Consider the following 64,163-nt stretch of genomic DNA (forward strand, 5'->3'; position numbering starts at 1 on the left):
GTGCACATACTGTGTCAAATTTAAAAACCTCCAGGTGTCTGTGTGTGTTGTGTGTATTTGGGTCACTACAAATTATGGATCTTCCCCTGCCTCCTAGTCTCTGGAGCAGCAGAAAACAAGCTTGCTCCCTCCTCAATATGACATGCCTTCAAATATTTAAACAGGGCTATCATATCACCTCTTAACCTTCTCTTCTCCAGGCTAAACATCCCCAGCTCCCTCAGTCGTTCCTCATAGGGCTTCATGGTTTCCAGACCCTTCACCATTTTAGTCGCCCTCCTTTGGACACGCTCCAGTTTCTCAATGTCCTTTTTGAATTGTGGCGCCCAGAACTGGACACAATATTCCAGGTGGGGCCTGACCAAAGCAGAATATAATGGCACTATGACTTCCCTTGATCTAGACACTATACTTCTATTGATGCAGCCTAAAATCGTGTTGGCCTTGTTAGAATCTCAGGAATCTCCTCCACTGCAACTTTGTGGTCAACATTGGCCATAGAATTGCGCTGGAGAAGCTATAAACGCCTAGTGGAGTGTTCTCTCTAGGAATCTCTAGGTCCTTCGTTACAACCTTTGGGTTTAAGTTGACCATAGAGTTGCACTGGAGGACATAGTGAGAACATATTAATACAAAAGTCAAATCCACAAATGTGGAGGATGACATTACGTCAGGTCCGGTGTGGCCAAGGAGTCATTGCTTGGCATCTCACGTCCCGACTGGCATCTCAGCATTGGAGTGACAAATGCCAAGGATGTGAATTCATTCCGATAGCAATAGCAATAGTAATAGCAAGTACATTTCTATGCCGCTTATGAGTGCACTTAAGCACCCAACACGCTAGGTACTCATTTTAGCCACCTATGGAAGAATGCCAGGCTGAGCCCCTGGCTGGTATTGAACTCACATCCTTGTGGTTTGTGAGTTAGTGGCTGTTGTACAGGCATTTAACCACTGCACCACCAAGAAAGGCAAAAGGGATCCTTACCCAGAGAAGCCTCTTTCACATCCTCCTCCATCCTGATGTCCTTGTAAGGAGCCCTCTTGGCCTGGATCCAAAAGATACCACTCTGTTTGGGGAATTTATGTGGCCACTGCCTCAAAGTAGACCTGGAGCTGAAAAGCGGGGTGGACGGGACAATAATTCTGTAATTACAAATAATCCTTATTTGTGGATCTCCCTATATGAGCCCATGAGGGTGCTAAGATTAACAGGAGAGGCCCTCATTTCTGTCCCACTGTTTCTCCAAGCTTATTCATTGGGAAGACAGACAGGGTCTTCTTGGTGGCTGCTCCCAGACTTTAGAACTCCCTCTCTAGGAAGCTAAGATAGTAGTCCCTTCCTTGCTGTCCATCCGCTGGCAAGTAAAAACATTCTTATTCTGACAGACATTTAGAAACTGGCAGTGATGGGCTTTGGCGGTATGAAGCGGTATATAAATGAAGCTTGTTTGTTTGTTTAAATAGTGTCTTGTGTTGCTTTGTGTGTAGTCTTTTAGTGAATTTAATTTTTTTAATAACTTTTCAGATAGCTGAATTGTTTTAAAAATATTTTTACACATATATTGTAATGATCCCCTTGAGGTCCAAGCAGCCAAACAGCAGGCCTGCCTTGGCTCTTAGACCCGGCAGATCCTTAGCTTCTCCCTGAGTCTCCTGGTCTATGTTCCTGCTCCTTGTGGAGTTTAAGATGACCCCTGGAGACCCTCAAATCACGCTGCCACCACCCAATGGATTCGTATTGGATTTTCCTTAACATACACTGGGACTTGTTAAAGACTTCTAGTTCTCTTTCTTTGCTAATCTTCTCAAGCATCAACTGAGCTGGGACACATGTAAAGGAGTGTCAAAGTAGCAGATACTTTTAAAAAAGTATTTATTATAATTAGACCAAACAGAACAAAAAGATAGAAATCAGGCAAGATCCTAAGGGCCTTGCAGGTACAATATGTGTAATTCTAAAGGTATTCATTTCGTGCAAGCAACCAGAAAAATAATAAATAAGGCCTAAACGTTCTAATCTGACACATTCTCACCTAACTGATATATTGATGTAATATGCCGACCTTGATGGATTTGAAATACAGTTACAGGTCTTAGCTTCGCATAGACTATCTGCCTGAATTATGCCTTCTTGCTGTAGGCACAACACTACAGTTTTCCTAACCAGTAAGACTAACTCAAGGGAGAGATTCCCACCTAGAATTCTCACTGTAGAAACCACTAATTACTCAAGACTCTCTCTCTCTGCCTCTCTCTCTGTCACTCTCCAACTGTCACCTGTTCTCAGAGGCTTTTTTTCTCTTAGAAGCTTCTAGAATAACCTCTCCCTCCTGCTCACTGATTGGCCAAGTGAGCCTTCCGTCAGCCGTGATGTCATTTCTTATTTGCATGTGCCTCCCTTCCAGCTTACTCTTATTACCTGGCAGAAGTTGTCCAATGACTGGAGGCCCAGTCATTACATTTATATTTTATTCTACACTGTTTTTAATAACTTGTAGGTCGCCCTGTGTCCCATTATTGCCAAGAAGGTAAGATAGAATGGAATAAAATAAATAAATAAATGTTCCCATACCTATGACCCAGGAGACCAGGATTGTCCATGAAACCCACTGAGTGGCCTAGAGCAAGTCACAGGCTCTCCAGGGGAAGGCAATGACAAGCCTCCTCTGAGCAAATCTTGGCAAGAAAACCCCATGATACCCTGCCTTAGTCTCACCATAAATCAGAAATTACCTGAAGGCACACAACAACAACAACACAGTGGGCCCCTTATACCTGCTGGGGCTTGGTTTCAGCACCCCCTGTGGATACCAAAATCCGTGGATGCTGAACTCCCATTAAATATAGTGGGATAGTAAAATGGCATCCCTTATATAAAATGGCAAAATCAAGATTAGCTTTTGGAATTTACAGTCAGACTTTGGTATCCATGGGGTATCAATTCCAGTGAGGGACCCCCACTCCCATTTTCCCTAATGGCAGTGCAAAGTGTGTTCACCCGGTAGAGCGGCCACATGCATGAGCCGCCATTAGGGACAATGGGGGCTTGCCATCTGTGGATAAGGAGGCCCCACTGTATATGTTTTAAAAAATATTTTCAAGCTATGTATGGTTGAATATAGGGGTGGAGTGTGGGGTGGGGTAGTACACCTGGATGGACTGCCAGGGCTACTGGCCAAGCTTCCTCTGCACCCAGCAGCCACACTGGAGCCTAAATGGAAGCCACAGCACCATTCCCCTCAATAGCAGCAGCTGCTGTTGGGGGACAGTGCCTTCAAGGTCTGGCACAGCAGGAGCAATGCCAGATCTTGAAGGCCTCGTGGGTGAGATGCAGTGCCTTCAGGGTTCATCATAGCAGGAGCCACACTGGATCCTGAAGGCCTGTGTGTGTGTGGGGGGGGGGGGGGAGGCTATAATGGTCTGGTGGGGGGCAGAAAAGCAAGGCAGTCCCCCTTCCCACACCTGTTGACACAACCTGAGGGATGCCACTGCTCCTTGTGCTCCTGAAGGTCCAGAAGATCCTCCCCAACAAAAGTGTCTGAGCCAAATCAGCATCTTCTCTGCCTCAGGGACCTCGCTTTGCTCCCTCCTCCTGCAGCCCCCAACTCAGATTTATTCTTTGCAATTTTCCATCCCCACAACACACACCTTGTATTTCTCCCATATATCTCCTGAAGACTGGAGATGCTGGAAGGGCACTGGGCACAAGGCCACCAAGGGAAATGTCAGGAGGACTCTCTGGAGCCTCCTTGCCAGGATCAGAAGCAGGAGGGTCGCTCTCCAGCCCAGTGGCAGCAGAGAAAGAAACGTGTGTGTGTGTGTGTGTGTGTATTGTTGTTGTTGTTATCCATTACATCTGGAGGCAAAGGGGCATCTTTCCATCCATCCACCCCTCTTCCTTTTTTCTTTCTAGGATCAAAGGCAGATCCCAGTGAAAGGAAGAGACCTCTGTATGTGTTTGTGTGTGCACATGTGTGTTTTGTTATTCATTAAACCAGGAGGTGAAGGAAAAGGGCATTTCTCCATCCTTCCTTTCTTCCTCTTTTCTTTCCAGGGTCAGAGGCAGGCGAGTCCCTCTCTAGCCCACTTGTAGGGCAGGAAAAGGCAGGAAGGATGTATATGTTCTTATTAATTAAGTTCTCCATTAAATTTTGGAATGCATGCCTGGCATGAGATGAAGGAAAGTATTTCTCCATCCATCCATCCTGCTTTCCAGGACCAAAGGAAGAAGGGTTACTCTCCATCCTGGTTGAAAGGGAGGAAGAGACTTTTATGTGCATGTGTGATGTATGTGTTAGTATCAATTAAATCAGGAGGTGAAGGAAAGAAACATCTCTCCATCCATCCCTCCTCCTTTCTGCTTTCCAGGATCAGGGGCAGGAGAATCCCTCTCCAGCCCACTTGCAGGGGAGGAAGGGTTGTGTGTGTATGTATTGCTGTCCATTAAATCAGGAGGTGAAGGAAAGAGGAACCCATCCAGTTCTCCTCTTTTCTTTCCAGGATCAAAGACAACAGGATCCCTCTCTAGTCCAGTGGCAGGGGAGGAAGGGATCACTTTGTATGTGGGCGTGTATGTGTAGACATCAAGGTATGTACTACCATTCAATAAGTCAGGAGATGAAGGACAAAGGCATCTCTCCATCCCTCCCTGCCTCCCTCCCTTTCTCCTTTCTTTCCAGGATCCCAGGCAGCAGGAGGGTCCCTCAGTGGCAGGGGAGGAAGGGCACTTGGGAGTGTGGATGCTCTGACCCATTCAGTTCTCCTTTAAGCCTGGGAATGGGTGCCTGGAAAGGGAGATGGAGGAGGAAAGAGGCAGCTCTCTCTTTCCATCCAGCCCTCCTTCCTTTCCTGCCTCTTTTTCCTTTCTCCAGCCTTGAGCTCCTGAGGACCATAATAACACTCGACTTATCCTCTATATTACAATGTTAATACTTGACCAAAAACCTTCCCTAGGTTACTTAGCATTAAGGCCTTTGCTACAATATTCTCCAAGAGGAGCCTTTGGGGGGGGGGGGCAGTTCCATCCCTTCCTTGAGCCAAACGCCTCTTTTTTGATCCAGGAACCCCAAAAGGGGGGGGGGGTAGAAGGGGGATTCCTCTTCCTCCTCTCCCCCCCCCAGAACCCCCAAAGGCAGGGCAGCTCTTCCCCCTGGACGACACAGCCCCCTCCTTGCCTCTTCCAGGGCAAGGCCCCTGGCCTCACAGTGGGGGGCTATTTTGGAGGGAGAAGCGGGGGCTTAGTTTGGGGTCTATGGGGTAGATGGGGAGGGGGAGTTTCCTTCCCAAAAAAGGCGGCAGCAACAGGGACCCTCCTCAACTCTTCCCTCTTACCTCCTCCTCTCCTCCTGCTCTAACCACTGGTCATCTCTTTCTTCTCCTCTCTAGTGTGAGTTTCCCAGCCACTCTAGGACCTCAGCATTCTACGCTTTAAACCTTTGGAGGACTGAAAGACTCCCTCCCTACTCTGATTTTTCTGCCTCTCTAGGAAGGAGAATGCTCAACTCTCTCATCTTTTGGAAGACAGAGACTCCCTCCTCTGAATATTTTTCTGCCTCTCTAGGAAGGTCAATGCTCATCTCGCTCACCCTTTGGAGGACTGAAGGGCTCCCTCCCTCTGCCTCTCTAGGAAGGAGAATGCTCAACTCTCTCATCCTTTGGAGGACAGAGACTCCCTACTCTGAATATTTTTCTGCCTATCTAGGAAGGTTACTACTCAGCTCTCTCACCCTTTGGAGGACTGAAGGGCTCCCTCCCTCCTCCTCCTCCTCTTCTGAACATTTTTTCTCTCTTGGAAGCTAAAGACTCCTGTCTCTGTCTCTCTCTCAGCCCTGCATCTGCGCTGCAGAAATAATGCAGTTTGACACCACTTTAACTGCTATGGAATTCTGGGATTTTTCGTTTTGTGAGACATTTAGCCTTCCCTGTCAGAGGGCTCTGGTGCCAGACAGGGGTGACCAGGTGTCCTAACCGCAAAGGAGGACAAAGCACTGCAAAATGTAGGATGTGCAAGAAAACATGTAGGCCATTGCAAAACAAAAGCTTTAAACTCTTAATACATGTTTCCTACTCATGTTAAATGGCAGATATTTTAAAATTCCTCTTGGACAGAAGGCTAAAATGTAGGCTGTGTCCTGGGAAATGAGAACTTCTGGTCATCCTGGCGACACAACCAGTTACATATCCCAGGATTCCATAGCACTGAGCCATGGCACTTAAAGCAGTGCCAACCTGGATTGCGTCTGCAGTGCGGATGCAGATGTCAGAACTCCCCTGCATTCATATATTCATTTGTCATTTATATATTCATTTGGGGGTTCTGTCAGAGGGATTATTAGTTTAGGGTTTTGTTTAGATATTAGTTGATTAAGGATATAATGGGTTTGATATATATTGGTTAGTTAGAATGTACTAGAAGGTGATAGATAGATGGCTAGCTTCTGTGCTTGCTTATTAGGATTGGAATGTTACAATGTTAGGGAGTTACCCAGCCAGGCAGAGACTGCTCTTGTGTTGGGAGGGGTGAGTTAAACCTTAGGAGTTAATGCTACTACTTATAGGCTGTTATAGTAATATGTTCATGATGTTAATATATGTTGTTGTTAGGCTTTATATGCTGCCATGTATGTTGGGTTGTGGGTTGATGGGATATATAACCATTCTTACATATACTCATAGGTTGTTAAGATTTTATAATACTTAGTTCAGTAGTAAGAGATGTCTGGATTTCAAGGTCACAGGTGCAAGGAGGAGATAACGCTTGGTGAGAACTTAATTGTTTTGAGAACAGGCCAGAGAGCCCGGACGAGAGGACACTACGTCATCGGGGTGGAGATTCCTCATTGCGCGGGAAAGACTGATCCAATTTATTAACTTTATTGCTTTATGGGGGTGGGTCTGCTCATAGGACTATATAACCCATCTGTAACTATGTATCTTCATTCCTGACAAAGAAGTCACTTCTGTTGCCTATACCTTTACCTTTCAATAAAGCTGTTACTCTTTAGAAGCACAGCCTCTTGTTGTTTGGGGGGTGGCAATTGGGAGCCTGACAGTAGACCCAGATGCTCCCCCTAAAAACACTAAAAGGGGAGGCTGGGAATCCTGGCCAGTCTGGGAAAGGTGGGGCAGGACAGTTCTTTTTGGGGGGGCCGAGAAAGGCTGGGTGGCTTGGGGCACTCATTCCTCTGCACATCTTTCTTCTCCTTTTTTGGAGTTTCCTAAACAGAGGCTGGATGGCTGTCTGTTGAAGGTGCTTTAATTCTGTCTTCCTGCATGGCAAAAGGGGGTTCGACTGGAGGGCCCTTGCAGGTACTTTCCAACTCTATGAATGTATGATTCTAAAGCTGCATCGACACTGGATAAATAACCTGGTTTGGCACAGTTTGACTACCCTGGCTAACAAACTCCAACTCCCAGAATTCCATAGCCTTGAGCCAGGGCAGTAAAATGGTGCCAAACCGGGTTATTTATCCAGTGCCGATGCAGCCTAAGTCCTTGTCAATAACAGCTTGTCTAAAGACCCTCTTTCATATCAAAAAAGATTCTAGACTCTCAGTAGATGTTTCATTGTAGAAAAGAAAAGTCTTAGAAGACAGATCCGTGACTTTTTTGACAAGTCTGAAGTTAGAACACATGGAGACACTGTTATAGATGATAGCAAAATCCCTCCCCATAAAATTGTGTAACACAGTGCTCCCAGTTCCTGTGCTTTAGCCATTGACATGATGTAATGGTAACTGTCCAGAAAATCCGGCAACTGGCATGACAGGTTTTTGTGGGTTTTTCAGCCTATGGGGCCATGTTCTAGGATTTATTCCTGATGTTTCGTCAGCATCTGTGGCTGGCATCTTTACCTGAAGATGCCAGCTACAGATGCTTGTGAAACGTCAAGAATAATCTCTTCTAGAACATGGCCCCATAGCCCGAAAAACCTACAAAAATCTATGTATAGCGACCATGAAAGCCTTCGACTTCAAATTAGCATGATGTCTGTGAATCTATAGCTTTCCGCCAGCACTAGACTAAACAACCTTGAGGTAACATCTGCACTCTGTTTATGCTATATATCACTTGGGATTGGTATCATATATTTAACAATATCATCACATATATCTGACCAACATTAATCAATAACTAAACACACACATAACTGTACCCATCATGTATTAAAACTGCTTATTGAAACTGTTCATTATCTCCTTAGCCACATTTTAAAACTCAACATCCAGCGCACATTCCAGAAGAGTTGTTTTTTCTGCAGGCCTTTTTTGCTCTTTTGAGACTCATTAACCCTCACAGCACAACATCACAGTTTAAACCATCAGCATCAACAATATACTATCAATCCCATCTCTATTTAAAGCACCTCAGAACAAATTCTGGATGGAAAGCATTCCACTAATGCGCTTCTGAACTTCTTTAACGGAGAAAAATAATTTTAGTTTACTATGGTTTTATAATCTTGCATTATACGTGTTGCTTTTTATTCTATCACCTTGAGTTTTGCATTTCTGTCCAGAGAATTTGTTGTCAACAATTGTGTGGCACAGTTTGAGAGCCAGCATGGTGTAGTGGTTTAAGTCTTGGATTTTCGGGAACAGAGTTCGAATCCATGATGGGCCATGAAACCCACTGGGTGACCTTGGCCAATCATACACACTCAGCCTCAGTGACAAACCAGCTCTGAAGAAACTTGCCAAGAAAACCTTGTGATAAGTTCACTCTAGGGTTAGCATACATCAGAAACAACTCGAAGGGTCACAACACTTGGCACAGTTTTTTATTTGTATCCCTCCCTCCCTCCCTCCCTCCCTCCCTCCCTCTGTGTTTCCATTTTGTGTGCGCATGTTGTGTGTGTGTAGGGATGCCATAACCCGCCTGCAGGCAGGGCTGTCCCGTTTTTCACGGTACTGTCCCGGTCCGGTTACCGCCGATTCATGCCCCCCCCTCCTCCTCCTCGGTGCACTTCCCCTCCGCGCACTCCGGCGGCAGGCAGGCAGCCACCTCCGCCTCCTCCTCCTCTGCCTCCGCCCGAGCTGCCTCTATAGCCCCACGCACAGGCGCGCAAGCGGGGCGAGTGCGTGCTGCCGCCGGCTGGCGCGGTCACGCAAAAACACGCAGAGGAAGAAGAGGAGGTGGGTGGCTGCCTGCCTGCTGCCGGTGCGCACGGGGGGAAGCACGCCAAGGCGGAGGAGGAGGTGGAGGTGGCTGCCTGCCTTGGCGCGCTCCCCCTCTGCGCGCACCAGCAGCAGGCAGGCAGCCACCTGCCTCCGCGCGCTTCTGCGCGACCTCGCCAGGCGCTTGCCTTGGCCCCAGCCGGCGGCAGTGTGATGTGGCAGCTAAAAAGGCCAATGCAATTTTAGGCTGCATCAATAAAAGTATAGTGTCTAGATCAAGAGAAGTAATAGTGCCACTGTATTCTGCTCTGGTCAGGCCCCACCTAGAATATTGTGTCCAGTTCTGGGCACCACAATTCAAAAAGGACATTGAGAAACTGGAGCGTGTCCAGAGGAGGGCGACTAAAATGGTGAATGGTCTGGAAACCTTGCCCTATGAGGAACGACTCAGGGAGCTGGGGATGTTTAGCCTGGAGAAGAGAAGGTTAAGAGGTGATATGATAGCCCTGTTTAAATATTTGAAAGGATGTCACATTGAGGAGGGAGCAAGCTTGTTTTCTGCTGCTCCAGAGAACAGGACCCGGAACAATGGATGCAAGCTACAGGAAAAGAGATCCACCTCAACATTAGGAAGAACTTCCTGACAGTAAGGGCTGTTCAACAATGGAACAAACTCCCCCGGAGTGTAGTGGAGTCTCCTTCCTTGGAGGTCTTTAAGTAGAGGCTAGATGGCCATCTGTTGGGGATGCTTTGATTGAGAGTTCCTGCATGGCAGGGGGTTGGACTGGATGGCCCCTTTAAGTCTCTTCCAACTCTATGATTCTATGATTCTATGATTTCTGCCATCTGTCTAGGAGTAATGCCCAAATGTCCTCCATTTTGCTCATGCCTAAGAAACATGCATTTATATTAACATTTTAAAAAAATCATCAATTTTTTTCACGTGTCCTCCATTTTTAAAAAATGTGTCCAACATTTGAAAATGTTGTCTGACATTTGTCCCAGTTTGGAGGTCCTGACATATGGCAACCCTATGTGTATGTGACAGTTTGCCTTTGGCAGGCTGGCTGTTTTTTCTGTGATTTGTAAAGCACCAAAGCAGAGCTCCACTCTGGGCCCAGCAACAAACTCCAACTTCCAGAATTCCATAGCCTTGAGCTAGGGCAGTTAAAGCAGTGCCAAACTGGGTTATTTCTCCCATGTGGATGCAGCCCAAGGGCCCTTCAGTACCCAGTATGCCTGTTGTGTCAGACTCTAAAGGGAAGGTAACTTGCCCCCAGCAGCGGTTGCTGCTGAGGGAGATGGTTCTGAGGTCTCCGATGGTCCTTGAGAACTCCCATAGCTGCCATGCCAGACACTGAAGGGAAGCAGCCCCCGCAGGAGTAACCGTAGATGAAGGGGATGGTGCCGACATCTCCAAAGGCCCTTCAGAGCCCGGCACAGCTGCCATGCTGGATTAAGAAAGGAAATAAAACAAACAAGCTTCATTTATATACCGCTTCATAGCACCTAAGCAGTGTCTAAGCAGTTTACAACTGTAAGCTAATTTGCCCCTGACAATCTGGGTACTAATTTTAGCGACCTCGGAAGGATGCAAGCCTGAGTCAAGTTTGAGCCCTTTGTGCCACCAGGGCTCCAATCCCTCCAGCAGTGGCTGCTGCTTCATGGAGGGTGCTTCTGAGGCCTCCAAGGGCCCTTCAGAGCCTGGTATGGCTGCCATGACAGACTCTGAAGGGAAGGGAAAAAAACACCCAGTAGCAGCCGCTGCTTCATAGAATCATAGAGTTGGAAGAGACCACAAGAAGACAAGAAATAGAGGAAATAGAAAGGACAGGTTGCTTACCTGTAATGGCATTTCTTCGAGTGGTCATCTGTGAATACGTACAAATGGGTTGTACTGCGTCTGCGCAGTGCTGCTTGGAAAACTTCTAGAATCACTGGGCACAGTTAACTTTGCATCTTTTTAGCGGTAGCTCTGGCCATCCCTTATAAGACCCTTGCTCCTTCCCCAGTTCCGAAATTTATGCTGCGTGAGTGACATGAGAATGAGCCAATGAAGAGCAGGACACTGAGGGGAGGACGGGCAGGATTTGTATGTATTCGCAGATGACCACTTGAAGAAATACCGTTACAGGTATGCAACCTGTCCTCCTTCTTCAATGGTCTCTGCGAATCATACAAATGGGTTGAGACTGACAAGCTTTGGTCAGCGGTGGAGGGAGTGTCATGAGACCCAAGCAAGGTTCAAATAAAGGTGTGTTTATTAATCACAACAAATTGTCTGAACCAAGAACTGTGTCAGTCATTCTTTGGTACCTCAATAAATAGCACTCATCAAGTGCAAGACACATAGAATCATAGAGTTGGAAGAGACCTCACGGACCATCCAGTCCAACCCCCTGTCATGCAGGAAATCCAAATCAAAGCATCCCCAACAGATGGCCATCCAGCCTCTGCTTAAAGACCTCCAAGGAAGGAGACATAAATAACACATTTCGGCGAAATCCATGGTGGCTTCCATCGCACTCAGGAGACATGCCTGGCTCTGTTCCTCGGACCTCAATCCCTGCGTCAAATCTATGGTCAAGGACATGGCCTTCAATGATTCTGGCTTGTTTAACAAGGAGACTGATGAGCGGCTCAATTACAAGTACCGGATGAAGGCTGCGGCCAGGAAGCACAGTATGTCTACCCCTACCCAAGTGATGGCCTTCCTTGTGGCCATCACCTCTGCCCGCCGTGCAGGCGAACTTTGTGCCCTGCGGAGGGACCAGCCTTTCCTTAGGTTTCATAAGGATAAGGTTGTCCTCTGTACCGACATTACCTTCCTGCCTAAGGTGGTGTCGGCCTTTCACATGTGTCAAGACATTGTTCTACCTACCCTGGATTCGAACCAGACCACTGAGGTTGAATGCAGTTTGCACACCTTGACAGAACTGCAGGTTTGAGCCTTCCGAGAGACTTTTCCAATGCTACTCGGAACCGAAAAAGGGATTGTCTGTGACTGTGCAGAGGCTTTCCAAATGGGTGGCTGGTACCATCCACCTCTGCTATGAACTGTTGGGCAGACCTCTCCCGGCCAGGGTTTGGTCCCATGCAACTAGGACGGTAGTGACCTCCTCCGCTTTTCTGGCGGGGGTCCCTTTGGAGGATGTTTGTAAAGCTGCTGTTTGGTCCCAGCCCTTGACTTTCATTAAGCATTACAGGCTGGACACCAGGGCCAAACGGGATGCAGCCTTTGGAAGGGCAGCGTTGGTTTCAGGGTTACATTGATTACACATTTCTATTTATTTATATGTTCTGAAATGAGTGTCCTTGTACTGCATTTCTATTGGTTTACATTTCTGAAATTAATGCCTTTTTGGCCAAAATTGGCTCGGTTTACAGCATTCATATGGTTTACATAGGTCTTGCATGACCTAATGTGTTGTTTTGTGCTTATGTCCTCCAACTCAGGTTTAAGTTTGCTTTGGACTTTGAGGGAGAGAAGAACCATCGTTGCCGGTCCCAGCAGCTGGCGAGGCACCCTCCCTCCATTCCAACTGCCACTGCAGTGGACTCTGAGGGAGAGAAGAGCCATCATTGCTTAGTCCCAGCAGCTGGTGAGGAACCCTCCCTTCATTCCAACTGCCACTGCTGTGGACTCTGAGGGAGAGAAAAGTATAAAACACCCCAGCAGAGAGAGAAGTAGGGTCCAGCGGGAGGAAGAAGCTGCTGGTTCTACTGGTATTTGGACCTCTGCCTTCCAAATTGATTCCTTTCTCTTCAGGATTGAGACCCTGACTCAGTAGGCACTGTGTTTGCCATCACTCACAGCTGCTTTGCCTGCTAGGGCTATAAAACCAGGACCTGAGAGGGCTCTGCTGCAAAACAACCCAGATGAGTATGAGAGGACCACAATGACTATCTGGGGCAGGGGGAGGATGAAGGTGCTAGTTCTGCTTCGACCTCTGCCTTACAAGTACCTTATAAGAAGCAGAGCCCTTCCTCCGGTCCATCTGCCTTGGTCCAGGCCTCAGAGGGAGAGAAGAATGCTGGACCTGATCCCCTCCCCCCTCACCATTCCCTTCTCCTTTTGTGTCGTGTCTTTTAGATTGTAAGCTTGAGGGCAGGGAACTGTCTTATTAAAAATAATAATAATTGTAAGCTGCTCTGAGAACCTTTAGGGCTGAAGGGCAGGGTATAAATATCATAAATAATAACAATAATAATAATGAGTACTGTTTATTGAAGTATTAATAACAGGATCTTTCAATAGAGTGGGCTTCATCCCTAATTTCCGTGAGGATCCACTGGCAGTCAGGAACATCAGTGGATGTAGGCCCCCATGCATGTATTATAGTTAGCCACCTTCAAGCCCAACATCAAAGCAGAATAGGCCTTCTTGGCCAGGCCGTCAATCTTTTTGGCCTCACGGTCGGCAGGTGACATCGATATCTTCGGGGTGAACGCCTGCTGGGAACCCTCGACGATCACTGAATTCTGCTTCGGGTGGGATGTGAGCCAGGAACACTGGGAAGGTGAGATCCTGTATAGGGACTCAATCTTCCTAGATGATGCTGTCAATGAGGCCGGAGTGTCCCATGAGCGTTTTGCAATGCTCTCTAGGGAAGGCAAGAGTGGGGTGGAGGGGGCTGTCGGCACTTTGTCGTGAATCCTCTTTTCCACTGCATCCTTGGCCTCCTGCTTGACATGAGAAAGTTGCAACTCCAAAGTGTTGGCCCTCTTAATCACGTGTTCCAAGAAGGTGCAGACATCATCCGTTGGGGATGAAGAGCTGGGCTGGTATAGCTCCTGTGGATACTGAGGAGCCACCTCATCCGAAGAGTCCAAATTGATGGGAGAAGCATGAGAAACCTCAGTGTCGGATCAAGTCGGTATCGATGGCTGCCCGAGTCTGGTGCGAGGGAGCGCCCTTGAAGTCAGTGAGGCCGTCCGACCCCTTGGTGGAGTGGTGGCTATGTGTGTTCGATGGGGAGCAGTCGTAAGCCCTGGTGATCCAGTGGATCGCGTTGGTAGTCCCTTGGAGACGAAAGTCTGCATTGGGGGCACAGTGGCTTTTGATGATAGACGGGAGTAGGCCTCGTCCCAGCTGACAGTAATGAAATATCTATCAGTCTCACTGTCATAAAAGCAGTATGAGCCCTTCGTACGATGGACCCAGGCCTGGTGCAGTTGGAACTGAGGAACAGGTGTTGGAGAGTGGCGACGAGGCGACGGGGAATCAGACTGAATGTCATCATCGGAGCGATGGAAAGCCAATGTTGCAGGCAAGGTAGAAATCGGAATCGAAGCTGGTACCAAGGTGGTCCCTGGAGAAGCGAGGATTGGAGGCACCGGTTTGACTTGTGGAGGTACCAAAGCAGATGGAGAAGATAAGAAGTGATATGATAGCCCTGTTTAAATACTTGAAGGGATGTCATATTGAGGAGGGAGCAAGCTTGTTTTCTGCTGCTCCAGAGAACAGGACCTTGAACAAGGGATGCAAGCTGCAGGAAAAGAGATTCCACCTCAACATGGACTCAATCCTGGATGTCCCTTGAGTTGCATGGACAGCATTCCCCAGAGGTAGGTCCCCTTGGCGCTGTCCTGGCTGTCCTTGCCTGGGCTCCAGGGGGGAAGGGGATGGTGATGGAGGGAGCAAGGAAGCCTTCTCTCCAAGAGCCTCCCCAGACAGATCCAGCAAAGCCTCCCAGGCCACCAGGCAACAAAGGCAAGTCACACACTCTCAGCCTCAAGGAAAGACAAAGGCTGCTCAGAGGCCATGGCGGCAGTGGCCTCATCCCTCCCATGCCCAGAGGCCTACCAGCCTTCTGGACCTCCTGCCGCCCACCATGGCACCCAAACCCAAAGTGAATCAGCAGCATCAGGCCCAGGCCCCAGGCACAGCGAGGCCTACTGATAGGGGCCGTCGTCAGACTTCTCTCTTTCTCTGTCTTCTCACATGTGCTGAGTGCACCGCACACACGTTTGAGTCCAATAGCTCCTCCTCTCCAGCGCCTAGCCAGGAGCGAATGGGAACGGAGGAGCTGGAAAAACCCGCCCACTGGCTGCAGTCTCAGGCCCCCACAACATGACCACGAGTCCTGACTTCCCTGTTGTTGGGAAAGGGAGGCCTGACAGGCGGACCAAGGAGGAAAGGCTGAAAGGCATTTGTGAGGGCAGGTGGTGCAGGGCCCCTTTGGCTGGGGGCCCTAGGGCAGTGCCCCACTCACCCTGTGCTAGCTATGGGCCTGGTTGCCACGGCCCTGATCTGGGTATAAAAGGGGTGGCCTGCATGGCACCCCTTCAGGGCTGTCTGTACAGCCCCGAAGTCCCTTGTGTCTTTCAGATCATTTAGCACCTCTACTTAGTATGAAGGGAAAGGGATGAGGGAATGAGGGAAGTTCTACCTGTTGGATTGCCACCTCTTTGGGAGCCAGGGCAGCTATGACAAGGGCATGGTGGCAGCTGCATCAAGGTCCCTCTTAGGGAGACTCCTCTGGGACTTCTAGAGTGAGGAAGACCTCCAGGTGGCTGCCTGGCTGGGTCTCCTCGAAGGACCTGGGGAAGAGGCATTTCCCAAGAAGTTCTGGGGCTTTGAGCTCTTCATGAGCAGGGCCTGCACTTCAGGCATCTCTACTTGTTGATCCAGAAGAGGCACCAGGTGAGGCTCCCCCCCCCCCCCCGAAAAAAGCAAGAAGTAAAAAAGGACAGCAAACCCTCAGTGGCATCCTCATAATAGTCCTCCCACCCCAGATCCAAGGAAATTACACCTGAGCCTCCTTTGGCCCTTGTCTGAATGCTGGGAGAAACCCTCCAGAGGAGACAGGAGGAAGGCTCAGGATGACTGGAGAAGTAAAGGGCTGGTGGGCACAAAGCCCATTGCTCCAGGAGAGAGGGACCTGGAAAAAGAAAATAGTTAATCCACCATTCTCTGCTTGTCTAAGATCAGAGCAGGATTTCTAGGCAATAGCTGATGTCCAATTGCAGAAGATCCTGTGTGCATCTGTTCAGAAGAGGAGAAACCTAGGATCCAGATCTAGCAGAACCAGGAAGCCACAGCAGTTCTTGGGAGCCTCCTTTGACTAGGAAGGCAGCTTCTTCCCTCCCTCTTCATCCTTCCCAGAACCAGATCTATTGCCTCTCTGAGGTCAGTGGACATGTGCAGAGGAGGAACAGGGCTGACCCACACCACTATTCCACCTGAGAACCAGGATGAAGATGGAGCACCCCCACTTTCCCTTTCCTAAACATAAAACTTGTCCAAATCTGCCATTTTTCTCCAGCACTGGACACAGAACATGCCTAAAGGTCATGGGAGATCTGGGGATCAGGTCAGTCCTTGCCACTCATCCAGCCCACTCTTGCTAGCCTCCTAATGCCCACCTCTCTTCCCAACACCTGTTCCTTCTGCCCTCTTGAAAGAGGCCAGGTTGCAGCCCTAGGAGAAAGAGGTTCAGAACTGTTTAGCTCATAGTGCGACCCTTAGGTTTGCAGAGAGGGAAACTCTCATCTTCCTCCTCCATCTAAGGATGTAGGTGAGACCACCTCCCAGGCCTCAAGGGAAGCTGAATCCTTCAAGTCTGCCTACAAATGACCTTAGGTGTAAAAGATGATTTAGTCGTTAGGCAAAATCTCTTTATCAATTTCATTAAGAAAAAGAAAACAAAGCATGATCTGTAAGCTAATGTTATTTCAAACCACCAATGAACGAGGTACGGGTATTCCCCAACCTCAAGTGACATCATGAAACATTTTACCTAAGACTACTAGCTAGAGTAATTCAAAACACGCTAAACTAGAGTTAGTTACTACTAAAGTTCACACTTGATAAGAGTCGCACAGTAGAAAAAAGAACTTGCCAAATTTTAAGAATTTTTTTTACAGCAAGTGACCATTTCTCTGCAGTGTCCTTCAAATATGAGATATTTTCTGCTGTCTTCTTGATGTGTGGTCCGTTCTTTTAGTGTTTTCGGAATGCTGTTGCAATGCCCCAACTCAGCACCATCTTGTATCACGGGGAGGTTTGTTGTTGTTGATGATGTTAACTGCCCTTGGGTAGATTTCGACCCATGGCGACCCTGCTGATGAGACATCTGCAAGACTTCCACTGCTCTGTCCAACTCCTGCAAACTTATCGTCATGATCTCTTTAATAGAGTCCACCCATCTCACATGCGGCCTTCTTCTCTTTCTACATCCCTCTACCTTTGCTAGCATTATTGTTTTCTCCAATGATTCATGCCCCCTCATGATGTGTCCAAAGTACGACAACCTGAGTTTTGTCATCTTGGCTTCCAAGGAGATTTCTGGCTTGATCAGACCTAAGTCCCAAATTTTTATTTTTATTTTTGGTCTGTCCATGGGCTCCTTAGCACTCTTCTCCAGCACCACATCTCAAATGAGTTAATTTTCCTCCTTCTTAACTGCCCATCTCTCACATCCACACATATTAATAGGGAATACAATGGTTTGTATGATTCTGACTTTTGTGTTCATTTGTACAGCCTTGCATTTTAGGATCTTCTCTACTTCTTTCATAGCTGCCCTTCCCATTCTTAATCTTCTTCTGATTTACTAACTGCAGTCCCCATTTCTATCAATGATTGATCCCAGGTATGAGAATCCTTTTACTATTTCTATTTCCTCATTTTCTAATTGCAATTTGTGTAGGTTCTCTAGTCATTATTTTTGTTTTCTTTATGTTCAACAATAGGCTGACTTTTGCACTTTCTTCCTTGGTCTTTTTTACTACTGTAGTTGTTTCAGGTCTTTGAGTTTTTGTGCTAGTATTATGGTGTCATTGGTGTAGCTCAGATTGTTGATATTCCTTTCTCTATTTTCACTCCTTCTTTTGTGTCCAAACCTGGTTGTCTTACAATATGTTCTGCATATAGGTTGAACAGGTAGGTTGGTACAATACAGCCTTGTCTCCACCCTTTGCCAACTGGGAACCATCCTGTTTCTCTGTGTACTGTTCTGGCAGTAGCCTCTTGTCCTGAGTACAGATTCCACATCAGGACTATCAGGCCAGGCCAATTTGCAGGCCAGCTGCTCTCAGCCACATCCTGAACCATTGCCTCCCCTATTGCTGCCAGCACTGGCCACACCAGTGATGGCACTGCTTTTGTGCACCCAACCACACAGGTACACTGATCCTATGCAGGAAGTAGCAGAGGTGGCAGCAGAAGCAATGGCTGGAACTGTAGCTGGGAGCAGCTGGCCTGCAAAGCAGCATGAGTTGAGCAAGTGGCCAGCTGCCTTCCTGCCTCTCCTGAGCTGTAGTGCCAACAGCAAGTGTAGCTCTATGTAGTGGCCTTGGCTTTGCTGCTGCTCAGCTGCCAATTCTCCTTGCTCACCACCATTCAGTGCCTGACCAATGGGAGAGTGTGCCCCAAGTCAGGCAGCTACTGCTGGGGTTGCTGAGGGAGAAATTAATTACTGTTTTTTTTTAAGAACACACTCCTCTAGTTTGGTGTTAGTTAATGCAGCCAGATCTGGGCATGGCTCTGGAGAGGCCAAGCAGAAGCTTTTGGAAAAGTGTGGCTTCTCTGTGAAAGCAGCCCAGGCTCATTCAGCTACCATTCTGCTTCTCTCGAGCAGCAGGTACTGCATTCATACCTATATTTGTACTTAGGCATCCCCCACTTATTCAAGAGGTACGGGATTAGAGCACTGTATGGTAATACATAATAGTTCTGCATTTCAACACTTTCCACTTTTTTACAGTGCTCCAGTACCTAACCTGTCAAATAATTCAAGGACACCTCTATGAGCATAATATATCATGCTAAGTGATTTACTTGATGTTTCAGCAATATTCTAAAGTCAATGAAACTATTTTCACATTCCTAGCATTTCTATAGCTTCTCCCTTGTGTGGATTCTTCGATGTGCACATAGACTTCCACTGTGACTGAAACTCTTTCCACATTCTAGGCATTTATATGGTTTCTCCCCTGTGTGAGTTCTCTGATGTGGCTTTAGATCTCCACTCTGACTGAAGCTCTTTCCACATTCCATGCACTTATATGGTTTCTCCCCTGTGTGGATTCTTTGATGTTTGCGTAGACTTCCACTATCACAGAAGCTCTTTCCACATTCCATGCACTTATATGGTTTTTCTCCTGTGTGGGTCCTTTGATGTGTACGTAGATGTCTATTCTGACTGAAGCTCTTTCCACACTCCATGCATTTATATGGTCTCTCTCCTGTGTGGATTCTTTGATGTATACGTAGACTTCCACTATTCCTGAAACTCTTCTCACATTCCATGCATTTATATGGTTTTTCCCTTGTGTGGCTTTTTTCATGTACACGTAGATGTGAACTCTGATTGAAGCTCTTTCCACATTTAATACACACATATGGCTTCTCGCCAGTGTGAGTTCTTTGATGTGAACGCAGATGTCCATTTCGACTGAAGCTCTTTCCACATTCCATGCACTTATATGGTTTCTCTCCCGTGTGAGTTCTTTGATGTCTGCACAGACTTACATTCTGACTGAAACTCTTTCCACATTCCATGCACTGATATGGCTTCTCCCCTGTGTGAATTCTTTGATGTTTACTACATGAGCCACTGTCTCTGAAGCTCTTTCCACATTCCATGCATTTATATGGTTTCTCCCCTGTGTGGGTTTTCTCATGTGAATGTAGATGTACTCTCTGACTGAAGCTCTTTCCACATTCTATGCATTTGAATGGTTTCTCCCCCCTGTGAGTTCTTTGATGTATATGTAAACTGTCACTACGAGAGAAGCTTTTTCCACATTCCATGCATTTATAAGGCTTCTCCCCTGTGTGGGTTTTTTTATGTGAATGTAAAATGGAACTATTAGAGAAGGTCTTTCCACATTCCATGCATTTGTATGGTTTCTCCCCTGTGTGAGTTCTTTGATGTGAATGTAGATTTGAACTCTGGCTGAAGCTCTTTCCACATTCCATGCATTTATATGGTTTCTCCCCTGTGTGGGTTCTCTGATGTGAACAGAGAGAATTATTTCGACTGAAGCTCTTTCCACATTCCAAGCATTTATATGGTTTCTCACCAGTGTGGGTTCTCAAATGTAAATTGAGAGATGTGCCATGACTGAAGCTTTTTCCACATTCCATGCATTTATATGGTTTCTCACCAGTGTGGGTTCTCAAATGTGAATTGAGAGATGTGCCATGACTGAAGCTCTTTCCACATTCCATGCATTTATATGGTTTCTCGCCTGTGTGGATTTTGTTATGTGAACATAGATGTGCACTCTGTCTGAAGCTCTTTTCACATTTCATACATTGGTATGGTGTTTCACCTGTGTGAGTTCTTTGATGTGAATGTAGATTTGAACTCTGGCTGAAGCTCTTTCCACATTCCATGCACTTATATGGTTTCTCCCCTGTGTGGGTTCTTCGATGTAAATGAAGGGCCACAACTTGATTGAAGCTCTTTCCACATTCTATGCATTTAAATGGTTTCTCCCCTGTGTGTGTTCTTTGATGCGAATATAGTTGACTACTCCATTTGAAGCTCTTTCCACATTCCTTGCATTCATGTGGTTTTAACTCTTTGTGGATTCTGCAATGTAATTTTGTGCGAAATTTATATTGGAATATTCTTCTGTAAACAGAACAGTTTGATGGTATTTTCCCTTTGCAGTTTTCCTGGGGGGTCAGGAGTTCATAAATATCATGCTCCTGAGAAACAGTGTTCTTCTTCCTATTCATTGATTGGCATGCCTTTTGTCTTTTCAGTCCCCTTTGATTTCCAGACTCCACTTTCTCCACAACAGTCTTGCTAGTTTCCCATAATGCTGATGGATTCTCTACAAAAGTCTCCTTCTCCAGCTCATTACCTGCTTGAGAAAGAAAAAGAACTCGTTAGGAATGGAGGAGTGGACTTCTCTGCATTCACCCCTTTCCTCTCAGCAGATTATCTATTTAATTCATTTTTCCTGTCAACTGCAGATTTCTGTGCATTCAGGAACTCTCAAATGAAGGCAAAGGGGCTCCTTACCTGGAGAGTCCATGTTCTCATCATTTTCCATTCTGACTTCCTTCCAGAGAGTCCTATGGCCCTGAATCCAAGATCCCACTCTTCCTTGGTGAAATACACAACCACTTCCTCAAAGGAGACCAGGAGCTGGAAGGGAGAAAATGACAACACTTCTCTAGTCACAATTACTTATTGCTACTAATTCATCTCAGAGTCTCATATTTACAAAACATATATACAGAATATTGCCTCCAGTCTATAACAATAGAATGGCAGCCTAAATTTTTCTGCCTGTGAACCACCGTGGTCTTTGATGCAGAACATGGTATATATGACAGTTGCATCAACATTCCAATGATGCACTGTTTGAAATGCTGACACATTTAACTGCCACTAGAGCTGTAAATAACGTGCACAACAGCCCCACCTAGTGGCCACATCCATGTCATTTCCTCAGACCTGTTTACCATGGTCTTGACAGTAATGAATGTGTGTAAGAGAGAAAGACAGAACTAGTCATCCATAAATAATAAGGATTGGTTCTAGACAAGGTCATACCCAGTGAAACCAAAATAACAGACAGTCACAACTAAACCATTTCGTTGATTACAATGAATCTTCCCAAGCACTGTGTACAAAGAGAGAGAGTGATATTTTTTCTTCCTGTGGTAATCTCTTTCTACATTGATAATAGCACTGTTGCTAGTAGGGTCTTCCATGTCAGAAAGGCTTTTGCTGAGGAGCCAGACAACGTGTGCCAAACAGCTTGTGGGCAGCAGCAGCCGCAGTGGGGAGGGGGATAACACTGGCAGAGGACCTCTCAGGTAGGCTTGCCATATCCCGCCTGGGGGCGGGACTTTCCCGGTTTGGAGTGGGTCTGCATGGTCCCACCCCGGTTTGCCCCCCCGGGATTCCCCCCCCGCGAGGCCCTGGAGGCAGCTCTGCGATCGTGCCGCCAAAAACCGGGCCGCGCAGCCTGGGGCGGAGGTGGCAAAGGGGGAAGCCCCGCCCTCCCCGCCTCCCAGCGCAGCACAGCCCCATCCCACCCCACCTTCCCCGCCGTCATCCTGCACGGCTGTGCGCCACCCTTCCCGCCTCCCTGCGTGGTGTAGTCTAGAGAGCAGGTCTTCAGGACACCTGCCACTCAGAGGTTTTGCCCACCCACGTTGGTATATATGCCCTGCAAGAGGCATTACTTTCCAGGTTACAGTGAGGAAAAAAAAGGCCATAAATTGTTCATGTTTCACTGGGAGTCTAATCGCCTCATCTTTTAAATGTATACTGCGTCAGTATTTCCCCAATGGGAAAGAAGCAATCAGCCCTCCATTTGAGTTGGATTTCAATGGCTTGGTGAAGGAAGAGATTTTGCCATGCTTGTAAATAGGAAAGGCTTTGGGGTAGTAAAAGGCTGCAGAAATAGTTTGACCCCCCCTTAAACATCCATGGCTCAGTGCTATGGGATTCTGGGAATTGTAGTTTCTTGTGGCACCAGAGCTCTCTTGACAAACAGAGGCTGAATGGTCCACAAATGTCAGAGTGTGGGACCAGAATCCTGGACAATCAACCAGTCAGCTTGTTTATTGAAACAACAGAACTTTATTGAAGGTTCCAAGATCAGCCATGTCTCATCACCCAGCTTCTAAGCTGAGACTGACCCCTCCCAGCCAAAGCAAGGCATAAGTCCCCCCGAAGCCAAAGCACTCCACCCCAGCAAAAGCCCGCGCAACAGGACCCCTCCTTCCCAGCACTAGTTCCCATCCTCCATCCCTATCCCCTGAGAAACGAAACTGCATTCCACGTCTCTGCAGGCCAGCCTCTCAAGGACACTAGATAACTCACACCTGGTCCAGCCTAGTACTCCATATCACCATCTCTACAAGCTATGTGAAGCGCAACCCATCCCCCCAGCATCCACAGTTAGAATACATCTGGTAGAATACTACAGGATTCTAACAACAGAGCTACAGTTCCCAGGATTCCATAGCCTGGAGGAGGAGAAGGGGGGAGCAGGAGGAGGTGGTGGTGGTGGTGGTGAGTGGCCAGAGGCTTTTATTTTGCTCTTGTGTATTTTTTCTAATATTTATTTGGACCCTGTGTATTTTTTCTAATATTTCTTTGGACCCTGTATATTTTTTCTAATATTTATTTTGCCCTTGTGTATTTTTTCTAATATTTCTTTGGACCCTGTGTATTTTTTCTAATATTTATTTTGCCCTTGTGTATTTTTTCTAATATTTCTTTGGACCCTGTGTATTTTTTCTAGTATTTATTTTGCCCTTGTGTATTTTTCTAATATTTATTTTTCCCAAGTCTATTTTTTGTGTATTTTTTCTGCTTTTAATGCTAACAAGTTTGCTTTCTTTTAACATTGTTAGTGATGATGGTGGTGGTGGTGGTGATATTGATATCAGTCAGCTTCATAGGCCTGTGCCCACTGTTTTTGAAGCCGAGACAGTGTGACTTTCCAAAGTGCCTTTTCTGTGTGTTTTTTCTCCTTTTAATGCTGATTATGATGAAACCTCTGAGGCATGGCCAATGTAATTTGCTCTGATTTTTACATACTCATGCGCAGTGAAGACAAACCAAAGTACCTTGACCAAGTACACACTTCTGAGAAGTATAGTTGGTGCAAGACACCAGGGGGTTGGACTGGATGGCCCTTGCGGTCTCTTCCAACTCTATGATTCTATGATTCTATGAAACCGAGGGCAAATCCACTTTTTGTTTAACCACCTTGACATGTTTGATATGCATAGCCATGTTAACTCATGTTCAGTGTTAAACCCAAAGGGTTTGGTTATGGAATAAGCCTCTGAAATATGCAAGAGGCCATGTTAAGTAAAGCCATGTGAAATGCCCAAATGTGCTGTCGTGTGTTTTGGAATGAGGAGGGGGGTGGTTTGGCCAGAAAGGGAAGTACATTTCTGCCATCTATCTAGGAATAGTGCCAAAATGTCCTCCATTTTGAGCATGCCTAAGAAACATGCATTTATATTAACATATTTTAAAAATAATCAATTTTTTTTGTGTGTCCTCCATTTATAAAAAATATGCCCTACATTTGCCCTACATTTGTCCCGGTTTGGAGGTCCTGACTTATGGCAACCCTACTCTCAGGGCCTATAACATGGGGCCAACCTACCTGGGTTTGTGCAGTGATGGGTGGTGTTCACATGCAACACTTCCACGCTGTGGAGCTGCTGTCATGGCATCCCCTCTGAAGGCCTGCACTGCAGCCCCTAAAGGCAAAAACAGGGTGCCAGGTTCAATTCACATGGCCAGGCACTTCCTCTAACATTACAGGCCACAAGTGGGGCCTTCGCAGGAAATGCGTTGGCACCAGCAGGTAAGGGGGCACAGGGCCATACAGTCTACTGGCTGTCTGGAAAACTCTGCCGCAAACAACCAGTAAATAAGGCTGTGCTAAGGGCCTTTTGGGCTGGGGTTGGGCCAGGCCACCAGAATGACCGGATTGATGTCTGGTCTGGACAATTCCGGCCAAGAGCTTTTAGCCTGCATCATCTGAAAAGGATGATGGCAGGCTGCAGAGAACACAGGTTTTGTGGCTTGTACATGCAGCCCCTCAGCTATGGTGCCATGCTGTTGTGTCTGAGGGGCTGCATGTACAAGCCACAAAACCTGTGTTCTCCCAGGCCTGTCATCATCCTTTTCAGATGATGTAAGCCAAAAGTCCTGGGCCCAAATTTCCCAGACCAGATACATTAGTATTGCAATAGCAATAGCATGTACATTTCTATACCACTTATCAGTGAACTCAGCACTCTCTAAGTGGTTTAGTCTGTAAATTAATAGCCCCCAACAATCTGGGTACTCATTTTATCAGCCTACGAAAAGATGGAAGGCAAGCAGATGTGTGTGAGGGAGCTCCTTGTGCCGTCTCCAGACAGAGGGGTTCAGAAAGCTATTTAGCTAATATCACTGCTTCATAGCTTACTGTGACAACTTTCTGGGAAGAGAGTTAAATTGAGGCTCGAAGGAGGTGAAAGATAACCAAGACAACGTTGATGTTATCTAAGGATATCAACCGCAGAGCAGCCAGCCCCTCCTGTGATGGCCTTTCCCAAATGGGAGAGCAAAGCCAAGCTACAGAAGATTCAAAACCAACAGGAACTTCACAGACAAAAATAGCTTATGAGGTGTGAAGGCACCTCCAAAACTTATATTCTATCTTCAAATGACATTGATTAAAAAAAAGAAAAAAGGGGATTTCCCTTCTGAAGATAAGAAAAAGACACTGACTTAGGAGGTAAAGCACTGCTTACTTTTAAATTTTGATATTGCTGCCGAATTAACTCCACAACGTAAATTTTGCTTGAGACAGAACCTGAAGTCAATTAAGAAGTGGGAGCTGTGTTGTGAACCCAAATTGTAAATCCGGATTAAAACAGGAAAGAGATGCAGAGCTCCACTGTAGATTAATTCCAGATGGAGAGAAGTATAAATCACTAAATGGAAAGGCATAAGGCACAGAGCATGACAGGATACCTTAAGAAATGACACACAGTTGGACATGGTAACAAGAAAGAAAAGCTATTTTGAATCAAGTAAGCTGAACTTTTGTTTGGCGTGGGAAGCGTGTGCAGCGGCTCAAAGAAACTCCGGCAAAGCACTCATTGGGCTGCATTTTATGCACCCCCTTTTTCTTTTCTTTCCTTCTCTTCTGAAAGGCAGATAGAGAACGTGGTACAACAGAGGGTTTGCTTAGCTGAGATCAAGCTGATTCTGTATCACAATCAGAGACAAACTTGGATAAAGCCAGGGAAAGCTGCTGGTGAAAACACAGCAGCGCAGTTTGAATTCTACAAACATCAGCCGGCAACCTTTTTGACAGCAAACATAGGAAAATAGGGGAAAGCAGAAGGAAGACCACTTCAATACCTGAGATACTGGGTTATCAGTAATGGAGACAGTGAAAGAAATTGAACTAAGAGAGCAGACACAATGGCCTGTTACAGACTGCCAAAATAAAGCTGCTTCGGGTCTCTTTGGAGATATGCTATTTAAATGATGCATGGGTCCTAAGAGTCTGGAGGTCGCGCCAAAGCCACACTCCATTCCTAAGCACCGGAGTGCAGCTTTGGTGCAGTTTCCGGATTCTTAGGATGCATGCATCATTTAAACAGCATACCTCCAAAGAGACCCGAAGCAGCTTTATTTTGGCAGTCTGTAACAGGCCAATAAGTGGAAAATACTAAACTGAAATATTATAAAATGTGGTAAAACCTTCCTGTGTGTCAAACATTTAGAAATTAGGACTTTCTTTCAACTATTTGGAATCCGCCTGGAAATTATCCCTTTAACATCTGCCATTTTTTTTTCTTTTTTCTTTCTGCTGATAAAGCTGAGTGAGAGGAAATTTAGAACTGTGACTTTTGAATTTAATTTAAGGGACTAAATGAATTAAAATGTTAAAGAGACTAGAAATTTAGTCAACAGAGGAATCTACCCATTGTTACTTAAGAAATCAACTGTGAACAAAGGTGGATTTGAGTTTAAAAGTTGATTTCATAGAATCATAGAATCGTAGAGTTGGAAGAGACCACAAGGGCCATCCAGTCCAACCCCCTGCCATGCAGGAAATCACAATCAAAGCATCCCCGACAGATGGCCATCCAGCCTCTGCTTGAAGACCTCCATCTTTTCGTAGGCTGATAAAATGAGTACCCAGATTGTTGGGGGCTTTAATGATTTCATGAACTGAAGTGTAGCTGAAGTGGTGGAGCAATTGTGAATATTATGAATTTCTTTAATTCACATTTAAGTCATTATAATCCACATTTAAATCATTATAAATCAATTAAGATAATTGAATCTATTGAACCTATAGAAAGCAAGGAATTTACTAATTGTTACAATAGTAATTGTTTTTGGTGTAGAGTCAATGATATCTGAAAATTGTTGAGGGCCTTTCATATATATAGGGATTATTGATATAAATTATTTGTTTGTATTGTCATGATACAATCCTCCCTCCGTTCTCACGGTCTTCAGACTTGCATCCCTCATTTATGCGTGAGAGACGAACCGAGGGGGAATGAATGGGGCGCGCCCCATGCCTATATTCAAGCCAATGGGGCTTGAATATAAGCAAAACGCTGTTTTCGCGAGGGGGTCTGGAATGGATCCCCTGCAAAAAAGGAGGGGCAACTGTATATTGTATTGGAACATAAAATTCTTAAGGTAAAACTCAGAGTAGTGAACTGAGAGGTGCTGCCTAACCAGTTACAACTTTAAGACTTAAAGATCATTCTTTTCTTCTCCTGTTATTGCCATTATTAATATTATCATCTGATTGATTTTTGTCTGTATTTGTTAAATGGCCAATGCAGCTACCCCAGAATGTTTTCTGTATTGTGAGATACCGCGTTGTAGCTGCCATAGAGGAACCATGAAGAGCAGCCTATGGGCTGGGACTTCAACCAAGGTAAAAACAATTTGTTTCTTCTTAAATTAGGACTGAATTTGCATGTTTTACCTCTGCACCCCCAAAATGTTCTTGATGGAAAAACATGGAGATGTCTTGAGAATCCATAGTTCTCTGCCTACAAAGAGGCCTGTGGCCTCAGTGGAATGGAGACATATTGGGTTGCAAAATAGGGGTCCCTGTTGAGATACAAATGGACTTTAAATTTCCTGGACTTTGAAAGTCTCCCTCTTCTGCATGGCCAGGAGGAGGAGGAGGCCCCAGCCTGCAAAAGATATCTTCCCCACCATAACATCTTTACTAAGGGCTGAAATAACATGGAGGCATCTGACTAACTTCGCCAGTTGTTTTTCCTTTCTCATGTTTGGTTTGTAACATCTTGCCTGATGAAGAAGCCCATGAAGCTTCAAAAGCTTGCAACACGTATATTGTGCATTTTGGTTGGCCAAGAAAGGTATCACTGATGGATTTTTGTTTGCATTTGTTACATGGCCAACACAGCTACCCCTGAATGTTTCTTGTTGCTCTTTCGTTCATGATATGCTGCTTTGAATCACAACATTTACAAGTGTTCTAATTCTAAATAATTTTGGTGGCCTCCCCTCCTTTCTGCCTAGATAGATTCTGTTAAAAGTCTCAAACCCCTTTCCCTATTTTCTTGGTATTCCCAGCAGAACTCTCAACAGCAGACAGAAGTTACTTTTCCACTGATTCCCAGGGTCATCCCTCCATTTCTGCACAGTCACAAAATTAGTTTAAGAGTGTCTTGGGCCAACTCCCAGTCTACCTTCTGGGTGGTTGTGAGGATAAAAACGGAGAGGGGGCAGGAGATCCGCTGGGTCTCCTAGAACCACTCCCCATAATTGTCTTGAGCATTTCATTTTTCTGTTTTGCCAACTGGCTTTCCCCATGCAAAATTCATCTTCACAACATTAGATTCAGATTCACCAGACTACTGTCTGTGGCTACAGAAAGGAATTTTCAATCCTATCCCTCTTTTTCTTCCCCAGCATCAAAGGCTCTGATCTCCTACCTATCTGACAAAAGCCTGTATTTTCTGGGAAGGAGTTCAGAGACCCAGCTACCTATGGCTACTGCTCATGGTGGCTCTCTATGGCTCCCTAGCTAGGGTCAGAGATGACGAGATCTCCCTCTCCATCTCAGCCGTGGAGGAGGATGAGCAGCGTGGTGTGTTTGGTGTGTCTGCTGTCACTCTGGAGATCAAGAAGCCTCTTCTCTCCGCTTCCTAAGGCAACCCAGCTGAAATCACAGGTTGGAGGGGAAGCCCATATAATAGCTATCTATCTGTCTGGAAGCCAGCATGGTGTGTGTTGGACTATGACTCTAGAGACTGAATTCAAATCCCGGCTCAGCCACGTAGACCCACTAGGTGATCTTGGGACAAGTCGCACTCTCTCAGCCTCAGAGGATGGCAATGACAACTCCCCCCTTTGAAGAAACTGGCCAAGAAAACCCCATATAGGATCACCATAGTGCCGCCAGAAGTCAAAAACAACTTGAAGGCACACAACAACAACAACAACAACAACATATCTATCTGTCTATTCATCCTTTCATTTCCTCAATCTTCTGGCACCAGACTTGAAGATGGAGCAGGAGCAAACAAAGAGAAGCCTGGTCAGTTTTAATTCCCTCCTTTTCCAATTCCCCCTCTTGCAGCATCCCTTCTCCTTCAGCACAAAAAGAAAAAAAGCTGGTTTCCCTCCACTAGGCCATACTGCCTCCTTCCCCATCGCATGTCTCTCCTCTGCAGCTCCATCATTGACCCCATGGGGACTAGATGCCCAGAGCAAAGGGAGGCAGCAGGAGCAGGACAGTTTTGGACGGAGGAGGCAGAGAAGCTTTGCAGATATTGAGGAGGGTTTTCCTTTCCCATGCATGAATCTGGACCACCATCATCCCACACACACTGACCCCCAGGAAGAGCTCTCCCCCCAAAAAGCATAACTTGAGGTGTCTCTTCCCCCTTCCCCACATCAGCCCAAGCATCCCTCCCACCTTTTCTCTCCTGCCTGCTCTTTCTTCTTCTGGTCCAGGGAGCTCCAAGGAAACTCTTCCCAATAGCCATGTTTATCCTTCTGGAGGTTGGGAAAGGGCTGTGTGTTTCAACATTGCATGTGTCTCTAGGTCTCTGCTCTGGCAGGACTGTGTTGAGGACCCTGCCTGGTTCCCTTCCACTGCGATCCCCCCACCTGCAAGTGGACCCCAAGGGGCAAAGCTTGCAAGTTTGGACCCATGTAGATCCATGGGGGAGGGAGGAAAAGGAGACCCTGGGATGATAATGATGGGAGGGAGGGGTGCATTTAGAAAGGAGGAGGAAGACTTTGCTAGTTGGAGGAGCCCTGTTTAAATATTTGAAGGGAGCAAGCTTGTTTTCTGCTGCTCCAGAGAACAGGACCTGGAACAATGGATGCAAGCTCCAGGAATAAAGATTCCATCTCAACATCAGGAGGACCTTCCTGACAGTAAGAGCTGCTCGACTCTTACTCGACTCTGCTGCTTTAGAGCAAAGCTTTAACCACTGGCCAAAACTGGTCAGCGCCGGTGCGTAACAAGGTGGTGAGTTCGAGCCAGAGGTGAAGAGCTACAACTCCCATCATCCCTGACACTTCCTTCATGGACTGAAATGGAGGGGGCCTTTGGACTGATTCCCTCTAAAACCCCACAACCCTAACACCCCCCTTAACCTGGGATCTGTTTCTCAGGTGCAAAGGAGGGGCTGGCAGGGGAGGAGAGCAACCAAAGGGGCTCTTTCCTCCCCCTCCTCCTCCTCCTCCCTCCAGAAGGGACCTTAGGGGGTCCCTCCCCTTCCCCTCCTGCCTGCTCCCCCCACTAGACCCCTCTGCCCCCTTCCCCCCCATTTCTCTCCATCCTCTAAAAGCTGAAAGGCAGCAAAGAAGGGGGCAAATAAGACTTACCCCCCTCCCCTAAATTTCTTTAGGGGCTGCTGAAGGAAAAGTTTCAGGGAAAGGGGCTGGGAAGCCTTGGGGGGCCCTTCCTCGCTTGTAATGGGGGAGATCTGGATGCATCCCCCGAAAAACAACAACACCCCTTTACTTTTTCCTTCTCACCTGGGGTCTGCTTTCCAGGAACAAAGGAAGAGAGGTCGGCTTACGATTAATACCTCGCAGGAGCAGGGAGTGCAGCTTCCTAGAGAGGCAGGGAAGGGTTCAGCTGAGGGGGCGGGGCAGGAGAGTGCCCCCCACTATGACCTCATTTCCGGGAGAGAGAGAGTACCGCTTCCTAGAGAGGCAGGGAAAGGTTATGGGGGAGGACCTTATTTCCAGAAGTAGGGTCTTTCTACCTTTCATAGAATCATAGAGTTGGAAGAGACCCCCCAGGGCCATCCAGTCCAACCCCATTCTGCCATGCAGGAACTCTCAATCAAAGCATCCCCATTGACAGGTGGCCATCCAGCCTCTGTTTAAAGACCTCCAAAGAAGGAGACTCCACTGCACTTCGAACAGCCCTCACTGTCAGGAAGTTCCTCCTAATGTTGAGCTAGAATCTCTTTTCCTGGAGCTTGCATCCATTGCTCCGGGTCCTAGTCTCTGGAGCAGCAGAAAACAAGCTTCCTCCCTCCTCAATATTTAAATAGGGCTATCATATCACCTCTTAACCTTCTCTTCTCCAGGCTAAACATCCCCAGCTCCCTAAGTCCTTCCTCATAGGGCAAGGTTTCCAGACCTTTCACCATTTTAGTCGCCCTCCTCTGGACACACTCCAGTTTCTCAATGTCCTTTTTGAATTGTGGCGCCCAGAAATGGACACAGAATACAGTGGCACAATTACTTCCCTTGAGCTGGACACTACTATTGATGCAACCTAAAATCGCATTGGCCTTTTTAGCTGCTGCATCGCACTGTTGACTCATGTTCAACTTGTGGTCTACTTGGACTCCTAGATCCCTTTCACATGTTGTCTCCTTAAGCCAGGTGTCCCCCATCCTAGATCTGTGCATTTCATTTTTTTGGCCCTAAGTGCAGTACCTTACATTTCTCCCTGTTGAAGTTCATTCTGTTAGCTTTGGCCCAGCTTTCTAGTTTATTCAGGTAATTTTGATCCTGTCCTTTCCTTGGTGGAGAAGGAAGAACTTTGGGGAAGAGCAGGAAGGCAAGGTCAGCCCCCCCCTTTAAGATCTGGGGTTTGTTTAGGGGGGAGGGAAGCCCCCTCCTTTTCTCCTTGGAGGCTCCTCTCTGGCTAGCAGACCTCCTCCTGCTCCTGCTCCTCTTCCTCTCTGGGGCCTCAGATGTATTTTGGGGGGGGGGGGGCGGATAAGAAGAGACTCCTCGGTGGTGGTTGGTTGGGGGGTGTTTGGCTCTGGGGGGGGGGGTTCTTTCCTGGCCTGGGGGGACTATTATGGGCGGCCAGAGTAGGGTTGCCATAACTGTCTACCTCCAAACCAGGACAAATGTTAAAAAAAAAAAAAAGGCCCAAAATTTAGGCCCAAATGTAGGACTTTTTTTTAGAAATGGAGGACATGACCAACTAAACCCCCCCAAATTAATAAACTTAAAAAGCATTAATATAAACACATGCTTCCTAGTCATGCTCAAAATAGAGGACATTTTGACATTATTACTGGACAGATGTCAGAAATGTAATTCCCTTTCTGCCCCCCCCCCCCCCCAATTCCAAAACACACACAACACACACACGGCACATTTCGCCATTTAACATGGCTGAGTTTACTGTATATTTCATTCCTGTTTCATTCGGCAGGCTATTCCACAGTCTGGGAGCGGTAGCAGAAAAGGTCCTCTGGGAGGCTGCAGTTTGGTCTTTAAAGGTTGCAATAAATTCCTGAGTGTGCAGGGAGGATTATATGGAAGTAGGTGATCCCTTTTATGTCTAAAAGAGTCCACCGAAAGCAGATAGCTGGGAGGGTTGTTGGGAGTGACCACAAATGCTGAACCATCTCCCTTCCTTCAGCAAATTTCTGGCTAACCCAGTACATTATTATTATTATTATTATTATTATTATTATTATCTCATGTCTATACACTGACCTTTTCACATTTGCTTTTTATATTATCTTAGTCAAGCAACAAGCAAGAAAACATAAGCCGTTAGCTTTATGATATAGCTTTTCTATATCTCTAGCAGTATCCACTTCATTGGATATCCACCTTAGTAGTTCATATAATCACAGAATTGTACAGTTGTTGATCTAGGTCTGTGATGTTTTCTGCTAATATTATGGTGTCGTCTGCATACCTTATATTGTTGATTTTCTTTCCTTCTATTTTCTCTCCTCCTTCTTCTGTGCCCAAGCCTGCTTCTCTTACAATATGTTCTGCGTATAAGTTGAACAGGTGGAGTGGTACAATGCAGCCTTGTCTGACCCCTTTCCCAATTGGGAACCATTGTTTCTCCGTGTTTTATCCTGGCAGTAGCCTCATGTCCCAAGTACAGATTCCTCAGCAAAACTATTAGATGTGTTGGCATTCCCATTTCTTAAGGATGTTCCATAGCATTACATGATCTATGCAGTGAAAGGCTTTCATATAGTTTATAAAGCACATGCTGATTGTCACATTGTGGTCCTTGAACTGAATTTCTCTTTAATTTTCCAGATATTGTGGAATAGACTTCTTGTTTTTCCCATTTTGATGAATCTCTTTCAGTGTATAGCTCTCCATTGGTCATTGTAGTAGCTGACTTTATCTTTTCACACTAGCTGTTATACTGTTGCATTCATAGAGTTTATTCCTGTCTCCCTTTCTTTTGGATTACTGTGTCTGTCTACATTCTTCTTTTGTTGTATCCAAGGCTTCTGACCACAGTTCTTCTGGTTATGGTTTATTATGCTTAGTAGTACAAATCTGTTCCTTATATTGACAATAAATTCTGTTGAATATTGTTCACATTAATTTTTTGTATGATGACTGCTTTTGTTCTCTTCTTAAATTTTACTCCTTTTTTTCATATAAGTAATTCATGCTCTATACCAGTCAGCACCCAGTCTAGTCTTGGCTACCAATATGGAGCTTCTCCATCTTTTGTTCCTGACTATGGGCCTGAGCAGACAGGGCAAAATAAAGCTGCTTCAGGTCACTTTGGAAGTATGCTGTTTAAATGATGCATGCGTCCTAAGAGGCCGGAAGCTGTGCCAAATGTATGTGTCCTAAGAGGCCGGAAGCCACACCAAGGCCATACCTCCAAAGTGACCCGAAGCAGCTTTACTTTGACCTGTCTGTTTGGGCCCTATATAATCTATTTGGGTTTTTCGTTGGCCATCTGGTGATGCTGTATGCATAGCCTTCTCTTTGGTTGTATAAAAAAGGTGTTTGCAATGAATAGTTTGTTGGCCTGACATAAATCTTGCAGATGCTCACCTATTTCATTTCTTTTGCCTAGCCTGAATCTGCCTAATGTTTTGATTCCTTTTTTGCTTCCTTTGGAAGCAAATCATGATATAAATATAATCAAGCATATATAACAATAAACATATATACTCAGACAGCCTTACCGGATAGTAATCCTCTTACAAATCAATTCACGTCACCCATTGAAATATGACAGGGTTCAACAATCCTGACAAAAAGGCAGGAAGAGAACATAACAATGGGAAACACCTGGGGGAAAAATGATCCTTTTTACCCTACTTTTATGCCGAGGACAGGAAGATGTTAGCCTTTATCTTGAGAATCAGTGAACATTGTGTGTTAACAAGCAGCCAGAAAAGAAAAAGAACTGCCCCTTCACTGAGTTCATGAACATACAGTCTACTTTCATGGTCACAATCAGATGGCTTGGGGAGGACCTCATTAATAAATGTAAGTCGAAAACACCCTGCAGAAATAAACCAGTTTCAGACTGCTTTAACTGCCCTGGCTTAGTGCTAGGAAATTCTGGGACCTGTAATATTGTGAGGCATTTAAGTTTCTCTGTTAGAGAATTCTGGTGCCACAATAAGCTACAGTTCCCAGGATTCCGCAGCACTGAGCCAGGGCAGTTAAAGCGGTCTCAAATGGCATTATTTCTGCAGAGTGTCTTGGACCATACATAACTGGTACCATGTTTCATAGATTTTGGATGAGCTGCCAAGGCGACAGAATATTCTAAACAATTCAGAGGTTTAATGGACACTTTAATATCACATCCTTTCAAGGTAAATATCATGAAAGGGTTTTTTAACAGTTTTACAAACCAGATATAGTGACTCTGCAAACAAAAAGTATTTCATTTGTCTACTTTCTCGCCAGCATAGATAGTCTGATGCTTCAAAAGGGATGATTTCTGAGTCCAAAATTTCCCACACAGTTGGCATTTCTATGGTTTCTGTCCTGTATGGTTTCTCTAATGTGTTGCAAAGGCTGACTTGTAAACAAAACATTTCCCACATTACTGGCATTTGTATGGTTTCTGTCCTGTGTGGACACTCTGGTGTCTGTTTAGGTGTGACTTGTGAGCAAAACATTTCCCACACTGTTGGCACCTGTATGGTTTCTCTCCTGTGTGGACTCTCTGATGAACCACAAAGTGTGATTTGTTAGCTAAACATTTTCCACAGTCCGGGCATCTGTATGGTTTCTCTCCTGTGTGGATGCTCTGATGGATCAAGAGGTTTGACTTTCGAGCAAAGCATTTTCCACACTGATGGCATTCATATGGTTTCTCTCCTGTGTGGAGAGTCTGGTGTATTACAAGGTGTGGCTTTTGAGCAAAACATTTCCCACACTGCTGGCACTCATATGGTTTCTCTCCTGTGTGGAGAATCTGATGTCTCCCAAGGACTGACTGTTGAGCAAAACATTTTCCACACTGATGGCATTTGTATGGTTTCTCTCCTGTGTGGCTTCTCTGATGGATCAAGAGGTTTGACTTTCGAGCAAAGCATTTCCCACACTCCTGGCATTTGTATGGTTTCTCTCCAGTATGGACTCTCTGGTGTCTCCCAAGCTGTGACTTGTCAGCAAAACATTTCTCACAGTGCTGGCATTTGTAAGGTTTCTCTCCTGTGTGGAGACTCTGGTGTATCACAAGGCTTGACTTTTGAACAAAACATTTTCCACACTGCTGGCATTCGTATGGTTTCTCTCCTGTGTGGAGACTCTGGTGTCTCTGAAGGGTTGCCTTGCGAGCAAAACATTTTCCACACTGCTGGCATTTGTATGGTTTCTCTCCTGTGTGGACTCTCTGATGTCTTGAATAGACTAACTTATCTTTAAAATATTTCCCACACTGCTGGCATTTGTATGGTTTTTCTCCTGCGTGGACTCTCTGATGATTCTCAATGTCTCCTGTAAAGAAGGACAAGGACATGGAAGACTCAGTCTCAGCATTCAGACAGGACAAACCTCTGAGAACTGCAGTAGAGGTAATCCATCTCAAGGAGGAAAATAAAACTCAGAGAAAGAGGAACATCTGTGTCCCCTTTCCCCACTTCATTGATATTAGTCACAGTTGCTAAATGGAACCTCTTGATAGGTCTGAAAACAAGGACCTGAGCTGTTTCACAACAGTTCACCCAAACCAGCTGTTAAAATTTGTCAGGTCACTGGCTGCCTCTCAATATGTGAGGCACCCTGTGTGTGTGTGTGAGAGAGAGAGAGAGAGAGAGAGAGAAAGTGAAAGAGAGAATATGTGAAACAGGATGGGGTGGGGGTTGAGGAGATGAGAATGAGATGCCAAAAGTAAGACGTTGTACTGGTGCAATTGGGCATTTAGGAAATGTGGAGGGGAGGAAGATGTGAAGAGTGACCGGGGCATGTGGGAGTAAGGAAGGCTGGGCCATAAAGCAAAGCAAAGCAAAGCAAAGCTGGCGGCATCTGCAGGAGAAACTTGTGACTGAATAAGTGTGCTAAAACTGGAAAGGAGGCGGGATGGTTATGCAGGCAAATGGTGTGGTGGCTAACAAAGAGAAGGAGGGAAGCTGAGGCTGATAACTCTGGAGAAGCTGTGACTTTGCTCTTTGGGTGGGGAAGGAGGAAGAACACACATCTTTCCTTGTCCCAGTCAGGAGTTTTGCCTACCTGTGTACAAATGCTCATCCTCATCTGGGTTTCCGTGTACAGAAACATGCATACATTTGGGCAAAAAAACCAAAATAAAATTAGAACCAGTTGTCACTTATTTGGACTGACACCACTGGACCTGAGAACTAACCACTGTCCTGTAGGACATTTATTTCTTGTCCTATTGTACACTTTCCCAGAGATATTTTCTATCCAGTGCAAGACTATCTGTGATAGAAACTGAAGGTGGGATGAGAAGCTTTAAGGTAAGCCACTTTTCAGTTCCATTTGGGGAGAAAGTCAGGATAATAAATATATAAATAGGAAAGGATGAGCAAGGGGCTGGACTGAGGAAGTCATGGCTGAGCTAGGATTGGGGGTACACAGGAGCACCAGGGGATCACGCCACCTTTTGCTTCTGAATATCTCCCAATCTCTCTTAGGTGAAGTGGGGGTAGTGTTAATAGTGTTGGGCTCTCTCTGAACCATTTTGGGGTCAGGAGAGGCCTTTTTCCACATAGGATGTTGGAAACTGGGGACTAGAATGACTGAAAGAGGACCCAAAACAATGAAAAATTGCTCAAGGATGTGTTGAAAGGCATTTGGGGGCAAAAAGCATTAACTGCCATGATTTCTTCCTGTGAAATTCTAGGATTGGCAGTTTAGGATTGGATATTGAGAATCCTCAACTGGAGAGATTTAGTGCCTCACTAAACTACAAATCCCAAGATTTAACAGGATGCTACCAGAACAATTAAAGTGGCATCAAAGTACTAAGAAAGGCCCCTCCATAGAAAGGGCAATGGATTCAGGTTCCTTACCCAGCGAAGATACATTTTCATAGTTGTCCATCATGACATCCCAATACAAAGATCTTTGGTTCTCATCCAGCAAAGTCCATTCCTCCTCTGTGAAATACACAGCCACATCTTCAAAGGTTACCTGCAAGAGAAAATAGTCCCCAATCAAAGAAAAAAACATCAGATGTGGGCAAAACACACAGGGCTTGATTGTTTCAGAATAAAGATAGAGACCTTTAAATATTCTCCATCTCTTTTCTTTAACTCTCTGAATCTACAAGAATAGCACACGAGGAAGAAAAATGGTTATAGCTTGGCTCCCTGATGAGCTAGCTCTCTCCTGTGAAAGGAGATTCTGCTTAACACACGGGGGATTTTCCAGATGGATCTTTCCAATCTGCATTATTAGCTTGAATGTTTCCAGGGAAGTCTTGCCCAACTAGTGTGCTGCTAATGTTTTGGATTTTTATTCCAGATATTTTCAGCTATTTGGACACATAACCCAAATTATTCTGGCACCTGGAGCACAAAATACTACAAAGTTCTCCTTCCATGGAAGTTAAAATCCAAGAACAACAAAAAATACTTAGCAATTCATAAAATCGTAGAGTTGGAAGTGACCACAAGGGCCAGGTGAGGCCTGATCAAAGCAGAAGAGTGGCACTATTACTTCCACCTCCTATTTTTCCTCCTAATTGGAACAGTTTGAAACTGTGCCTTCAGTATCTTTACTTTTGAGAAACTCCCATCCATGCTGAATGCTCTTCTTTAGTATTCCTGACCACAGGATCACCCCAGTATTTCCCTAAGTTTACTGAAATTAGTTCTCCTAAAGTCTAGAATGTGTGTCGCTTGGCTTCTCCATTCCACTGTAGAACAAATTCCAGGAGAACATGATCACTCCTATCTAAGGATCCCACCACTTGCACCCCCTTAACCGGGTCATCCTTGTTGATTAGGATCAGATCTAAAACAGCAGATCCCCTTGTTGCTTCTTCCACCTTTTGGACAATGAAACTGTCTTCGAGGCAAGTGAGAAATTTGCTAGACCTTAAAGTTCTGGTTAAGTTTGATTTCCTTTCACTGTCTTTCATGATGGTTTAAGACCACATCATCATCATCATCATCATTTAAATTCCACTTTCCTCCTGGTACACGGACTCAAGGCAGCTAATTGCCTGGGTTGGCTGCCTCCCTCCACCAAAGTGGTGGCACCAACCCTGCCCAAAAGCCATGCATTCAATGCTATAATAGGCACAAAACTTTATTTTCCTGCATCTTGAAGAATAGCACATGAGGCAGGAAACACGGTTACACAGCTTCCTAATGAACTAGCTTTCTTATGGAAAGGGAAATTCTATTCTATGTATTACACATAATTTTACGTATTACACACATGTCTTCCCAACATCCATTACTAACTATCTTGCATCTAGGGCAGCCTTGCCCAATCTAGTGTCCTGCAGATGTTTTGGATTTACATTTCCTTAAGTTCCATTTAGTACATTAGTGCAACTATTTTGGCACATAAAGCAGATAATATCACAACTGTTCAGTGCAGTAACAATAGAATAACAACAATTAAACAATTAGAAATTGCTGTCTCCCATCAGTCTCAAAGCCTGAACAGCCTGAGCCACCTCCCTCCTTTCACCAAAGTGAGGGCACCAATCCAGCCTAAAAGCTAATGTAACACAGGAATAGAGCAAGCCATGATGACAGGCTGTGGGGTCTCTGAAGCCTAATCCCACCACCCCGGCTCTGACTGGCTGGGATAGGTTGGGGGAAGAGGAGAAAGAAAGAATAAGATGGCAGGAATCACTGATAAACTGAAAGATTGCAGGACACAGGATGGTATCTGACCAGCCATAGCATACCAGATTGACAAACAAAGGATTCAGTAAATGGGAAGGGGAACTGAACAACACTCTGGGAGTGGGGAATCCTCCTGCCCTTGGTATTAACCATTTGGGACCCTCTACTGGAAAACTCCCCCAAAGGATCTGTCACAAAGTAGGAGGGCATGAGTGCTAACTTGTTCCATGGGCATCTTTCCTGCAGTTTCTTCTATGAAAGATGAATTCAATGGAGGCTCCCTTCTCTCTGAGCACCTGCAAAAGATACAAAGCAAGTTGTTTCACATGTCCACACATCTATGCTGTCTTTCATGGACCATCAAAGAGATGATTAAATGGTTCTGAAAGCAAATCAAGGCTGAACTTTTTCTAGAATACAAAATAAATAAATGGAGGCATACTCTGGACACATTGTGAGATGACATGACTCATTTGAAAAGATGATAAAGGTCGGTAAAGTGGAAGGGTGCAGGAAAAGGAAAAGGATGCACTACAAGTGGATTGACTCAAGGAAGCCAAAATGCTCAACTTGCAAGACCTGGTTATGCCTGTTCATAGCAGGATCTCTTGGAGGTCATTCACTCACAGAGTTACCCTAAACTGAAGGCAGTCTGTCAGCAGAAAACAACAAAAGCCTCTTCTGTTGGACTTCTTCCTTCTTCATCAGAAAAAAGAACTAACCACAAGCCCCTCAAACTGGGATTACCCATAAGATTTAGCCTCCATCCTGGCTTTCTGGTAGAAAGCCCTCTGGCTTGGAGATTCCACTCCCTTTTGGGGAAATTACACATCCACCTCCTCAAAGTAGACCTGGAGCTGAAAGGGAGAAAAACTGCTTATGCCATGACAAACAATCCCTCCTCCTACATCTCTCTTTTTTAGATATCAGAGATAGCAGGCTCAGATGGGAAATGTCACAGACAAGCAAAACCTCTTGGCCTGGTTTGGGGCCACTACAGTAGTTGTTAAAGAGAAGCTCAGGGTGATGATATCCAGATGGGAGTGTAACAATTTATACCTATAAATGCAGGTCATTTGTTCAAAGGGGACTGGTGGTAGACTAAGGACATCAAATCACAGATCATCTCTATGGCAGTATCCTCATGGCCAGTGGAGATCACTATACCATACTAGCTCCATCCACCTCATTTTAGGCACTACTGAAGAAAAAAAGCTTCAGAGAAGGGGCCCAGGGAGTCCAGGGCCTCCTTCCTGCCTTCCTTTCAATGGAAAGCTGAATGAATCAGTGGGGATTCATTCTTTTATTTCTGGGAGCCTCTCTTTCTTTTGCTCCCACTCCCCACTTTACCTGGGATCCTCCTTAGATGTTGGCAGGAGGAAAGGGAGAGAGAAGCTTCTTCTTCTACCTCTGGGTCCTCCAAACAGCGAGCACAGCTTCCTAGAAGAAGGGAAAAAGTTAATAAGAAAAGAAAGGAGCAGTGACACCCCCCCAATTTCATTTTTAGAGGGGGGGGGGAGGAGGACCCTTCTTATCCGTGAGGAGAGTAGGAGCTGGGTTTATGGGCATATAATGTGGGGAAACCGCAAATAACAAAAACACTATATTTTTACCTGAGAGAACCCCTCTCTAGGAATCTCTAGGTCCTCCAGTGCAACTCTGTGGTCAACATCTGCCAGACATTGACCATAGAATTGCACTGGAGGAGCTGCAAATGCCTAGTGGAGGGTTCTCTCTAGGAATCTGTAGGTCCTCCAGTGTGACTTTTGGTTAAAGTTGACCATTGAGTTGTGCTGGAGGACCTAGGTATTCCTAGAGAGAACACAGTAATCAAATCCTCAAAGGTCAAAGTCGCAAATGAAGAGGAACGAGTGTACAACAAAAAAAGTGGTGAAGGGGCACTGGGTGGTGGCAGTGGTCTTCCTCCCTTCCTTCCAGTCTCTCTCTCTCTCTCTCTGCCTGGCATCTCATGGGGCTCTTTTCCATTTAGGGAAACCCCAAAGAGCTTCTCTGGGTCTCCTTGTGAAGAGGATCAACAATACACCAAGCAGCCGAAGGAAGAAAAGGCAGTCCTAGGGGTGGTGTTCCTTATCCTGCCAACTGACATGCAACTAAATCCACCCCTTGCCCCCTCCATGAGGAGTCCTGGAGAAGAACCCATGAACGTGGTGGTCCCTTGCCCACTGCCATTCCCTGATTCTCTATGGCCAAATGTTTCCCTATGGGCACGTGTTCCCCAATGTTTCTCTATGGGCAAGTACTGTGTCTTAGTAGGCCCCCCCGTCATGTCATGAAAATGGAACAGTAACTAAGAGGCGCCGGGGGGGGAGGGAAGAGGGGCATTCCTTCCTCCTCCCCCAGAAGTCGCTCTTCCTCTTCCTCCTCCTGCCCCCTCCCCACAGCCGGGGTCACTCTCAGCCAGTCCTTCTCAAACCTTGGCCCTCCAGATGTTTTGGACCTCAGCTCCCAGAAGCCCCAGCCAGCTTGGCCAACAGCCAGGAATTCTGGGAGCTGGAGTCCTAAACGTCCAGAGGACCAACGTTTGAGAGGCGCTGCTCTAGGCCCTCCCTCCCTCCCTCCCTCCATTCTGGGGGGAGGCGGCAGGATGAACCGGGACCCGCCCTCTCTCCAGCTCCCTCCGCCCCCAAAGTAACCTTCAGGGCCCTTTCCCTTTCCTCACCTTCTAGGCCTCTCTCTCTCCCTCCTCAATTTCCCAGCACAGACCTTTCCGAACATTTCCTACCTCTCTAGGAATCTTAGAACTCTGCTCTCTCCCCCCCCTTCGAAAGGGACTCTCTAGGAATCTAAACCCCGGTTCTCTCGTCCCTTGGAGGACTCTCTAGGAATCTGAGTGTCGGCTCTCTCTTCCCTTGGAAGAGGACTCTAGGAATCTGAGTCTTTGGTCTCTTCCTTGAAGGAGGACTCTCTAGGAATCTGAGCCCCCTCTTTCTCTTTTTCTCTCTCCTTGACGGACTCTGCGCTCTCTTTCCCTCTCCCCCCTCTTGGAGGACACTCTAGGAATCTGAGTCTCTGCGCTCTCCCCCTTGGAGAGGACGCTCTAGGATTCTGAGCCTCCGCTCTCTCTCTCCCCTTGGAGGACTGTGAGCCTTTCCTTTCCCTTGGACCCAGGGAGGTATTGAGGGGGGGTATATTTGGGAGGGAGAGGGGGGGCCCTGGGTGGGTGTCAGGGGGCTGAGAGGGTGGGCAGGAAAGGAGGAGGCCAGGGGGCACCCTGGAGGGGAGGGAGAGGATACCCCCCTAAATCATGCATTGTGTCTTTCTCTGTCTGTGCCCTAGTCCCCTGCCCCCCAGCCCCCCAGGCTCTCTCCTTCTGCCTCCGAGGGAGGGGGGCCCTGGCAGTGGCTGAGGGGCGTCTACACTGGAGAAATAAGGCAGCCTGACACCACTTTTTGTAGAGGCTAGATTTGAATTGGGATTTTACTCATGCCCAGGAGTTGAGAAATATAGTACAGTACTGAAATGTATGGAGAGCAACGGTTGCCAGGAAGAGGGAATTCTTCAGCCACGTCAAATCCTCTGTTCCAGAATGGAAAACCATTTGGAAACGGCTCCTCGCTCACGATTTTAAACCCAAATAAAGGAAGCACTGCAAGAGACAGTTTGGGGACAATGAAACTAAATATATCGATAACAATGTGATCGATTGGATGCCCCACGAGGGATAGAGACATACATTGGGATATCCAATAAGGGCGAAGGGGCGTATATGTTTAAATTCATATATAACCATCATTGTTCAGAGTACTATGAAAGCTTGGTTCACTTTGAAATCTGGGCCCTAGAAATTTGGATGTACAGTGGACCCTTGTTATACGCTGGGGTTTGGTTCCAAGATCCCCCGTGTATAACAAAATCCGTGTATGCTCAAGTCCCATTAGATATAATGACAAAGCAAAATGGTGTTCCTTATAAAAAATGGAAAATCAAGGTAAATTTATACTTTTTGGGAACATTTTCAAACCCTGTATGCTTGAATCCGTGTATAAAAAATCCGTGTATAAGAAGGGCCGACTGTATCTCCTTCTGGGGATGCTGCAGCAATGAACTATGTTTTCCTTTCCAGTCGGCTCCTGGCCTCCCAAGTAAATTTGGTTATAATTCTGTTTTTTAATTAATCTGCTGCACTTTTAACTGCCCCCAGGGCCCCATCCTAGGGAACCCTGGGATTTGTAGTTTGGGGAGGCAACATCTTGGCAAAACTACAAATCCCAAAGGATGGGGCTGCACCATTTTAAAGTGACATCAAACTCTATTATGTCTACAGTAAATAAGCACCTGTGGAAGGAAGAGGAGATTCCTGGGTTCTTGAAGCAGAAAAGAGCCTCCTTTTTCAGCTTAGAGTGTGTGTGGGGGAGGAGTAAGTGAAACTGAGGGGGCTCCTCTTTCCCTTTGGGGGCTCCAGCCTGGAGGGAGAGAAGAAAGGAAAAGAGATTCCTGGGTTCCTGGAGCAGAAAAGAGCCCCCTTTGGCTTGGGCTGTGTGTGTTGTGTACTTTTGGGGGGAGGAGGTTGGGGACACTGCGGGGGTGCTCTTTGCCTTTGGGGGCTCAGATCCAGAGGCAGAGAAAGGAAGGAAAGGAAGGAGGCCCCTCTTGGTCCCAGGCACTTTCTGCAGGAGGAGGCTCAGACTTAGGGAGCGAATATTCATGTAAAGTTAATGCAAGAACAACACAAGAAGAGTCAAACTGGATCTACACACACACACCCAAATATGGGAAGCACACAGAGACCCCACTGTTCTCCAACTGTCCCGATTTGTGTAGGAAAGTCCTGAGGAATCCCCTGTTTTCACCTGTTTTTAAAATGGCCAATTTTCTCTCTTCCTTCCACTTTCCCCTTTTGCACTCAGCTTCTTTTGTTGTTGCAGATTGAGTCCCAAATGCCAAAGTAGTTCCCATTCAGTTGACTGGGGGGGGGGGGGAGGAAGAAGAGAGGAGGAGACAGATCCTTTTCCTTTTCTCTTCAGTCTCAGGCAAAAGCTAACAGTTGCACCTTCTCTTCCCATCTCTCTTCTTCCTCATGTATCTTCTTCCTCATTGATAACTTTTGCCATCTTGGCCATACTTTGGTGTTGGTTGGTCTCCTGTGTCCTGGGTTTGCCCTGTGAAATGTTGGAGGATATGGCACAGATACCTGCCAACCTCCAGACACTCTATTGCCCATCCTCCCCAGAGGCTGTCATGGAGAGGGACCCCCTGTCTCTGATCCCAGCTAGAAGGCCAGAGAGAGCCCTGTGACCAGTAGCCATTGGTAGCCTGGGCCTGACCTCCTTCTCAATCTACAGATGTCACCAGATGTCTTGGGGAAATACAAGATTTCTATTGTGCAACTGGGAGGCTGAGAAAATAAAATTAAATCTAGGATTGACAATATCTGTCTTTAACCACAGTAACTTTAGAGCCAGAGTGGTGTAGTAGTTTGAGCACTGGACTGTGACTCTGCAGACCAGGTTTCGAATTCCACCACAGCCATGTAAACCCATTGGGAAAGTCACACTCTCTCAGCCTCAGAGGATGGCAATGGCAAACCCTGTTAGGGTTGCCATGTCAAAAATGACACAATGGCAACCAAAAACAACCACAATCAGTGATAATTGTAAATCATAAACCAGTTTTACGAAGATGAGTTCCCCTACCCTTTTTCCTGAGAGTAAATCCCAACTTACTCATTAAGGCACCACATAGATCTTTGGAGGTTTTGGGAAAATGGCCAAACCCACTTGCCCCTCTTATTTAAAGATTCATTCTTGTCCTGCCTTTTTTCCAGTAATGAGACTCAAGGCGACGTACAGTTTATTAAAAACAATACAAAACCAGAAATATAAAAAGTATTTTAAAAACAAATAACCTGTGAAGTTATTAAAAGTAATATTCTTTAAAAGACTACATACAAAGGAAGATAGAATGCCACTGAAAGTCCATCACAGTCAATGACAGGTCTAAACACACAACAGAATAAAATAATAAAATAAAACTAACAATAAGAATAACTTTGCTTGCTGACTGAAGGACAACAAGAAGGAGCCATGCTAGTCTCCCAAAGGAGGGACTTCCAAAGGCTGGGAGCAGCCACTGAGAAGTCTCTCTCTCTCTCTCTCTCTCTCTCTCTCTCTCTCTCTTTTGTTCCACAAAGAAGCCTGAGGAGGCAGTGGGAAAAACTACCTTAGAGCTCTAATGGGCCTAAAAAGGAGGACCTAGGAGGAGGGAGTGACTGCCATAACATAAGTGTTGTTTTTTTCCTTCAGCTCCAGGTCTACTTTGAGGAAGTGGCCATGTGATTTCTCCTAGATCCAGGCCAAAGGGCTCTCTACAAGGAGGTCAGGATGGAAGACGATGGGAAGGAGGCTTTTCTGGGTAAGGATCCCTTTTGCCTTTGTCGGAGAGATGCTGAAGGAATAAATAATAAATAAATAAATAAATAAATAATTTATATACCGCTTTTCTTCAAATCAAAGCGGTTAACAACATTTACATGTACAATATAAAAACCATCAAGTACAAAACATCATAAACACCAAAATTACACAATAAAACCACAGATAAAACCATCTCATGCCAGCTCAACAATGCTGACGAGGGGGGGGACACATCGGGTGTCCAGAGTCAGGGGTATGCCTGCTTGAAAAGGTGTGTTTTTAACCCCTTCTTAAATTGGTTCAGTGAGGTGGCCGAGCGGAGCTTGTCGGGAAGCGAATTCCAGAGGATGGGGGCCGAAGTAGAAAAGGCCCTCCTGGTGGTAGTAGCTAATCTGATCTCCGGAACCCTTAACAGTTGCTTCCCGGTTGATCTGAGTGTGCGGGGCGGATTGTACGAATGAATTTGTGTTCTTGGCATTTCTTACTCAAACCGTAGATTAAGACTGGAGAGAGTAGCTGTGAAAGAACTAGAAAAGATTCTAAAATGCAAAGATGTACTGTATAATTGAGCACAAAAGTTAGATAAATACAAGCTATCGTATTCCCTGTTACCATGTATGGATATGAGAGCTGGTCAGTTAAGAAAGAAGATAGGAAGAAAATCAATGCATTTGAAATGTGGTGCTGGAGAAGAGTGCTGAGGATCCTGTGGACAGCCAAAAGGACAAACAAATGGGTCCTAGAGCAGATCAAATCTCCCTGGAAGTCAAGATGACAAAACTGAGGCTGTCATACTTCAGACACATCATGAGAATGGAGGACTCATTAAAAAGAAAATTCTCAGAAAGGTGGGAGGGAAGTAGAAAAAGAGGAAGGCCACATGCTAGTTGGACTCTATTAAGGTCATGGGTATGGGTTGGCAGGAATTAAGCAGAGCAGTGGAGGACGGAGGGTCTTGGAGATGTCTCATCCTTAGGATCGCCATGGATTGAGATCATCTGGAGGATGGTTAACAACAATAACAACAAAATATCATTTGCTTTTTCTGTTGCAGCATCACACTGTAGGGTCATGTTCAATTGATGATCAGCTGTAATCCCAGGAAGTTGTCAGGTTTTCCTGTTCAATTTAAGGTGCAAAATTTCCCTATTTCCATTTCAGGTGTTCCTTGGCTGCACATGTCCCAGTTTTCATCAATGAAATGTTGGAAGGCATTCACCTGTGGCTAGGCAGGAAATATTTCCCACCTCTTGTCTTGGGATGATGGGACTTGGAATGTCTAAATATTGGCTAGGAATGCCCAAATGGATTCAGAGTGAAGAAGAATGAATCCATTTTTTCCTAGAAAGATTTCCTCTGGGTCTCTGTTCCTCAGCAGCTCTCTTCTGAGAAATGGCTTCACCATGGGCCCATTCAGTGCTAAAAAGACAAATAAATGGATAGAGGAGCAAATCAAGCTTGAACTCCTTTTTTTTAGATTGTAAGCCTGAGGGCAGGGAACCGTCCAATTAAAAGATTGTATGTACAGCGCTGTGTAAATTTACAGTGCTTTATAAATAAAGGTTAATAATAATAATGATAATAATAATAATAATAATAATAATAATAATAACAACTCTCCCTAGAAGCCAAGATGACTAATCTGAGACTGTCATACTATGGCCATGCCATGAGAAGACATGACTCACTGGAAAAGACAATAATGGTTAGTAAGGTAAAAAGCAGTAGGAAAAGAGGAAATCCACATTCCAGATGGATAGACTCAGTCATTCCAGATGGACAGACACAGTCTCTTGGAAGCAAAGCGGCATCAACACTTGTAGAAAGTGTTGAGAGTCAGCTTTTAGGAGCTCTTCTAACCAAATTATCTTAAGATGGAATTTCTGAAACAACACATGTAGGTTTTTCTCTTTTACCTCACAAGAGCAGTCAGAGTCATTTCTCCTGTGCCTACCACAAGCTCATGTTGCACCAGCCCCACTGCACTCAGTATAATATAGATGGCTAAAGTTGCTACATAGTCAAGGAAGCCAGAGCCCTGAATCTGCAAGGGCTGTTGAACAGCAAGCTCACCTTCCTAGAAAGGCAGGCAATATTAATGTGGGGATAGATGGTAGCTGCACACTCTCTTCATTCCTGGAAGGGAAATGGGCATTCCTTTCAATTTCTGTGATGAGGAAGGGAAGGTGGAGGTAGCAGGAGAAACGAAGTAAGGGATGAGAAGGGGGAGGATGATGGCTGAAGGCGTTAGACGTTCAAATATGCTTGTTTAAGTGGGAGGGGAAGCCAATACAATTTCCCTCTTGAATGTCTGTGGAAATGGAGTTAGCTTGGATGGGTGGCTTCTACCATATCCATGAATCTCTGAGGATTCTGGAGCCTCTTTACTTCCATTTGGAAATAGAAGGAGATAGATCTGGAAGGCAAGCAAAACGGGAGGTGCAAATCTGTTTGTTTGTGAGTATTCTATTTATTATTCCAGGAGTCAGAAGATCTTAAATGAAGTCAAGTGAGTCAAAAGGGTGAAAGCTTTCCCATAAGCCATCTCTTCCTGAAAGAAGTGTGCATTGATCCCATTTTCTTGCTATGCTTATTTATTTATTTAATGCATTTATGTAGCACCTTTCAATTTATTTAATGCATTTATGTAGCACCATTGCCTCTTAGGTGATATATGATGTGGAGAAGCTGAAAACCTGTAGGGAGCCATAAAATGTCGCAATTCCCCTCTTTCATTTTCCTCAAAGTCAGTTGAGTAGCACCAGAGACCAAATCCATTCCTTCCTGGATGAATCATAGAATCGTAGAGTTGGAAGAGACTGTGAGGGCGGAGTGGGAAGAATGCTGTGAAGACCCAATTTTATTACAAGATCTCAAAGAGGTGAAGCAAGAAGGCTGTACACATTGTTCTTTCTCTCATGTGAGGTCATGAATCCCGCACATAACACAAAAAAGTGGGAGAGCTGCCCAAATTGTTTCTGTTTTGTAGGGGAACATTTTAGGAAGAGATTATTTGTGATTAGAGTACTGTTGTCCTTTTATCTCGTTCAGGTCCTGGTCTTCTTTGAAGAGGTGGCCCGGTATATCACTGAAGTAGAGTGGCAACTCCTGGATTGGTGCCAGAGGACTCTCCACAAAGAAGTCTGGATGGAAGTTGATGGGAACGTGGCCTCTTTAAGTAAGGAACCCTTTTCCTAATATAGTTAAGAGAAAAATTGACCAGAATGGAATAGATGTTCTTGGCTGAGAAGAATGGGATGAATGCCATGGATAAAGCAGGGCTTGGTCTTGATCCCCACTGAGATTCTGGTTTTCTGTGTTAAACTCCTAATGGGATTATTTTCTTTCTCAAGCAGGTAATGAGTAGGAGAAGGAGAATTTTATGGAGCCCCCTGTGTTGTCATGGGAAAAGGACAAAGAGAAGTTCACAAATCACAGGGGACCCAAAAGACAAAAACGAAACCAGTCAGAGACTGGGAAGAATAACTGCTCTGCTTCTGAAGGAGAGGATATTTGTGAACTTGTGACTGCCCAGAAAAAGCATGGAGGGAAAAGAAAGGTAAACTATCCTGTCCATGGAAAAACATTCCAGTATAAATCTCAGTTACAAAATGCATACAGGAGAGAAGCCATATAAATACAAGGAATGTGGCAGAAGCTTCGGTCAAAGGAGAAATCTGCAGTGACCATGGAACAAGTTAACGTTCACCCTTTCCTTCTTTCTGAAGGAGCCTTTGGGGAGGGGGGTAGTCTGGAATGGAATAATAGTAATAATAATAATAATAATAATAATAATAATAATAGGTTTTATTTATATACCGCCCAATCACTGGGAATCCGAGCGGTTTACAATAGAGGGGATAACAGACAGTTCCCTGCCCACAGGCTTACAATCTAAAAGACACGACACAAAAGGAGAAGGGAATGGTGAGGGAGGGAGGGAATCAGGTCCAGCATTCTTCTCTCCCTCTGAGGCCTGGACCAAGGCAGATGGACCGGAGGGAGGGCTCTTCTTCTTCAGGCTAGCCCCTGAATGCAATGGATGGTCAGAAGTCATCCTCTGTCCTTCAGTGGCTCAGTTAATCAGTTCCTGCTTCCATCCAGTCAGGGCCAGGGGTGGCAGGACTGGGCTTCCTACCAGTGGTGGTCCCTCAGGAGGACTTGAGCTATTCCTGATTTAGCATTAAACCCATGGCTTTTAGACAGGATTTGTCTACCATAGAGTCATAGAGTTGGAAGAGACCACAAGGACCATCCAGTCCAACTTCCTGCCATGCAGAAACTCATAATCAAAGCATCCATGACAGGTAGTCATTCAGCTTCTGCTTAAAGACCTCCAAAGAAGGAGATTGCACCACTATCTGAGGAAGGAGTGTGTTCCACTGTTGAACAGCTCTTACTGTCAGGAAGTGTTGAGCTGGAATCTCTTTTCCATAGCTTGCGTCCATTGTTCCGTGTTCAAGTCTCTGGAGCAGCAAAAAACAAGCTTGCTCCCTCCTCAGTATGACATCCCTTCAAATACTTAAACAGGGCTATCATATCACCCCTTAACCGTCTCTTCTCCAGGCTAAATATACCCAGGTCCATAAGTCTTTCCTCATATGCATCTTACATCGCTCCCTGTTGAAGTTCATTTTGTTAGTTTTGGCCCAGCTTTCTACTCTATTAAAGTCATTTTGAATTTTGATCCTGTCCTCTACCATTTTAGTAGAGGGAGTCTGTTCATTTATATGCTGTGTATATACTGCTCTTGCTGTTATTTGATTTTTTTGTTGTTGTTGTTTTGCTTTTTATACTGCCTATGGTTTGTTAACTGAAATAAAGGCATTCATTCAGTAGAGGGAGTCACTTGACTCAGGCAGGTTGTTTTGAGCCATTATGAAAGGAAGCAATTCCCAATGATTTAATTTGTGCTTTTCATATTTTTTATTGTCAAGAATAGGAAGAGGCTCTTGTGGTCTCTGCTTTATGTGCTAAACGGACTTAACCATAAAGGCTTGAAATAAAAAAAATTGATGATTTGGTGAGGCTACCAAGTTAGTAATTACGCCAGTTAGTAATGCAGATTTGGAAGACATATGTGGATGAATTTCCACATACTAAACAAAGTCTCTCTTCAAAGGAGAAATCTAGATAACTAGGCACCCAAATTGTAGCATTGTCTTTTCCCTCATGTCCTATTTATGAAGATCCAGAAAGTTAAGGAAAAGAAATGGGAGAATAATGAAAGATGTCATACTCTATCTTTATTTTGAATGGATCATATAATATTTGGGATGCAGCATGTGCTTTCCTCCCCTTTGTATGAGTCACTCTGCATGAGGGCTATTTTCTGTTGCAGATGACCTTTGCAGATATTGCTGTGTATTTCACAAAGGAAGAATGGGAATTGTTGGATTGGAACCAGAGATTTTTATACGAAGAGGTGATGATGGAAAACTATAAGAATGTGTCCTCTCTGGGTAAGGAACCTGAAACTATTACCCTTCCTACAGAGACAGTCCTTTTGTACTATATTGTTGTACAACTATGATACCTTTTTAATTGTCATGGCAATATCCTGTGGAATCCTGGGATTTGTAGTTTAGCGAGGCAGTATTAACGAGGAGTCTAAATACTCCCCCTAAACTGTGAATCTTAGGATTTTGTGGGAAGGAAGGGCCAAGGGCCCTTCTATATACCCCAGAGTAATCTTGCCAAGTTTTTGTGCCCTCTTTGAGCCCCTTTAGGCCCTGGACAGGCCTCCAAATTCGCCTTGGATAACAGATGGTGGAGGATATTGGGAATGTAATTTTTTCCCCAGATGGTAAAATAGGGGATGCTTTCTGAGATCCCTTGGGAGTCCAGCATGCCCTCCATAATCCCCAACAGTTGTGCATCCCTGTCTGAGAAGCTCTATGGAGCATTATCCTCACTTACAGTGGGGTCCCAGCCCTAGTTAGCCATGAAGCTTCCTCAGTCCAGCCCACCTGCTTAGCCTTTCCTATTTTTATGTATATATTTATTATCCTGCTTCCCCCCCCCCCCCCCCCCAAATGGGACTTAAAGTGCCTTGCATTAAACCTTCCTGCTTTAGCTTCTGTCACAGATAGTCTAGCACTATCTGGATCCACAATAGGGCCACAGAGCAATGGTCCCCCAGGCAGCACTTGGTCATCAGGTGTGATTCAAAATAACTAACATTTGCTTCTGTTTTTTGTCCATATGTTTACATGTGGGGGAGGGAAATAGTACTTTGGAAGGCAGGTGTTTATCAAGAGCTGGAGGTAATAATCAAACTGTTATAGAGGGAAGAAGGCAAACAGTGCAAGGATCCAACAGTGGGAGGCAGAAAAACTTGTAGAGGCAGCTAGTAGGGGGGACCCATGGTCTTAGATGTCTCTACACTAATGCACAGATCATGGGAAATAAGCAAGAGGAACTTGAACTAGCACAACAAAGCTAATATGATATAATAGGCCTCACAGAAACCTGATGGGATGAATCTCATGATTGGAATGTAGGAATAGAGGTGTATAACCTTTTTAAGAGAAGTAGGTGATCAGGAAAGGAGGAGGAGTAGCATTATATGTCAGGGATGTCTACACCTGTGATGGGATCCAGGACTTAAATCCTGGAAGCCAGGTGGAGAGCATCTGGATAAACATTAAAGGGGAGGGAAACAACAAGGATGTGGGTGTGGTGTCTACTACAGACCTCAGAACCTAATTGAAGACTTGTATGATGCCTTCCTGAAACAGTTGACCACACATTCAGAAAGGAGAGATGTAGTAGCAATGGATAACTTCAACTATCCTGATATTTGCTGGAAGTCAAACTCAGCCAAATCCTCAAGGTCTAGCAAATTCCTCACTTCCCTTGGAGACAATTTCATTGTCCAAAAGGTGGAAGAGGCAACAAGGGGGTCAGCTATTTTAGATCTGATTCTAATCAACAAGAATGACTTGGTTAATGGGGTGCAAGGGTGGGATCTTTAGGTGTGAGCTTCCTTGGCATCTGATGGGAAGGAGAGAAAGAGTTGGGTGTCATCCACATACTGGTGACACTGCACCTCAAAGCTCCAGATGACCTCCCCCAGCGGTTTCATGTAGATGTTAGATGACATAGGGGACAAAACAAAACCCTTAAAGACTCCACAGGCCAGTGACAAAGAAATTGAACAGGAATTATAGAATCATAGTTGGAACAGAACACAAGGACCATCCACCTAACCCCCTGCCATAGAGAAACTCACAAATACCCCTGCGAGATGGCCATCCAGTCTCTGTTTAAAGGCCTCCAAAGAAGGAGACTCACGCCAATGTCTTCCACTGTTGAACAGCCCTTACTGTCAGGAAGTTCCTCCTAATGTTTTGGTGGAATCTCTTTTCCTGTAGCTTCTGTGTTCTAGTTCCCAGCAGAAATTAAGTTTGCTTCTTCAGTGTGACACCCCTTCAAATACTTAAACAGGGCTATCATATCACCTCTTAACAGTCTCTTCTCCAGAATAAATATACCCAGCTCCCTAAGTCTCTCCTTGTAGGTCATAATTTCCATACCCTTCACCATTTTGGTCACCCTCCTTTGGACACACTCCAGTTTCTCAACATCCTTTTTGAATGGTGGTGCCCAGAACTGGATGCAGTATTCAAGGTGAAGCCTGACCAAAGCAGAATAGAGTGGCACTATTACTTCATTTCATTTTTTTCTACCTAAGTGCAGTACCTTACATTTCTCACTGTTGGAATTCATTTAGTTAGTTTGAGCCCAGCTTTTTAATCTATTAAGTCCCCCCAATACCACTTTTTGAATTTACTGCTACAGGAATGACCAGAACCATTGCATAACGGCTTCCCCAAGTCTGGCCCAGAAAGGCAGTCCAGAAGATTACCATGGTTGATGCTATAAAAAGCTGCTGAGAGATCTAGCAGGACCAACAAGGACACACTTCCCCTCTCCTGCTCCATGCGTAGGTCATCCACTAAGGCAACCAAGGCTGTCTCCGTCCCATAGTCAGGTCTAAAGCCAGATTGAAATGGATCTCCTTTTTCATGCCATCCCGTTTTACTCTCTCTCTCTCTCTCTCTCTCTCTCTCTCTAATACACACACACAGTGCCTCATGTATTGAGAGGCAGTGGTGAACGTGACTAACTTTAATTACTGGTTTGGGTGAACTGGTGTAAACCACCTTGGGTCTTTGTTTTCAGACCTGTCAATGTGTTGCATTTTCAGTTATGACTAATATCCATGAAAGTGGGAAAGGGAACACAGAAGCTCCTCTTTCACTGATGTTTCTTTTCCTTCTTGAGCTTACATAGCACCATCGTTGCTTTCAGAGGTCCTTCCTCCCTTAACACTGAGACTAACTCTTGTCTTTCATTGTCCTTCTTTATAGGAGAAATTGTATTTCATCTGAAAGTCCACACAGGAAAGAAATCTTACAAATGCAAGCAGTGTGAAAAATGTTTTACAAAGAAGTCAATCCTTGTAATTCATCAGAGATTCCACACAGGAGAGAAACCTTTCAAATGCCAGCAATGTGGAAAATTTTTTGTTCGGAAGCCATACTTTGAGAGACACCAGAGAGTTCACACAGAAGAGAAGCCTTACAAATGCCAGCAATGTGGAATATATTTTGGCCGGAAATCACACCTTATGGCTCATCAAATAGTCCATGCAAGAGGGAAAACATACAAATGTCAGCAGTGTGGAAAATGTTTTGCTCATGAATCTGACCTTCACAAACACCAGAGAGTCCACACAGGAAAGAAACCATACAAATGCCAGCAATGTGGAAAATGTTCTGCTTGTAAGTCCAACCTTGTGAGACACCAGAGAGTCCACACAGGAGGGAAACCATACAAATGCCAGCAGTGTGGAAAATGTTTTGCTTTGAATTCAGGCCTTGTGAACCATCAAAGAGTCCACACAGGAGAGAAACCATACAAATGCCAGCAGTGTAGAAAAAGTTTTGGTCGGAAGTCACAACTTATGGTTCATCAGAGAGTCCACAAAGGAGAGAAGCTGTATGGATGCCAGCAGCGTGGGGCACGTTTTGCTGAGAAATCAAACCTTATGACTCATCAAAGGTTTCACAGAGGAGAGAAACCTTTCAAATGCCTGCAGTGTGGGAAATGTTTTGTTTGGCATTCACACCTTGAGAGACACCAGAGAGTCCACACAGGAGAGAAGCCTTACAAATGCCAGCAGTGTGGAAAATGTTTTTCTCAGAAGTCAGTCCTGATAGCCCATCAGAGATTCTACACAGGGGAGAAACCTTTCAAATGTCTGCAGTGTGGGAAATGTTTTGTTTGGAATTCACACCTTGAGAGACACCAGAGAGTCCACACGGGAGGGCAACCTTTCAAATGCCAGCAATGTGGAAAGTATTTTGTTCGGAAGCCATACTTTGAGAGACACCAGAGAGTCCACACAGGAGAGAAGCCTTTCAAATGCCTGCAGTGTGGAAAATGTTTTGTTTGGAATTCACATCTTGAGAGACACCAGAATGTCCACACAGAAGAGAAGCCTTACAAATGCCAGCAGTGTGGAAAATATTTTGGTCGGAAGTCACATCTTGTGGCTCATCAGATAGTCCACACAGGAGGTAAACCATACAAATGCCAGCAATGTGGAAAATGTTCTGCTCGCAAGTCAGACCTTGTGAGACACCAGAGAGTCCACACAGGAGAGAAACCATACAAATGCCTTCGATGTGGAAAATGTTTTGCCAACAAGTCATACTTTATGGTTCATCAGATAGTCCACACGAGAGAAACCATATAGATGCCAACAGTGTGGGAAATATTTTGCTGAGATATCAAACCTTATGACTCATCAAAGATTTCACACAGGAAACAATCCTTTCAAATGCCTGCAGTGTGGAAAATGTTTTGTTTTGAATTCATATCTTGTGAGACACCAGAGAGTCTACCCAAGAGAGAAGCTTTACAAATGCCAGCTGTGAGGAAAATACTTTGGTTGGCAGTCACAACACCAGAGGGTCTACACAGGAGAGATGTGAGAACCCAGAAGAGTTTTGGTTCTGTTATTATAGATGAAGTTGGGAAATGTATGTATACATTTCTGAACCTGGGGCTGAAATGATCTCTGTATTGGTTATGTTGTTTGTATTAAATAAAAATAATATATGTGTATATAGATTGTGTTATATGTTTTAGGTGAGTTGGAATTTTGGTGCCGTTTTCAAAGAACAGTTGGGAGGAGTTTTACTGCAGTTGCAGAAATCAAAGTGCTGCATAGCAGTTACCAGGCAAAAATCAAATGTTACAGTGCAGTTACCAGGCAAAAATTAAAAATTACAATGCAGTTACCAGGCATAAAACAAAAGGTTGTGGTACAGTTACCAGGCAGAAGTCAAAATGTTAAATTGCAAACAGGCAGGGCTAGGAAGCTCCAGTCTATATATAGTGACAAGAGGGTAAGGATGTTTAGTACCAACTTAAACGCTGGCTGATTACTATTGTCCTTGGTCTGAAAGAAAGTCTTTTTTCTCTCTCACCAAGACTGTCTAAATCCTTGGACCAGAGGTGACCGGTACTGACAACAGAAACCATAAATATGCCAGCAGTGTGGGAAATGGTTTGCTCAAGGCTTAACCCTATTGTCAGGCACAGCTGAGAAAAATATTTTAGAACTGACACCTTATTCTGTTCATTAACCCTGTTTATGGCCCAGATGGTTCGGAAAACAGTCAAATGGCCCAGAATGTCAACTTGCAAGTGGGCCACATGCCCACCAAAATCTCCAGCCACACAGGACTCGATAAGAGCAATGGAGCAAGCCAGTAAAGGTCCAGGTGAACTGCCTTCTACTGCCCATCTTGGCATACATCACACCAATGATTCCCAAATTGGGTGGTACACCTCCCTTCCCCGAAGGCAGTAGGAAGATCCAGGTGGTGGCAATAGAGGAAGGGCAGAGAGTTGGTGGTCAGGCACCACTTCTCCCCCCACAAACATGCACCTCGTTGGCTCTCTAGCACTGAAGTTTTCAGAACACTGGCCTCAGAAGAAGAGTCTCTTCCTGCCTGTTCCCATGAGGAGCCAGGCGAGGTTGAGAAGCAGGAATTGCTGTGGCCACTGCTGCTGGCTATGTGTAAGAAAGCAAGAGACAAGAGCAGGATACACCAGGAAGTACCGAGGCCACCTTCCCACTCCCTCCTCCACACTCTTACCATTATTGCAGATATTCCAGAAAATTCAACCAAGGAGACCCCAGAAGTTTGCAAGAAATCAGCAAGTTTTATTAGCCGGCATGCTTCAGAGGGAATTATTTCCAAAGCCTGAAGCCATGATCTCCAGGTGTAATTCCCTTTTCTTCTTCGTGGTCTCTGCGAATCATACAAATGGGTTTCACTGCGCCTGCGTAGTGCTGTTCGGAAACTTCTGGAATCACTGGGCAAAGTTTACTTTGCAACATATAGAAACTTTTTGGCGGTAACTCCGCCCACCCGTTATAAGGCCCCTGCCTTCCCGCTCTTTTCCCCAGTTCCTTTTTTCCGCCGCGCTAGCTGCTTCAGGGAACTTTCTCTCGCTCTTGCTTGCTTGGAATCACTTTCACTTTTGACCTCGAACCGTCTCTTGACCATTCTCTTTCTCCTGCCCCGGTAACTTCAGACTTTTCGGCTTGATTGACCTCGTTTTGGATTCTCCTTTCAACTTGACGACTTCGGAAGGATGCCTGCACCCTTCAAGAAATGTGACGTTTGCAGGGGCAAGGTGCCCATTCAAGACCCTCACTCCTCCTGCCTCCTCTGCTTGGGCAAGGACCACGACCCGAAGGCTTGTCCCCTTTGCAAGTCGCTCTCCTCGCAGGCTCGAAAGAACCGTGAGTCCCGGTTGACTTCGGCAATCGCTCAGGGAAAGGTCCAGGAGGGTGGCTCTCATCCGTCATTGGCCCTCTCTGCTGCGCCGCCGGCCTCTTCTTCCCAGGCCAGCGTGTCTAGTGTGGTGTCTGCCCCGCCGACGGCAGAGTTTTCTTCCACCACTGATGTGGCCCGTGGTTCCCAGAAACCCAGTGCCACCGACAAGCCCTCCAAGCGCCCCCAGAAAACTTCGGGGCTTGAGGGCTCCGAGCCCAGGGCGAAGCCCGGGAGGAAGCTGTCCCCGGAGGGCTCGCGACCGAGGGACCGTTCGGAGGCGGAAGCCTTGGCCGTACCAGTGCCACCCTCCAAGTCGAAGCCGTCCCGACATGCCTCCGAGCTGGCCAAGGTGGGGACGCCGGTGGCTCCGAAGAAGACCGTGGCTGACAAGGGCAAGTCACCCAAGCCTTCCACGGTGGCAGCGGTAGCCCTCTCCGACTTGCCGGACAATCTCTTCTTTCCTCTTGATGAGACGCCTCGCCCGTCCAAGAAGCGGCACTCCAAGGAGACCCTGGGGGACTCGGGCGCGAAGAAGTAGAAATCCAGCCATGGCCAGAGTGGGGCTTCGACTTCCTCAAAGGGGAAGGAGCGCTCCTCTCACAAGTCTCGCGCTCCGGAGAAGAAGACTCGCTCCCCGACCAAGAAGGCTCGCTCTCCTGCGCCCGCCTCCTCTCGCCCGAACGGATCTTCTGCCTCGCATGCGGCTCCTCTCCTGGACACCCCGTTGCCAGCCACTGTCGACTTCGTCCACCCCGATGCGGAGGCCGTCGGAGTCGTGAGGGAGCAGTCGCCCCTCCTCTCCCTCCATTCAGAAGACAACGAGACCAGTGGGGACGACGACCAGCCGCTGGACGAGGGCACCAACATGTTTTACACCTCGGAGACGGGAAGGTATTACATGTCGGTACCGAAGGAGACTGCCTTCCGCAAGTTCACCCAGCTGAACCTGCACCCTGTAGCCCCTCGGAAGGAGAAGCCCCAGACTTCGCATTCGGTGGCGTCGAAGCCTGATGTCCCGTCGTGTTCCGCTGCTCGCCCTGAGACGGAGTTGCCTGCCCTCCAGATTCCAGCCCGTCCCATGTCTCGAGTCCAGGCGCCTGATGTGCAGCTCTCATCAAGTTCCGACTCTGATGAGGAGCCTATGTCACTGGCGGGGGATCCTTCTGGCGAGGATGACACTTCCATTCAGGCATCCCCTCAGCGGATGCATCACCCTGAGCCGTCTTCACCGACCGATGATGTGTGTTCGTTCAACGAGCACATCATCAAGATGGCCAGGGCCCTGGACATCGAGCTCTCTTTCCCCGACGAGCAGGCCCGGGATCCGGTGGAGCGCCGTGTCCATGGTCGGGTTCCCACGCCGCCCTCCATCCCGCTGTTGCCGTCCCTCGAGACCATTGTCCGCAGGCCTTGGGATACTCCTGCTTCCCTGGTGGGGTCGTTGCGGAGGATTGAGTCCCTTTATTGGATCGCCCCTTCAAGCTGTGCGTGGCTGACCAATCATCCAAAGCCAAACTCGGCGATTGTGGAGGGGGCTCAGCAAGGCTTCGTCCCCAAGCAGGCGACCTCGCCAGTGGATAGAGAGGCGAAGAAAGTTGATGGCCTGGCCAAGAAGGCCTACTCTGCTGTGGCCCTCGCGGTTAAGGCCATCAACTACAACGCTTGCATGGGGGCCTACATCCAGACCCTCATGGAGGGAATCTCGCCGCTCGTCCCTGATGTCCCGGACGAGGTTCAGAGGCGTCTCGTCAAGATCCGAGATGAGGCCCACTCCATCGGCACCTCCAGGAACATGGCAGACTGTGTTGGACAGACCATGTCGGCGTCGATGGCTCTCCGCCGGCATGCGTGGCTCCGAGGGTCCAACTTCAACTCTAGTGTGAGGGCGGCCATTCAGGACATGCCATTGGATGGGTCTGGCCTCTTCCACGCCGAGACCGATGAACGCCTGAACAGAAAGTTCAGGATGAAGGCGGCGGCGAAGAAGCATGGGATGTCGTCCTCCTCCATCTCGCCCTTCAGGAAGAGGCAGCGCCCGTGGCAGCTGCAAGGTCAGTCGCAGGGGACCCTCCAGCAGGACCGTCAACCCCAACAACAGGGACCCCAGAGGCGCCGTTATCCCTCTCAGTCTTCCTCCTCCTCTGGCCGCCGAAACTTTCCTCCTCGGTACCGAAAGTCCCGCCGGCAGCATACCGACCAGTGGAAGAAGAGAGCCTGAAGGGTTGCAGCACGCTTCGTCTCTCCTTCCTTTTTCTTTTTGGACATTTTAAGGCCCTTTGTCACCACCTGGGCCGCCATCACAACGGACCCGTGGGTCCTCAACATCGTCCGTAGGTGTTATGCCCTCGAGTTCCAAGAGCTCCCTCCAACCGGAGCCTTCATGTCCACTCACCCCTCGGACACCCTTCTCAACGAAGTGCGCACTTTGCTGGACAAGGGGGCAATCCCCCGTTACTGCCCGAGCAATGCTCCAGGGCCTTTTTCTCCAGGTACTTCACGGTACCGAAGGCAGATGGGGGCATCAGACCAATCTTGGACTTGAGGGAGTTGAACTTTTTCCTTAAATACCGCTGGTTCCGGATGGTAACCTTGGCTTCTATTCTGTCGCTTCTCCACCAGGGCCTGTGGTTCGCGACGGTCGACTTAAAGGATGCCTACTTCCACATTGGAATTCAGGAGTCCCACAGGAGATTCCTCGCCTTCGCCGTCGGCTCCACCGCGTACCACTACAACGTGCTCCCCTTTGGCCTTGCCACGGCTCCGAGGGTCTTCACGAAGTGCATGGCACCAGTGGTGGTGTACCTTCATCAGAAGGGCTACAGAGCCTTCCCTTACCTGGATGACTGGCTGTTTGTCGCCGACTCACAGCAGGAGCTCCGAGAGGCAATCTCATTCGCCTTGCACCTTTTGGACTCCCTCGGCCTGGTCGTCAACGAAGAGAAATCACACTTCACCCCGACCAGACAGGCCAAGTTCATTGGGGCCATCCTCGACTCCGAAAGATGCTCCGCCTTTCTCCCTCCAGACCGTTTCCAGGCATTGGTTGCAGCGCTGAGGCCTTGCATCTCTCACAGAAGGGTGAGGGCCAGGGACGTCCAAGTGGCTCTGGGACACATGGCGTCAACGACGTTCGTGACACCGTGGGCAAGGCTTCGCCTCCGACCACTGCAGTCCTGGTTCCTCTCAGTCTTCTCTCCGATGGAGGACCCTCCGTCCAAGTGGCTCACGGTACCGAGACCGGTGGCTGCTTTACTCAGATGGTGGCTGGACAGCCGCAACGTCTGCATCGGGATGCCCTTCCATCAACCTCAGCCTCTATTGACGTTGACAACTGATGCTTCCCTGGAGGGCTGGGGCGCCCACCTGCTCAACCTGGTTGTCAAGGACAAGTGGTCGGCCCAGGACAAGCATCTTCACATCAATGCTTTGGAGATGCTCGCAGTCGAGAAGGCTTTGAGGGCATTCGAATTCGCTGTTGCAGGCAAGGTGGTCCTCCTGAGGACAGACAACACCACCGTGATGTATTACATCAACAAACAGGGAGGCACCAGATCCAAGACTCTGCTCGAGATTACTCTTCGCATTTGGGACTGGTGCATCCAGAGACAGGTGCTCCTTCAGGCGATTCACCTCCCAGGAGAAGACAACGAGTTGGCGGACCACCTGAGCAGGTCCCCTTCGGTGTGCCACGAGTGGAGGCTCCATCCAGAGACGGTCAGCGACCTGTTCGATCGGTGGGGAACCCCCCAAGTTGACCTCTTCGCGACCGAAGGGAACAGTCACTGTCCCCAGTTCTGCTCCAGGAGGCGAATGGACGGATCCCTCGGAGATGCGTTCACCTTCCCTTGGTCGGGAGGGCTGCTCTACGCCTTCTCTCCCTTCCCTCTCGTCATCAGGGTGGTGTCCAAGATGACAACGGACCGTTCGGATGCGATCTTGATCACGCCGTGGTGGCCGAAACAGCCCTGGTTCGCATCCCTTCTCCACCTCTCCAAGAGATGCTTCCTCCGCCTCGACTTCCGTCCGGACCTGCTGTCGATCCGGGACGGCCGGATTCTGCACCTGGACATCGAGAGCCTGCCGTTGGAGAATCCAGCCCTAGCCTCACTGCCGGACATGGTGAGGACGGTGATCCTGGCTGCGCAGAAGCCATCCACCCAGCGGTCCTATGCCCTGAAGTGGAGGAGGTTTAGCCTCTTCCTTGACCGAAAGGACTTGTCTCCTGCTCAAGTTTCCACTCCAGTGGTGCTGGAGTTCTTGATGGCACTGTTGGATGAGGGGTTGTGCCTCACATCCATCAAGTGCTACCTCTCTGCCATTTGTTCCAGGTACCAGTTTGAGGGTAGGGCTTCCTTCTTTAGGGACCCCTTGGTGAAGGGGTTCCTGAAGGGATGTGCCAACCTGTACCCTCCTGTGTTGGTACCGGCCCCGGCTTGGAGCTTGGAGGCGGTGCTGGCCGCGCTCCAATCCAAGCCTTTTGAACCGATGGCCACAGCGGACTTGAGACTACTGACTTGGAAAACCGCCTTTCTTGTGGCCATCACCTCTGCCTGCCGTGCGGGCGAACTCTGTGCCTTGCGGAGGGACCAGCCCTTCCTGAGGTTTCACAGGGACAAGGTGCTCCTTCGGACAGACATTACTTTCTTACCTAAGGTTGTGTCTGCTTTCCACATGTGCCAGGACATTGTGTTGCCTACCCTCGTTTCCAATCCGACTTCGGATGCGGAGCGAAGCCTGCACTCTCTTGATGTCAGGAGAGCGCTGGCGTTTTATCTAGACAGAACTGCTGCCTCCAGTCGGTCCAAGAGACTTTTCCAATGCTACTCGGAACCGAAGAAGGGGTTGCCCGTGTCTGCGCAGAGGTTTTCCAAATGGGTGGCTGGTACCAGCCACCTCTGCTATGAACTGCTGGGTAAACCTCTCCCTGGCAGGGTTCGGTCCCACTCCACGAGAGCAGTGTCAGCATCCTCTGCATTCCTGTCGGGCATTCCCTTGGAGGATGTCTGTAAGGCTGCTGTCTGGTCCCAGCCATTGACTTTTATAAAGCACTATAGGCTGGACACCAGAGCCATCCGAGACGCAGCTTTCGGGAGGGCTGTGTTGGTTTCAGGGTTGCATTGATTGCAATACTGATGGTTTGTGTTTTCAATGTTTATGTACATAATGCCACTGTTTTACATTCTGTTGAATGATGATTTGCACAATCCCAATGGGACTGGTCTTGCATGACCTTTGATCCCCTTCTCAGGTTTTGCAATGTTATTGCTGTGTTGAGTTTTTGTACTTGAACAAAAAGACTGACTCTTTTTATGGTTCAAGGTGTTTATTGTTGCAATAAATATGCCCTTGGTTTACACTCCCTCTGCCGCTTACCTAAGCTTGTCAGTCTAAACCCATTTGTATGATTCGCAGAGACCATGAAGAAGAAGGACAGGTTGCTTACCTGTAACAGTATTTCTTTGAGTGGTCATCTGCAAATACATACAAATCCCACCTGTCCTGCTCTTATTGGCTCTTTCCCTCGCCTGCTTGGCGGAAAAATTGCGGAACTGGGGAAAAGAGCGGGAAGGCAGGGGCCTTATAACGGGTGGGCGGAGTTACCACCAAAAAGTTTCTATATGTTGCAAAGTAAACTTTGCCCAGTGATTCCAGAAGTTTCCGAACAGCACTGTGCAGGCGCAGTGAAACCCATTTGTATGTATTCGCAGATGACCACTCGAAGAAATACTGTTACAGGTAAGCAACCTGTCCTTATAGGGACTTGGACAAAGAACTCTTAAGCTACACGCTGGCCCGTTACAGATGGGCCTAAAAGTGCGCGCTCTGCGCGTGCTAGGGTTAGGAAGCGGCGTCCTTTCCAGACGCCCCCAACCCTAGCACGCGTGGAGTGTGCACAAAATGGCGGCGGCCGTTCCACATGGCCACCGGCATTACAACGTCATGACCTTGACGCCTTTATACTGGGCGCCGCGGACGTGACATCGTCACGCCGCGCCAGGGCGCATAGTACGCCCTTTACCCAGCCGCAAAAGGAGCTCCAAAACGGAGCTCCTTTTGCCATTTGCGTCACTGGGCACAGCCTTCAGACGGCTGTGCCCAGCAACGCAGAGGAGAAAGGGGCCAAGTGGCCCCTTTCTCCTCCTCCCCGCCACCATGGGGTGTCCTTGGAGCTTGAAGCCCCAAGGACACTCCTTTCCAGGCTGCGGGGAAGGGGCTTTTTGCCGCTTCCCCGCGGCCTGGAAAGCGGCGGATCGGGACCTCAGCGGCTGCCGCTCTGGCCACTGAGGCCCCGATCCGGCTTGGAAAGGGGCGGGTGCAGGCCGCCGCTTTTCGGCGGTCTGTAACCTGCTGCTGATTGGTATATAGGATTTAAACATAGGTATATTGTAAAGTTGAAGGCTTTCCAGGGCCGACATCCATAGTTTTTTGTGGGTTTTTCGGGCTATGTGGCCATGTTCTAGTAGAGTTTCTTTCTGACGTTTCGCCAGCATCTGTGGCTGGCATCTTCAGAGAGAGCTTTGCCTGGAAAAATTGGGTGTATATATCCTGTGTGAGCCTGGGAATGCAGGGGTGATTTGCATGCGTATTGTTCTGTGTTGATGGCTGGCCTCAGCCTGGGAGGATAATACAAACGAGGATTAATGTCTGCTAATTGGTGATCAATTATCTGCTGGGAAAGCCCCTGACTCTGAATGGTTTCCCATTCGCATTTGCTGAGTCCTTATTTTGCTATTCTTCAGGACTGGTATCCAAATAAGAAACCCTTAAAGCAGGGGTCGGCAACCTCCGGCCCGCGGGCCGG

At 46.7% G+C, this 64,163-nt stretch overlaps 3 protein-coding genes and 1 pseudogene across 4 annotated transcripts in view; 1 reads left to right on the plus strand and 3 right to left on the minus strand.

Annotated features, from left to right (window-relative positions):
- The window catches only part of LOC149320317 (uncharacterized), an 8,391-nt gene extending 7,335 nt beyond the window's left edge, over nt 1-1,056 (minus strand). Inside the window, exon 1 of the mRNA XM_089501113.1 lies at nt 989-1,056. Within this exon, the coding sequence (XP_089357239.1) occupies nt 989-1,019 (31 nt within the window). The 5' untranslated portion in view covers nt 1,020-1,056. The remainder of the gene's footprint in view (nt 1-988) is intronic.
- A 14,770-nt stretch (nt 1,057-15,826) lies between these two features.
- On the minus strand, nt 15,827-30,671 carry LOC149320318 (uncharacterized). Its single transcript, XM_089500979.1, has 3 exons — nt 30,620-30,671; nt 21,104-21,229; nt 15,827-20,945 (listed from the first exon to the last, which is right to left on the minus strand). Exons 2-3 carry the CDS (start codon nt 21,132-21,134, stop codon nt 18,961-18,963), a joined length of 2,016 nt encoding a protein of 671 aa, XP_089357105.1. The 5' UTR covers nt 21,135-21,229; nt 30,620-30,671; the 3' UTR covers nt 15,827-18,960.
- A 3,946-nt stretch (nt 30,672-34,617) lies between these two features.
- On the minus strand, nt 34,618-41,942 carry LOC149320319 (uncharacterized). The gene is made up of 6 exons (XM_089501717.1): nt 41,804-41,942; nt 40,474-40,563; nt 39,344-39,419; nt 37,330-37,450; nt 36,527-36,550; nt 34,618-35,794 (listed from the first exon to the last, which is right to left on the minus strand). The coding sequence occupies exons 1-6, from the start codon at nt 41,857-41,859 to the stop codon at nt 34,896-34,898; spliced, it is 1,266 nt and encodes a 421-aa protein (XP_089357843.1). The 5' UTR covers nt 41,860-41,942; the 3' UTR covers nt 34,618-34,895.
- A 222-nt stretch (nt 41,943-42,164) lies between these two features.
- Nucleotides 42,165-55,634, plus strand: LOC149320320 (uncharacterized; annotated as a pseudogene). Its single transcript, XR_016278573.1, has 6 exons — nt 42,165-42,256; nt 45,387-45,495; nt 48,549-48,675; nt 48,854-49,056; nt 50,839-50,959; nt 53,873-55,634. The product of XR_016278573.1 is annotated as an uncharacterized LOC149320320 (transcript).
- Nucleotides 55,635-64,163: the final 8,529 nt, after the last annotated feature.

Source organism: Sceloporus occidentalis, unplaced genomic scaffold (assembly GCF_023333645.1).
Source record: "Sceloporus occidentalis isolate IW3139 unplaced genomic scaffold, rSceOcc1.0.p SCAF_1, whole genome shotgun sequence".
NCBI classification, from domain to species: Eukaryota; Metazoa; Chordata; class Lepidosauria; order Squamata; family Phrynosomatidae; genus Sceloporus; species Sceloporus occidentalis.

Bases quoted from the DNA above. Each gene is read 5' to 3' on its own strand.
- LOC149320318 (XM_089500979.1), bottom strand. From the start codon at position 21,134: ATGGAAAATGATGAGAACATGGACTCTCCAG. The intron at 20,946-21,103 runs GTAAGGAGCCCC...TTCTTTCTCAAG, and splicing joins TGAGAACATGGACTCTCCAG to CAGGTAATGAGCTGGAGAAG.
- LOC149320319 (XM_089501717.1), bottom strand. From the start codon at position 41,859: ATGTTCGGAAAGGTCTGTGCTGGGAAATTGAGGAGGGAGAGAGAGAGG. The intron at 37,451-39,343 runs GTTAGCACTCAT...TTTCTCTTGCAG, and splicing joins GAAAGATGCCCATGGAACAA to GTAACCTTTGAAGATGTGGC. The intron at 36,551-37,329 runs GTAAGGAACCTG...ACGGAAACCCAG, and splicing joins TGAAAATGTATCTTCGCTGG to ATGAGGATGAGCATTTGTAC.